The sequence below is a fragment of the Macrosteles quadrilineatus genome, unplaced genomic scaffold (assembly GCF_028750875.1).
Source record: "Macrosteles quadrilineatus isolate MER2022 unplaced genomic scaffold, UCM_ALF_1.0 Scaffold_9__3_contigs__length_116548681, whole genome shotgun sequence".
Taxonomy (NCBI): Eukaryota; Metazoa; Arthropoda; class Insecta; order Hemiptera; family Cicadellidae; genus Macrosteles; species Macrosteles quadrilineatus.
The window spans coordinates 102,678,614-102,750,702 of record NW_026542602.1 but is presented as its reverse complement, the minus strand read 5'-3'; the positions used below and the strand labels follow the sequence as shown (position 1 = coordinate 102,750,702).

Genomic DNA, 72,089 nt, shown 5'->3' with positions numbered 1-72,089 from the left:
TACTCGCATGTAATGGTATGCTTTTGAGTTAGAAGAAAAAAACAAATTCTAATGCATTTTTCATCCTTCATCACGCCAAAAAATCAAAACCCCCCTTTCGTTTACAGGTTCGTTTAAACTGGATGACTGGGAAACCCTCCTAGTTTCCTACCAAGACTTCCTTCCTGTGAGTGTATTCCTGATAGCCAGGATGCTCTGATGATCGCTCGTCACCTGAAGGTCTAGGTAGAGTGACCGTGAGTCCCGACCACAGAGGCTATATACGACACTACTCACTGCAGAGTGACATAGTACTGGTGATACTTCATACTACCACCTACCACTAAACCCTACCAACACTACCACACCATCACATCATGGCTTACTCAGCACTGGTGAGTAGCACATACATGTTATGCTTTGAATGTATTGACTGTTCAGTTTATGTCAAGTAATTGAACTTTGACAGTGCAATGTACTACTTCTAATCTAGATTGCTAAAATATGTCGTAAATTATTTAGTTCTTATAACTTGCTGTCTGAAAGTAACTAAGAACAAATTCGTCTTCTAATATTAATTAAATAGTTTATCTATTGGCATTGTACGTGTTATTATTTTTTAGCTAGTAAATGATACGTCTAGTAACACTTAAAAACATACAATTTTACTCTTATAGAGTTAACTCACAAGACGGTAAATATAAAAGATGGTAAGTGGATGGATCACCACTTACCAAATTTTAAACGTATTTACCATCTTGTGAGTAACCGTATTTAACAATATGTTATAAGTGTTATTAGACGTCTTTATTACTTTCCGCAAACTTATATTAGTTACTGCTGTGAACATTCATTAACCAAAACTACTACACATATCGTGCGACAGGTTTGTTTTATTCCATCGTAAAACTTTACTGTTAAATAAATGTTCCTTTGGCCTTTTTCTGAATCTACAATTTTTTATGACTTTCTTTATTTGCAAATGTTTTAAAGCAATAACCAACTGTCAAATGTTTTTGAAAAGGGAACTATTGCAAAACTTTATCGTGAGTAAAAGTGTTGGCAATCTTAAAAAAACAATTTAAAATAGGACGACACATGTATGTTGGTAATTTGTTAATTATATAGTGGGCTCTCGATGAAATGATACAGCTTGTACATAACAAGAATGTCGAATTAATAATAATCTATGATTATTACAATTTCAATTCTCCTGAACATTCTCTGTTGCCCATGAATCAAGCCTTTTAGGCTAAGTATAGTAATAAATACTTTTTAAATTTATATACGTTTTATAATATTATTACAGTATAAATTCGTCGCAAACTACCCCCAATTGGCAAACATGTTACTTTTCACAATTTCTAGAAAATATAAATTCTTGCAGATCGTTTATTTTTAAAGCAATATCATTTTTTTCAGTTAACGTCATAAGGCTGTATAGTGTATACTGCCATAATTATAACGAACAAAAAACGTGTTAGACCATAAGTGTGTATTTTATGAGAAGTAAGGATTACTAGTGTACCTGTTGCTCGAATTCGAGCAATTGCTAAGTATTACAGGCGTTATTTTAAAACTAATAACAGTCATAATTTATGATGAATTTAAAAGATTCGACTCAAAGATTATGGAAATACTCAAGATGTACATAACAGATCGATATAATCAAAATTTCTTGTTAATATCTTATCATTTTTCAAAAGCTGATCTTGTAAAAAACATTAATTCTATTTCTTCTCCTTGGTGGTGTTCTATGACTTTCCTATGTTTCCATAGTTTGCAAATCGGCTCTTTCAATGATTACTAAGAAATGCAGCACAGTGTTAATTCGGTTTTCTTTTTAGTATCCTGTATATCATATTATCCAGGCTCTCTCGATTTTTTCCATTGTAATATCTACGCCCTCCCAAATTCAAATAGTAAATATTTCATTTCAACCAAGTCAGTAGTAGCAAACTGTTAAATTAGCAAACGTATTGACTGTTTACAATTAACATATGTTCTTCTTCTCACTTTTAATTTCTGACAACAGCTGGAGTTTCATAATAATGTTTGTTTTTCCATGTTAATCTTATGGAGAAAAACGAAACTTTAAAGAGCCCCAGGGCCTTACTCTCTAATTATTTCCCTAAAAAGAAGGTTTCCTGCACAACTTCACGTTACGCTCTTTCCAATGACGCCAAAAGTATGTCAATCGGTTCAGTAGTTTCGTAGGAGTAATTGTCACAAAAAACTTGCTTGCGTATTAAATAAGTAATAGATGTTGACAAACTCTAGAGAGAATCTTTTATTGTGATATGAATTTATCTGTTTTGGAATACTGCTAATTCGGGAAATTTTCTATGTTGTACTGTCAACAGCTTTACTTCCAAGAAAAAATCCAAGAAGATATACTTGCTCAAAACTTGTAAAATGAGGGTTATCTTTTGGGGGATTGGGGATCACTAATATTTTTTTTAATTTACTTTGTTGCTTAAGGTAATTAAAGAGTTAGACTGTCAATTTAGAAGGTTGATCACGAGTAAAATCAAACTACTTCAAAGGGGTCGATCTAGACCTACGTTGGTAGCTGTCTTTTTACAATGCAACTGAATTACGATTCAAACAAAAGAAGTAAAGCCCATAGTTTTTTTTTATTCTTAAAATTCCTCTTATCCACACAAAAAAAAAATAGGCTAACCCCCAAAAACTTGTATTGATGAAATATGTAGGGCATGCATATTTAAAATTATGTAGGATCGTCTTCTGTTTGTTGGTGGTTTAAGTGCAGTTGAAGCATTTATTCTGCGATTCTGGACGAATTTTCGTGACATGTAAAGGCTTTTAAAATAATCCATTACAATACCTGTCTTATCAAAAGGTCATTCGAGTATAACGTGCAACTGACGAAAGTGAAGGATTGTTGAGTAAAAGCGTAGTGTAGTGTGTCGTAATGACGTAAGAGCCAAAAAAGGAAATTACCGTATCTTAAATTTAATCAACTAGGTGTTATTTATGGTCAAGTTAAGGTTATTAGTCTATTTAGTTACATTTTAACTTCCGTTATTTCTTTTTCAAGGAATGTATTTAAAATTCAGACATGAAACAACATTCAAACAGCTCGTACTTGAGCATAATTAAAAAAGATAAACTATCCGATGAGTCTTAATTTTAGTTCACCTTAATACAGTAACTGACTTTAAATAAAAGTACTGTAATAAAGAGAATAGGCCTATTCTAAAACTTGTTTGTAAAATTATATCAATAAAACAAAGCAGCTAGTTCGCATTGTTGTATATATTATTCGGCTAGCTATCCTTTGCAATTGCATATTAACTATTTAAAGTATTTATTCAAAACTTTCAAATCTTCATAAAGTGTTTATTTTCAAACAAGATCTTGTTTTAATTCAACCCAGATCATCAAGTTATGTTGAAACATTTCGGTGCAATTATAAAATAGAAGAAACAATTTTGCCTTCTTGTCTCATGAAAATATTATATTTCTATGTCATTTCCAGAGGTCTTAGCAATATACTACGTGATTTTGATATAAAACTGAATTTTTAGTTTACATATTTATAAAAAAAACGTTCTTCTCGTTCATATATTTACAGTTACTGATTACCCCTAATAGAAGATTGTCTTACTCTTTGGTCTTAGTCTGGTGTTACAGTTTATTTCATTATTTTATTAGTTTTTTCTTTCATTTATATGAGGCACGAATTCAAACAAAGCCATGTATGATGATAATTTTTTGCTAGACTATTGTGAAATGGCCTGTTTTTTTTACATGTTTATCACCTGCGAAAATTCATAATTGCATTGTTTACTACGGAAAAAGAATGTTTACTATGCGATAGTAATGTTTACTTTTATTGGATTTATTGACGTAAAAAAACAAAGATTTTGTATTTTTTTTTACTATTTTATTTCGCAACAACCAAAACTTTATAATCAATGTATTAACTTTAAATTGATAACCTAAACAATGCTATGAGTTTTGTACTGTTCCTAACTGTAATTATTAATATCCAATGTATTTTTTTACTAATAAAATATTATCTTTGTGGTGTAGCGAAAAGAAACGTTCAAAAATCGAGGGTAATTGGGTCTATACATATTCTGGACCATTTAAAGTACTCGATAAGTCACTTCAAATATTTAAAAAAAATGCAAATGTAATTACTTACTTTCTACTCTTGTTATGAAATATGATATTAAAATTTTACAGTTGGCATAAATGTAAAACCAAAATAATATTTTTTCACAATAAAATAGCTTGTGCTACAACGTTCCAGTATTTGTTCTGAACATTCTATTTTAGTTTAATTTTTTTTCACCCATACATTTTTTTCTTTAAAAAATTATTCAACAGTAGGTGTTGGCACAAATGGTTTACTGTAGATAAAAATTCACCTATTTTTTACGGAATAGATTTAATATAATTGACTAAATGGAGATATTATTATAAAACGAATTGTTTTGTCGAATCCATAATTCCCACCTAACTCACCCGTTTCGTGTTCCAGGTATACTTAAGCGTCTGTGTAGCAGTGGCTACAGCAGTCACCCCCTTCTTCGAGTCCCCCCACAACGAGAAGGCCGCCCCCTTCTACAAGGTCCCCGTGCAGAGGGACTTCTCATCCCCCTTCCCCGTATACACCGGAAAGTCTCAATCCTACAAGCAATCTTCATACAAGTCCGAGCCTTCGTTTTACAGCTCGGAGCCTTCTTACAAGCCGGAGCCAACTTTCTACAAGCCTCAGCCCTCTTTTTACAAACCAGAGCCCTCTTACTACAAGCCTCAACCTTCCTTTTACAAACCCGAGCAATCCTATTACAAGTCAGAGCCTTCTTACTATAAACCGGAGCCTTCCTACTACAAACCTGAGTCGTACAAGAGTGGATATGCCCAGGGCGCTACTTCCTACCAGACTGTAAGATTGGGCGGCGGAGACTACAAACCTCAATACAAACCTTACTACTAGTCTAGCTTCCCTTCTTATATTTATTCGGTTGTACAGTCATTATTTATTAAATCTCTGTTATTTATTACTGAAACTATCTCTTTCTTGTCCACCCTTATTTCTGTATGAAACCATAAATAGTTTTATTTTTAAACGAAAATAATTACAGTATTTGATTATAATATTGTTGGTAATATTTTGTTCAAGGTAAAGTTCAATGTCACTATTACCAAACATAATCGTACCTTTGACAAAAATCAATTAACTCTATGTCGTATTTGGTAGTGGTAAAGTGTTAAATATGCACAACTTTCGAAATATCAACAAAACTTCATTGTGAAAAAATATTTAAATTTTAGTAAATAATATCACACTACACAATAAAATATCGAACATGGTATAGTTGTATCGTTGTATGCAATTTCAACTAAATGTTTAACTTCATTCATGAAATACATGATTTGATGTTACTGTAATAAGCGACTGACAGATTTTTCAAATTTCAAAACCCATATAACTGTTCATTTTATTATTTATTTTCAATTACTTAAGTAGTTTTTGCAATAAATGGATTGAAAAATATATTTACAAAAATTAAACATAAAAATATAAAATATAAAATACCCCCGCCGCAGCAAACCTGCAGACTAAGCGAATTTCCATTTGACTGATTGGATTTACACTGAAATGTCTACTTAAAAATATAACATTTATTCCCTATTTAAATAGAATTAGTTTAACAAGTACTTAGGTTTGCTGCATCAGGGAGGGTAAAACTGTTCTTTTTTTGTAAAATGTTAATAGTTAGTAAGAAATAAAAATATTTTTCAAATTTGATCAAAATATGTTTATAAACAAGCAAACTACAACAGTTTACTTATTCTCCATAAGAATAACATTGGAATTTTAAATTTACAATTTTTTTGAATTTTCTCCGTAACCATTAGGCGCATAATAACGCTTCAATATACTAAATTATTTGTTTTTTTAAGCTCTACAAAATGGTTTGAAAAGAAATTGCTAAATTTTATGTTTTTTGGGTAAAAAATTAGAAAAACCTATTTTTACCCCATAAAACCCCCCGTAAACCCCCGTTCCCATGGTCCGATCATGCTGGATTGCGAACTCGTTCGAATAAACGTAGGTTTACACGTTTGTACCACATTTCATCTAAATCGGATCATTTTTGCTCGAGTTATCGTGCTAACGGACACACACACATATATATATATATATATATATATATATATATATATATATAAATATATAAATATATATATATATATATATATGAATTTGAACGGATGGTGTTTTTGGCCTCTAGGAACCTCAAAATGAAAAAAAAAATCGGTCCCGCGTCCAGGTCTTACCATGAGTACTACGGTAATAGCTTATTCCCTATATGGGAAATTCGCTAAAACTCATTAGTTCTCAGAGACAAGAACAAATAAGTGACCTGGTCATAGAGTGTACAGTTAAACCTCATCACAATCAAACTTTAAGTTGTTGTATGACCTTTGGGCGTTATATCATATTTTCAATTTGAGCATGATATTCTGTGTTTCGTTGAAGGAGTAACACCGTTACAGCATGCTTTGTCTATATAATTTAAACCTAAAAACCCTTGTCAATATCAATAAAACTGATAACAAGTAAAAAAACAACGTAGAAAACACAAATACAAAAAAATTAATGAATTTTGGAATGGTTAGACTTATTTTTTCCAGCCATAATTTTTGTTTAGTTAATTATTGGTTGTTTTTTAGTATGCTCACTACTTTGTTAGTTTATAGTTTTTGATTAGGTAGACAAATTGTTCTAAAAAAGCAAAGTTTTATCAACCAATTTATCGTACAACATACCGTATTTATGTATATTTCTCGGAAACCCCATTTTATTTTGTAGCTATGAGAAACTCACATCTTTTGTCCAACATTCACTTAACTTTAGAACTTTCACATTATAAATTTAAAATGCAAGACTAGTGACCTTATAACTTCAGACCACTGACCGTCCTTGGATGGAGATCCAATAAATAAGATCACTCTGGCCGTGAATCTGTGTGAGGATTGAATAATTCATAGTCGCGTGGGTAATCTTTGGTAATTGTCAGTTGAAAAAATATGTTATCAGTCTATCACAAACGGGGTATTGACAAGTGCTTCGGAGAAAGAACTGTGTGAGAGTATGGAGAGTACTTGACAACTGGGTAAAAAAAGTTGGGACATTCGTTATTTTTAAACGCAGATATGAACGTGGATATTTAACCACCATATCTAATACATTTGCAGTTTTAAGGACTTTAAAAATTAATTGTCATACTAAATTAAAACAGATGTTAGATGTATATTAAAACATGGAGCTACATAAGTCTTTTTCTTTCCGGGGGGAAAGAGATTCAGCTGGAGTCAACAACAATAGCCGTTAAGTTTTCTCGCATAGGCCCCACAGTGGGGCCTTGCTTCTGCTCATCATGCTAAAAAATACTCCTAATAAACCAGTTTTCAATCGCGTAACAATACATTTTTTTTTTATTATTTTGTCACCAGGTAAATTTCACTCCAAAAATACCCCACTATTATTAACATTCACACCAGTTTCAAATGCACGAAATTCAACGATTTCACTTTTTTTATTGGCGAGTAATACCTTGAATCTAAGTAACGGTAACATCTGGTAAAACAAATAAAACTGTTTACTAAGAAATATTAACAGCACAAAATGTACGAACTAGTTAAGAAAAATATAAAGCCTTGTATATTATTTAATTATGAATGATACACAGATATTTATTTATGGAAAATGTCTTGCTATAATACAAAGATAATAACATACTTTTATCTCTGAACATTTACAACACTATTCATAAAGCTGATCTGAGTTAGAAACTCTTAGGAACCATAAGCTAGCATTAATCAACAGATCATTAACCTATATCACAGAATTAATAATTGCAAAGCAAAATGGTAGTAGTTTTGGAATATAATTTACAGAGGCAAATGTTTACCTTGAATCTAAGTAACGGTAACATCTGTTAAAACAAATAAACCTGTTTACTAAGAAATATTAACAGCACTAAATTATGAGCTAGGTAAGAAAAATATAAAACCTTGTATATTATTTAATTATGAATGATGCACAGATATTTATTTATGGAAAATGTCTTGCCATAATACAAAAATAATAACATACTTTTATCTCTGAACATTTACAATACTATTCATAAAGCTGATCTGAGTTAGAAACTCTTAGGAACCATAAGCTAGCATTAATCAACAGATCATTAACCTATATCACAGAATTAATAATTGCAAAGCAAAATGGAAATAGTTTTATAATATAATTTACAATGGCAAATAATTTGTATTTTTTTTTTGCATTAAAATTACGGTGATTGCAAATCTAGTTCATCAAATTCATCATGCTGGCCGAGAAAGTCTACTTTAACCTTCGCTCAATGGTTAAACCTCGGTTTCACATAGTAGTTAAACGTGAGCTCCTATCGGAACTAGTAGGCCTATAGTTACTTTTGACCCTTGTTATGACACAATATATTATTATAGCAGTTTTATCTGTATACGGGTTTTTATAGATTGCGTGAGCAATGAATTTACTACTTGTAAAACTAATATCCTTTTATTTCTTTTTGACATGCTTTGATTGGTAAATTAACCAATCAAAGCATGTCAAAAAGAAATAAAAGAAATAGGCAAATTTATTAGGTAAATTAACCTAATAAAAAGTGTTTTGAATTCCTGCAATATAACCTAGATTGCATTTGAGATTTAAGTACTGTATACAATCTCATGTGTTTTAAGTAAAATTTGGTGCTGTAAAAATAACTACAACATACATAGTTATTTTATTTGCATATAGTTATTTGTTAAAGTTATTCGTTTTTACCTTCCTTTGTCAATTTCCTTACATATACTTTCCTAGGAAGCTTACAGATAAAATACATTTACGAATTTTATCGTTCGCATTAACATGATAACTATCGTAGTAAAACGTAATAAAATAAATACTTACTATGCAAATATTTTATTACTTTAATACTTCCTTCTGAAATGGCTAATCTTGGAAAGATATACAATTCTAATTGATGGAGGCGTATTTTTCTTTAACTATAACGGTAAAAATCACTTTTTGTGGTAAAATTAATATAATACGCGTAACCCCACAATCGCTGAAGTTTGCTAGAGTGTAAAATTTAATAGTTATTTGTGCAACTAGTGAGAAAAGTGAGCAATTGACTCACTCGAGAGAAATCCTTACTCACGAGCCGTAGGCGAGTGAGGAATGGTTTCTCGAGTGAGGCAATTGTACTTTGAACTCGAGTTGCACATTATACTTTTCCTACAGTTACCATAAAACAAATAAATTGGTGAAGAAACATAACCTATTTTTACACAGAAGTGAACTTTTAATTTAACATTTAATGTGAAGTGACAAATACAACAGTACAACAGCTGACCAGCTGATTTGTGAGCTTGATTGAGTGCTGCCAACGTATTTCGCGCGCATACGACGTTGCCTGCATGTTACGTGCTCACTATTTCGTGCCTTCACGTTGCAAATCTGGAGTGAGACAAAGTAATTAGTGTCTCACTGATGAGCGAATTGGCCACTTTGCTTTCTCAAATCAGTGAGAGAACATGTACATTGTTAGGTAACTGTAGGAAAAAATATTTCTAGCTTCCAGACAACTCATATTTTCCAACTCAAAAATATTTTGATTGTAACAATAAATGTATGGAAGCATACTTGTTAACATAATGATACAATGTAAGCATTTTAAACTAAGGAGAACGAGTGATATTACTCAATTGTTTTGACAAAACAATTTTACGTTATTGTTAAAAATATCGATCGAACAAAAATAATTCAAAAATCTAAACAATGGGAGCCTATTAATGTGTTTGTTAAGGTAAACATAATCATTAAAGTAGCCAACTAGTTATGGTTTATATTTCCAGAATCGATTACAACTAATGGCGCCGGCCTGGTATAATCTGCATACTATCTCGCGTATTCTGGAGACGTTCAAAGTTGTTATTAAACATTACTCAACATCAATCCAGCCTTGGGCCACTTCTCGCTTATGAAACGTCTTGTTTTCATCTCAAAGCTCGATTGTTTTTATTCATCATCAATCTTATATTTTTCAATGACTTTGCTCATAAAAATAGTTTTATTTAACGAATGGAATGTCTTGTACTGTTTAGTTTAGTTTTTAAGAGATTGCTATAGAGACAATTAACTGTGTTTTATCCGAAAACAGTGCGCCAAAAATAATGTAAGATGCTACAATGAAAAAATAGGTTAAGATTGTAATTCATTGACCATCAGCAAGCTTAGGGAACACAATTTTAGGGGGTTAAAAACATTTTCGGAAAATAAGATTCAAATTTTTGAATTTTCTATTCACATTTATCATGTAGAGAAGAATAGACTTATTTGTAATCACATATTGTTGCAGTTTAGATTGTCAACGCCTGTGACGACGAACGCAAGAAACGACAACATCTCTAGTATTGTTAATAACATCACAGCAGCTGTCTCCAACTGCAGCGGTGGACGATTTTTCTATACCGCAAACGAGTGGAAAACCATTTATAAAACTTTAAGCAAGTGTAAACGCAATGCACTTTATGTAATGCATATAGACATTTAACTAACTGGCCTAACTAGAGTCGATAGCAATACAAGTTAAGAGCCCTATTTCTCAAGTTGTTTTAAATAGTGTGTAAATACATTTTTTTTTTACTCACTACTGTACTTATTCATCAACAACTGTGGAATATGTGCATAATTCTCTCACCCATATTAAACCTGTTGATAAGCATCGTGCGAGTTATTAAATAATCTGTAAGTACAAAAATACGTCAAATGACACTTGTAATAATATATATATGCACTTATACTGTTTACTCACAAGACGGTAAAGACTAAAAAAACAGCTATACCCGTGCCTTGCAACGGGGTCAGTATGCGTTGGCATTAAAAATTGTCTCAGTTCTACTATTTAAATTAGAAACGAAAAAAATTATCCGTATTACTTAACTTGATAATAGTATGTTTTTGTAGACTGTGGACATTTATTTAGGCTAAATAGAAGACAAAATAAATTATAGATTTTAAGGTATAATCAAATAACATGTTTACTGGATTGTATTGTAAACGAAAAGCTATCACAATATTTCCAAACCACAATAGTTTAGTGTAATTTTCTAACATATTTTAGTTAAATTATAATCAGGCAAATGGAAATTCATATAATCTGCAGGTTTGCTGGGCAGAGGTTTTATACAGTTTTTTTTAGGTTGTTAACTGTTTACACAAAAATATATCTAAAAAATAATTCTCATAAAACTCAGGTTAAGAGCTTAAGAGCCTAGGTTGATACGGAAATGATTATATAATCTTTATTGTTTCCTAAATCGATGAATAATTTCTTTTCAAATGAATTATTCCCCGTAAAATATTAATACAGCATTTCACAAAAACAAGAACATACTCAGTAGATTATATACATAAACAAATGAAGTAATCAAAAGAATCCTTTACTAATGAAATTACATTTATCCTCGGAGCTGTAGTTTTATTGTTGCCCTATTTTTGCACTCTGTTCAGTAGTTTTTGAGTTTATCTCATACAAACACACACAGAGACAGACAGAAACCACCTCTACTTTATAATAATAGTCTAGCTAGATAGTAAGTGGTGATCGATTTCGATTGGACACTCCAATCATCATCAGACCCAATAGGTGGATGATTTGATTCGCCTTTTTGGGATTTAGATTGTCCAATCGAATAATTACATTTATATCAGAAACACATTTACATAATTTACAATTGAAGTACATTTACCGAAACTACTGATCACCATCCCCAGTTACAATTAAATTTTCCCTAGACTACTGATCACCATTATCAGTTACAAGTACATTTACGGAGACTACTGATCACCATCCCCAGTTAAAATTACATTTTCCCTTGACTAATGATTACCATTCCCAGTTACAAGTGCATTTACTGAGACTACTGATCACCATCTCCAGTTACAAGTATGTCTAGCCAGTACTTGATCACCATGCCCAGTTACAAGGATGTTTAGCCAGTACTTGGTCACCATGCCCAGTTACAAGCATGTCTAGCCAGTATTTGATCACCATCCCCCATTACAAGTATATCTAGCCAGTATTTGATCACTATCCCCAGGTCCAAGCATGTCTAGCCAGTACTTGATCACCATTCCCAGTTACAAGCATGTCTAGCCAGTACTTGATCACCATCCCCAGTTACAAGCATGTCTAGCCAGTACTTGATCACCATTCCCAGTTACAAGCATGTCTAGCCAGTACTTGATCACCATCCCCAGTTACAAGCATGTCTAGCCAGTACTTGATCACCATCCCCAGTTACAAGTATGTCTAGCCAGCACTCGATCACCATCCCCAGGTGTCTAGCCAGTAGCCACCAAGCAGTTGCCAAACTGAGCCTGAACCCCTCATTACTATCACGACCCACATTTGATGATCTCACTCTGCCCTAGGCCTTCTCTTGTATATAAACAGTTCCTGTAGCCAGGGGTGACACAGTGTTCTGCAAACCAACACGACAACATGAACTCTCTGGTGAGTTTACAGAAAATTGTTTTTATTTATTTTATTTCAATAATTAATTTTTGCCAAGGGCCCTCTTTGAGTTTTGAACATTTTTAGGAAAAAAGTTAAATTTAGAGTTCTCCGGTTTCTGCAATTTTCTTGATTATCATTCATTCAATTGGTCCTTCTAAATGTTACCACTTTTAGTCCTGAATGACAACCAACCCAAAGCTGTTAATTGACGATTCCTGTTTGCCTAGTGTACTTATTCTATAGTAAAGTGAATCATTTTACACTCCTGAGGTATTTTGTTCTCTTGACGTGGCTACACTAATGAAGATAGCATATAGGGCTTATAACTGATTCAAAATGTTGCTATTGATCAGATAAAAAATAACAGCTACCATAATTCACTTTTCAGTTGGGGTTAAAGTACAGTGGAACTATAAAACTAAAGATAATTATGATGTTTTTCATGCAAATTCTTTTTCCCTTTTTATGATTAACAAGATTGTAGAATGTATTTAAAATAAAGGAGATACTAACCGAACTACTAAATGTATTTCTTTGATATAGGGCATATAATTTGTTGTTCTGTCTTTGATATACTAAATCCACCACATTAATACTAGGTTTTGAGTGTTTGGTCTGGATGCCTATTGGATATAAACAATTTTTATGTTTTCCACCAAACCTTCTCGGGCTAAAGCCAAAATAACGTGTTTTTCTATCCTCCCACAAAAACAAATCTTTGGAAGAAGAAATTATTGTATGATACCAACATAAACTCATTCCATTATTAACTTTCTTTGTGGATTGAATGCAACCAGCACTTTTAGATATTTTAATTCTTTTATTTTGGAACTATAGCACATAGTACTCATAAAACATGTTTTGTAGGATAAAATAAAAGTTTTTTTTTTAAATAATAATAAAAAAAAAACATAGAACCAGTTATATAATTTCTAATTTTAAGGTGGTGACTGGATTTTATCCCCGGTGGTCTTCACTATTTGTCTACCACATATTTTTTGTAATTGTCTGGGGTCAGTTTAGATGTAAAACATACAGTTCACCTAAACATTAAAAGACACATTATTTTTAATTTCTAGAGTAAACAAGTCAAGAATAACTGTACAATACTATTAAGCATATTAATAAACCATTATGGCGTAAACAGTTAAAAATAATAAATTTAATGCACGAAACCGTTTAATCCTTAAGTGTCCATGTGCCTACACTAGTTAACCTTAATGCAAAGAAAAAGAGGTAAAGATTCCATCAGCGATAATAATTTGCAAGAATTCCCGTCGTTAGTGTCAATTAACAATTAAATCTAACGACAGATTGTCAACCTTGGTGTCAGACCAGTTCACATCTGGAGTCCCAAGTAAGGTGCTTTATGACATTTGTAAAAAGTAGCCTGGTAAATTAAGACAAAAGGTCAACATTTGTGGGAATGTGCTACAAATGACATTGATCTTAGGGCAAGGCAAAATAATTGTCTACACACAATTCAAAGCTGAGGTTGTATTATTTAGAAGTTTTCACATATATTTTGGGAAGTGGACTATTGTTATAAATGTAAAAGAGATAGATAAAAGCACGATGAATGTTTAGTTTTTTTTTTTTTTTTATTTAGTTCACTAAAGATTTCTTTACAACAATTAACTAAGTAGAATAATCTGTTTCGTAACTGTTTCATCTCTACTTGCAGTACTGCAGATTAACAAGTATATCCCACTATAAACTGTAGGTCCCTTAGTTGCCATTAGCTGTATGGGCTATTAATTAACAGCTATGTCTAAGGAATGTCGGCCTAAGTCACTAACAAGACTACAAGATCGCGCCACTCATCCTACACTCATCTTCATTCATACTTGGCTTAAAATACCTACTATGTATGATCGCAATTTCATTGAACAGTAACAGTAACAGTATTACTAAATGTAGCTCAAAGCCTAGAGTAATTAATTGTTGTTTAGTTAATGACAAGTGATTTTCACTGTAATTCTGGATCTTGATTTTTTCTATTCTCCATTGAAAAAACCAAGAGCGTTTTTTTTTATTTATGGCTGTTTTATTCACACTACTCAATTCAATACAACAAAGCTAAATACTATGGACATTTTTTAAGCTTACTAGCTTCTCTCTTCTCTTAGTGCTAGCCTTCCCAAAAGGGCACCGAAATAACATCTCTTTGAGCTCTATAATTAAAAATATAATTAAATTTCCATTATATGAAAGAAGTTGCAGCCAAGTAAGTACGAGCAGGTATATTACGAGTAGATGGTCCTATGTAACCAAAGTCGTGATGGTTAAATCTTCCTCCTGAATAAATATACTTTTAGCATCCCTTGGTTAAAACAGCTTTTGTGAACAACCGAATCAATATACATTAGTAAATAATTGCATCTCAATGTTAGATTGTTTTATAACTATATGACACTGGCACTCTTGTATTTGTATTGGTGAAGATTGGATACATTTTATATTAACCCTGTTTCTGACTAAGATCAGCTGTTCTTCTGAGGATGTATCTTTAACGAAAGTTAAACATTCAGGTCAGCTATACACTTTATGAAAAAAGTGTAATTTTTACGGGCAGATAGTATCATATTTCTTTTGCCGTGGATAAAATTTGTGAGGAAAAACGTTATTGTTAGCTATGAGCAAACAAACCAAATCAATCGGTTGGAAAATAGTGTAACAATAAGAAAGTGCATTTAATAATGCTATCCAATGTCACTAATCAAGTTTACTTTAATATAATATGTACATCTAAGGACCATTAATGGTCAAAGGTATATGATATGTATCTAGGGGGCCTTGAAGGTGCAAAAAGCCCAGTTATGGCAGTGAGTAGGCAATGTTCAGAGTGAAAGTTGTACCTCAAGAATGGAGAGGTTATTGACACCAGTCTCTACAGTAAATGTTAGTTTAATCTATAAACTCTGAAAATGAACAAATACAAAATATCCCCACCGCAGCAAAGCTGCAGACTAAGTGAATTTCCATTTGCCTGATTTGATTTTCAATTAAATCTGTTTCAATAACATTAGGTATAATGATTACCTAGGTTTGCTGCTACAGGGAGACTAATAAAGTGTGTTTTTTGAAGTCATTGTTCTTATGTGCTTAAGAAAACTATTTAGACTCTATCAAGTTAAATGTGTAAGTTTAGTTAAAACATATTATTTTTCCAATAGTAATTTTGGCCTAATTATTACAAACTACAGTTCCATTAACAGCTCATGTGTTTGAATTCCATCGTAATATTTATTACACACACTAGAATCACTAATAAAAGGTTGGTACATAAAGTTAAACAAGTTCGAATTTCTTCTCGAAGTTCGAGTTGGTGGTTTTCGAATTTATGGTTGGCTTTATTACATATTAGTTTCTACGTGTTAAGTTTTCAATATCCTACAAGTTAAGAGTCGAACTGTTAACGTTCATATAATTTCTTTAAAAAATCATGCTTCCTAAGCTGTGGTAGTTTCATATTTTATTACCTCATGAAAATTACAACCTCATTTTATAAGATTTTAACTTATTGAATAGTCCACTGTACACTATAATATATATAGTGATTTGTACACTAATTGAAATCGTATCTCTATTTCATTATTTCATTTTCAGATGAGAATAAGTTATCAATATTATTGCTCTGTCTATCTATACATATCTTGGGGATCAATTCAACATTTTGAAACTTCAGGGCTAGTGATTATATAATCAATTATTAAATTCTTGAAGAATATTTTAGTTAAAATTATAACTGCTCGAAGTCACCTAATCAAATGCATACATAGTATGTCCTTTATGAAATATGCAGGTTTGTGGACTGCACTCAGAATAGTAACTCCAAAATACAAGGAAATCAATCAAATAACTGAAGATAAAATAATTTCAAAAATAGAAAATTTAGATACGTTGAAGGTTATTAAACTACGTCAGTTCAATTAAGGCGGAGGTAAATAGTTAAATATTCTAAGTTTCACAAGCTAATCCAGATTGTTGATTGTACACATTTTCATTTCCCGCGATTCTCAGAAATATTTTCAATAAAGCTCGATTGTACTTTATTAAAGCACGTTGCTAACCTTCCAGAATAATTGTTTAACCCTTTTGTAAGACAATCCTTCCGTTAACTCTTGGTATTAATTCCCTTGGTTCTGTTTATAAATCAACTAAGTTGGAGGTGTATTTAAAAAGTGCAATAATTGAAATCAAGTTTGATTAAACTAATTTTGCAATCATACTTAACAAATTTAAAAGTTTTGTAATATATTTAATTTAATAACATTTTTGGAATATCTTTTACTTATTGTAACCAAAATTTTACTACGCTAAGCAGACTACACAAGAGTCTTAAGGTATTAAATATACTGTACATTATTTTTATTTATTAAGTGTCAAGCCTCAATCTCCTTAACCTTAAAATATGTTCGAGTAATTTTATTGGTGACTGTACATGTACCACATCATGATGTTAACACACATTTGTGAAAACTTTCACTAAATTAATTGTAAATGAAAAGTGCACAACAAACACAGTTTGTGTTAGAGGCATTAACAAGTTTGGCTACAATATATTTAGACCGCCGAAACACACCATCTATATATACATCTTCATAGCACGTGCAACAACACTGTGAAAATCTGCCTCCACCTGGACAACTAACGTGCGACCGGCGATAGACAACGTGATCATAGAAATAACTATGTAATACTAAACTAAATCGTGATATGGCCATTGTTTTAAAAAGTTAATGAAATGTAGCTACATTTGTTAGTATTCTGCTGTTTTTAAACGTTGTAATTTTGTGTTTAGTGTATGTTTGTGTATGTATGTGTTTAGTGTATGTAGCTACATTTGTTAGTATTCTGCTGTTTTTAAACGTTGTAATTTTGTGTTTAGTGTATGTTTTATGATTCGGAAACTGTTGGTAGTAATTATAAAGTGTTATGCACTAAGCCTCTGTATGTATAGTATGTACCATAAGAATAACTTAAACAACAATAAATGCTTATTTTATTGGTATAGCGTAAATTTTCAAGTAGATTGTTGTAAACATGAACCGGCATCATAGTTGTACCAATAACTTGTTCTGATATATACCTGAACCATGTAACATCTAACTCTAAAGTCCCGTTTACACTTTATTAATATGGACTCCACCCATAATATTTTTCTTTTTGGCTTTTCTTACCAAACAAATTTCAAATGATATTTAGCTGAAAGTTATTTCATAAATTCTTAATGCAAATGGTACATTATTAATTACGATTCCATAAAAGTAGGAAACATTGATGAAATACTTTGTTTGGTGATAACATTTATAACTATCAACTAAAATTAACTTTCAGTGGAATTCATCATTGTGGGACAAACTTAATCTATTTGTTTTTAAATTAATTTTTCAAACTGTTTTCAGGCCTTGATCTTCTCCGTGGTCGTGGTGGCAGTCTCCGCCCAGTACCACACTCCCGAGTACCACTCGGCTCCTGCACCATCCTATGGTCATGCCTCTGGTCACGCCCCTTCATACGATCACGGCTCTGGTCACGCTCCTTCTTACGGAAAGGGAGGTGAAGCTACCAGCTTCCAGAGCTTCCACCTTGAGGTCGGCCAACAGGAGTACAAACAGCCTTCCTACGAGAGCCAGAAGCCTTCCTACCATTCCGAGCCTTCTTACAAACCTTCTTACGAGAGCCACAAGCCTGCTTACCATTCCGAGCCTTCTTACAAACCTTCTTACGAGAGCCAGAAGCCTGCTTACCATTCCGAGCCTTCTTACAAACCTTCTTACGAGAGCCAGAAGCCTTCTTACCATTCCGAGCCTTCTTACAAACCATCCTACGAAAGCCACAAGCCCGCCTACCATTCTGAGCCTTCTTACCATCATGCTCCCGCTCCCGCCTACAAACCTTCCTACAGCAAGCCTGCTTACAAGCCTTCTTACTAAGACTTCGATACCTTTCATTGTTATTTATGTCATCGTTCATCGTTTGTAAATAAAATGTAAAGTAATTATTACATATGCGTTTTATTTACCATCCTGAAAAATAAACTTAAGTTGGAGTATGTATACTAGTGTTGAAAATAATCTTCGTTTACTAGTTAGGTACTAGAAAACTAATTTAGTTAATTTCATTACTGATGTGGTACTTCATTTAGATAAAGGTATACAGGATACAGTATTTAGCTAATTTAGACTTCAAAATAAGCAAAGACTTAGTAAATATAGACCATAGCTTGCAGTTCCGCAGATAGAGCGAAGTGGTGGTAGGAGGACACTCCGAAATAGATTAAGTAATAGCACAGTAATAGCTTGGTGACATGAGCGTATTTGCCCAAATAAGGATATTTTATGAGGCTTGGGGCTTGTGACACTATACTTCTACGGATAAATTCAATGTGAGAGGTGTGCGACAAGGCTATATTCTCGGACCGGTCTTTTTTCTATTTATTATTGAAAACCTACACTCCTGCACGAAATGCTCAAAAATATTATTATTGTAAGGCCTGCCTCTCTTCCCATACCAAGCTCTATTTCCTTACAATCTGGAACAAAAGTCTCATTGAAATAAAAAAAACACTAAAAACAATCAACTTGTAAATTATCATTAGGCTAGAATTCCGTTAAAATGGGTTTAAGTCTCCTTCTGGAATAAGTGTAAGTGTATTTTATAAAAGCTCGTCCCACTACGAGTATATTCTTTTAGGATTTGCCTGAGTTAGTTTCTGTGTTTATACAAAACACAACTCTAATAATCAAACAATGGAATTGTGCAACCTACAGACACACTGATAGTCCGAACGTGCTTCAAACTGATTAACATGGATTGATTTATCTCAATTTAGAATACGTGATTCCAATTTGAGGTATGAGGCAAAATTAAACTTAGTTAAAACACCAAAACATAGCTTTGAGAACAAACTTTTGTGATAATTCCCCCCTTATCAACTATGCAAACAACTTTAAAATGTCAACAGCAATAGCAAACACTCAACATTAACAAGTTCATGCTAGAAGAAGTTCAAACCGTTTGAAATTGCTAACAAAGCATGCCAATAACACAATTCCTCACCTATATACAACACGAGAAGCTGAGATTGAGAGTGACAGGAAACATTGACAACAAACTAACCATTGAACAATCTGCAATTCAAAAATTTAATGACAACATTTTACTTCTGTTGGATGCTTTAGTCCTAAGAAATCAACCTGAGGTGAAACTGCATTCCCAAATATCAGTAAACAATGGGTGACATTATGGTAGTGGCACTTTGTCAGAGGAGAGGTTTTCCAAAGTTCTGAACAATCAGTTGAATCATTACTAAATATAACATAATGTCCATATTTGTCCTCATTGATTCCAGCGAGAACATCCTCATTGATTGAGGAACAGCTTAAGAAACTTACCCAGCTCCCAATGTTTGGGAAACTACTAATACTGTCCCATTATATCATTACGTGCCCCCTATTTAAATTTTAATTTAGAATCTATAATTTTTATAACACGCATAATGTTAAAAACCCCCATCATTCGCCACTATTAAATGCAGAGCAATCTTGGTGGCTATCTTCAGAGCTAGTGATATTTAATATTATTTAATATTTTACAATGATAAATTAATGAGGTACTTTGGTATTATACCGACCACAACGATAAATCGACTTTCAAATATGATTTTAATTAGTTTAAATAACAAAATATTCCTTTAATAACCTAACCTAACCTAAACTAGCCTAACGTAAAACATAGTCCACCCTTAGGTTAATAGCCTATAAACTTTTCTTTAAATTAATAAAACATAATTTTCTACCATTAAACAATCTTAGTGTAATACTTATTACCTAGTTCTGTACTACGGAATATGCTGGAAATATAAAACAAACCTACCATTTTAACAAGCCACCGAAGGAAGTTTTTTACTTTCTCCCACTAATATTTAAACACAACTAACATTGCTAGAGATGTGTTAGCAAACAAAACATAGCCATCGATTAGAGCTGCAGCGGAAGGATACGAATTAGAAATAGACCAACTATTCGCAGCGCCGCACGCCTGTAAACGTGACACCACTAGCAGACCAGCGGTCGGGTTGCGTCGCAGCAGACAAGGCGTCGCTATAACACTTGTATTGTTAGAAGAGCTACTTCTAATGCATTGTTGCAAGTCTAGCTATATCTGGACGCGACTGCCAAATTTAGGCTATTGTTTGAACTGTCATTTGATGGTTTATGCAAGGCATCTGTTACGCGATGTTACCGATTCGTAGTATTGTTCTTAACTGTTACTGTTAGACACAGCTATTTTTACCGCTAAATTTTTTAAGTGTGAATGTAGAAAATTACGTACTTATAAGTTTAGTTAAGGAGCTGACATAGTCCACTTTTTATACTAGCTCAATTAGAGAGTGGGGGAGTTTTAAAGTATGCTAAATACATGTTTAGAGTTAGGTTACATTCTTCTATAACTAAGTATTTTAACATTATAATATGTTTAAAGTACAATAAACACTAGTCAGAAATAAACCTTTGTAAAATGTTCACGAGAAGTGTGGATTAGATCAAAATAAATGTATGAGCTTACGCTGGTTGTAAATGTACTTGTTTTTTTGTTAAATGTCCTATAAATAAACGAAAGTCTATTAATATTGTTGCAAACCAACATTTTAGCGAATTTCCCATATAGGGAATAAGCTATTACCGTAGTACTCACGGTAAGACCTGGACCCGGGACCGATTTTTTTTCGTTTTGAGGTCCCTAGAGGTCAAAAACACCATCCGTTCAAATTCATATATATATATATTTATATATATATATATGTGTGTCCGTTAGCGCGATAACTCGAGCAAAAATGATCCGATTTTGATGAAATTTGGTACAGTCGTGTAAACCTACGTTTATTCGAACGAGTTCGCGAACCAGCATGATCGGACCATGGGAACGGGGGTTTATGGGGGCTTTTATGGGGTAAAAATGGGTTTTTCCCATTTTTGACCCAAAAAACATAAAATTTTGCAATTTCTTTCGAAACTATTTTGTAGAGCTTAAAAAAAACAAATAATTTAGTATATTGAAGCGTTATAATGCGCCTAATGGTTACGGAGAAAATTCCAAAAAATTGTAAATTTAAAATTCCCATGTTATTCTTATGGAGAATAAGTAAACTGTTGTAGTTTGCTTGTTTAAAAACATATTTTGCCCAAATAAAATTTTTTTATTTCTTACTAACTATTAACATTTTACATAAAAAAACACTTTTACCCTCCCTGTTGCAGCAAACCTAAGTATGTTTTAAACTGATTCTATTTAAATAGGGAATAAATGTGATATTTTTAAGGAGACATTTTAGTGTAAATCCATTCAGGGAAATGGAAATTCGCTTAGTCTGCAGGTTTGCTGCGGCGGGGGTATTTTTATTAATCATACCACTCCTTGCGAGTCTAAAATTCACTATAATATACTTCACGGGTTCGTATTACAATTCTTTCATAAAATCCTGTATCCATTGCCTTGGGTGATTTGACATGGTTAGAGTTTAACATATCAAGGGATATTTGTTCATTATTCGCTTTTAAATTTAGGGTTTTCAATAATTAAATTCAATAATTGGCCCAGAAATTGTTCTTGTATTAGTAATACCTGTCTTCGTTCAAAGTGTTTACATCGTTTCGTGATTTTTTCCGAATGTTTCCCTCTGTAATCTAATAAATTCTAAAAGAGGACTGCAGGTCATTTTCATGTTAAAAAAATAATGACGAGAAAATTCCATTACAAATACACGTTCGATTATTAATTTTCTATTAGCATTTTTTAAAAGCTTAACTTGTTCATAATTATGATATTGTTTATAATTATGTATCATGTGTTTTCTCATACGTCTCAGTGTTCTGATACCACGCAGCTTGGTTGCTCGTGACAGCGCTCAACTACGAATAAGAGGTTTCCGGTTCGATCCTAGGAAAAAGATTGACATCCTTCGAAATTTAACTTGGGCTGTTATTTGACTAAGCTTCCAACCGATTCTCCTAACTACAGAATCAGACTGCATTCGTCAGAGATATCAAAATCCTCCCACAAAACGCACATATTGTTTTAGTACGACTTAGATACACCCAAGCTGAATTTCTTTTCAACATTTACCATGAATACCAAAGTAGGTTAAGGTAAGATGTGTAAATAGTCATTATTGCATATCCGTGTTTATTCAGTCAGCACAGTTCAGTAGGGGTGGTAGGGTGCGGGAGCCGGTGCGTGGTATACAGGGGCATGGTAGGGAGCCTTGGGGTACTCCTGGTGGGTGACTACGTGGTAGACGTTCTGGTAGGAGGTGGCAGGAGCGTGGTGAGCGTAGGGTGCGGGGGCTGGAACGTAGGGTGCGGGGGCCGGGGCGTAGTGTGCTGGGGCCGGGGCGTAGTGTACGGGGGCCGGGGCGTAGGCGGCGGCGGCAACAGCCAGGAGGGCAGCGAAGATGATCTGAAAAGAATTTGTGTGATAAAAACCAAAGTTCAAAACATTTGGCTTGAAAATACAATAAGTTGGATAATTTAGTTTATGGTTGTTTACTCGAGTGGGTGTGCGATCTTCGCCATTGAGATTATTTACGTTTTTTTTTTTTTTTCAAATTTTGCCCCATAATACCAGCTTATGCCGACCTTTTAAAACACGGAATGCTTAACTGATAATACAAAAAATGATTGAATCTATATCCAGAATCTATCTCGCTCATTATCGACCCCTAAGCACCCCCTAAGCTATCCTTTACAATGATAACAATTATAATAAATGAACAAAATGAACTGGAGTTTGTGATATTTCTGGTGTATGTTTAATATAGTTTTTCTACAAATATTACTTGAGATCTTCCTTATGGTTTTCTTTTTAAATTAAATTTAATTAACTATTCTTACTTTATGAAATAATTTATGGCGCCAGGAATAGTTTTATTTTTGATCCGACAACGTAGTCAAATCAAACTTAATCCAGATATTAGACATATCGTAGACTAAGAAAAGGAAAACAGACAAAAATATTATTCCTAGGATAAACTCGTTATAGACGCGAAGATCAGACAGCAAGCTGTTTTTTTTTTTATTATTGATTAACAATAGCTATCATCGATGGCATCAGATATAGTTTTCCTAAAACGGGAGGTAAGGTAATTGTGTAATGCACAATAAGATATGGTGGATGGGCCTGGTCCTTGAGTCCAAGCCTTCCCATCTAGGTAATTCTTAAACTATTGTATTTGAAAGAGCACTTACGTTGTATTGTAATGAAACTGTAAGTATACGTAAGTTTCTGAATTATAAAAACTAGTAATATCCACTACAGCTTACTAATAAGGGTTAGCTCTGAACGTTAATCGGACCCTAAAATCAATTGCACTAAATGTTTTTAAAACAAACTATCTCATAATCTAAATTACTTAGTTAAATAGTTAAGAAAGTTAAACGCATTTCATACCGATTCGAGAAAGGAAAGCAGAATAGCATTACCTATTACAGGCTCCACCTTTTACCTTTCAATCAGCAACTATGGCTAAAATCAAACTTGAAGGTGATATAACAGAATCTACTCACGGAGGAGATAATAGCATAAATACTAAGATGATCGTGAGAAGAATCAGCTGATTGGTTTTGAGTTACAGCTGACACTGTTCGCAGGACAGACAAGTCTTTATACGGAGAATACACGTTCTACATCCAAACGCTGCGAGATCTATCCTGGTCGTAGTTCTTTGTCCTGGCCTAGATATTCCCAGTTATGAAATACAACTAACACTGACTCAAGTTCTCCTATAACATTTCTCTTGCTACGACGTGAAACAAAGTACAGTGTTCTATTGAGATTGATGTTAAACTTGTACTATAACTGTTTCTTTCTTTTCAATTTAATTCTAACTACATTAAAATAAATTATAGTGTCCCTTTTGATTTAAAAATGCTAATGGTTTTTAAAATATTAAATTTACATCGAAGACAATATATGAGGTACCGATACTCATAAAATAGAGTTTTGACGTACATTAATTTGCATAACAAAAATTTCTTTCCAAACAAGATTGAGCTCCTTCTATTAATGTATAACAAAACTCACAAATCAAATTATTCTGTCAATATCAAAGAATTTTTTGGTAAAAACTTTTTAAACGCAATATAAATAACATTACAACACTACTGTGCATGCTTCTAGAACGTAGTTGATAGATAGATGTTAAGATGTATAACGCATATGTCAACAAAGTCCAATGGATCGCCACTAGTTACTTAGTTGACCATTGTAGTTAGCTGTTGACAGTTAAACCATCGAGTTGACATACTGTTGTAGTTTGTAGTTAGACCTCCTGATGGCTAAAGTAAACTTGTGTTTTGGCGAGCAAGAGGTAGTTCGTAGTTACCTACTTTGACTTTGTTTGTATTTCTCAACACTAATATACAGTAGGATTTACCCTATATTTGCTGTTTTATTGTTGATGAGGGTAAGAGCAATGATGTAAGTAATATTTTGTTAAATCGTCGTATGGTCCAGTTCAGTGAGGGTTTAGTACGTCCATAGTACGTCCATTCGTCAGTCACACACACGTTCAATCTATTATTACTTATTTAATACGCAAGCAGGTTTTTTGTGACAATTACTCCTCCGAAACTACTGAACCGATTGACATGTTTTTGGTGTTATTGGAAAGAACGTAACGTGAAGTTGTGCAGGAAACTGTCTTTTTATGAAAATAATTAGAGAGTGAGACCCTGGGGCCCTTTAAAGTTTCATATTTCTCCATAAGATTAAGATGGGAAACTAAAAATTGTTATGAAACTCCAGCTGTTAACAGAAATTAAAAGTGAGAAGAAGAACATATGTTAATTGTAAACAGTCAATTAGTTTGCTACAGACATTTATTGACTTGGTTGAAATGAAATATTTACTATTTGAATTTGGGTTGGCGTAAATATTACAACGGAAAAAAGCGAGAGAGCCTAGATAAAATGATATAATCTGTTATGTACATCTTGAGTATTTACATAATCTTTGAGTCGAATCTTTTTAAGACATCAGAAATTATGACTGTTATTCGTTTTAAAATAACACCTGTAATACTTAGCAATTGCTCAAATTCGAGCAACAGGGACACTAGTAGTATTTGAATGTCATGAAAATTTTTGGCAGTGTCTACTCAACACAGAATATGTTCCCTTAGCAAAACCCAACAAGAGTGGTATCGCTGATCACCTCCACAATGAAGGAGATTGCCGGGTTCAATCCTATAAACAGATATAAACCGTAATTGAAAAGTATATCCAGAAGTTATTGAATTAAGTTTTGACTATTGAACCTAAAAACTAAACTCTCTGTCAGTTACAAAAAAATACAATAATCAATTTTTTTCGTTATATATTCCAGCAAGGACTTTATTATCAGTTATTATCAGTTTCTTTAACACTTTCAGTTTCAAAACATTGATTTGTAAAAATAATCGGAAAAAGTCCTGCCAAATAAACCGGTGATATAGTTGATTAAGTATCGTTTTTAATAAATCTCTTTACGATGGTCTGTGTTCAAGTAATTCCGAAAACCCGTATATATGATTCAAGTCAATTCTGTCGAACACACATTCTAGACTGAAGGGCAACCGAGTACGTCGCACAGCTGATTCCAATAATGAATGCACTGATCTCTGTATCTCCCAGCGAGACCTTTCAACCTGAAGGTCAAGGAATGGAACGGACTTCGACCTCACATTCACTGATCTATTGTCATCTGGTCAAAGCCACTTACTTGTATATTCACTACAAAAAGCGTGACTGTTCTATTTTGATCATCATTAAAAAAACACACGAACGCATTAGTTTTAAAACATGTTTTAAAATCCACACTTTTTATTTAAAAAAATTATCGCTTGATATTTTTTATTTTTGCTAATTATTGACTTTTAAGATTATGGTTGCTAGGTGACGATAAACATGCAGATACTGCAATGACGACTGATTGAAAGCTATTCAATATAAATTTATTATTATCACGTGTGCACTTATACCGATGAATACTAAATATACTAAATGAACTGACAGCTCATTCACAGGGGCATTGGTTCTCATCTCCAGTCCGGCCGTTCATCAATTTACTTTCCGTCTAACATCCTAGTGACCTCAATTAGTGTTTTGCATCGACAACCGAAAGTGAGAATCCTTTTTCAGGCCGATACCGAATGGAGACCACGTTTAAAGTTCGAGAGATACCACAGTACTCTTAACTTCACATGGTTGTTGCTAGGTTACGATATTAATTATCATAAATGAAGCTACCATTTAATCTATAATTGAAACCTTGTGATATATTATTTAGCTAAGTAAAATAAAATAAACGAACTAATAAACTATTTTACAATACAAATTGAAAGTTGCTTCACCGCATAATGCTTCATGTATAACGGAAATGTTGTGCCGAGGATCTAGCGGGCATAGAGTGTATATAATACCGTTCATCAAATGTGTATATAATACAGCTAAAAATATTCCTAAATGGTGATTAGTATATTTAGAACAAGAGGATTTAAATTAAGTTTTGCAGGCCAGTCTTGTGTAAATATTGTTCCGATTTCGAGACATAGTTGAACCAAAAAAGGTCGAGCATTTGCATAAGGTATTACCATATTAGAATAGATTATTTTCAATACAACTTTGGAATTGCATTGCGTAATTTTCTGAGAGATGAAATTCTGTATCTGTTAACCATAACTAACAGTTAACCATAAATAACAGTAGTACATTCGGTATTGTATTATGAGATAATGGTTGCTGGGCAGCGAAACAATACAGATCAAACCAACTCACATGGTGATACTGTAAATGTTATTTTACTCGTATCATGTACGTTGAAGGTACTACAAATCTGATAAACCCCTTGAATATGGGTATCCTTTTAAACGTTTGTTTATTAAATAAATGTTGAGCTGATAGAGTAACAGAAGTAGTATTTTTAGCCCATGAACGGAAATAGTGATCGACTTGTTTGCGAACCTGTAAGTTACATACTGTTCAAAAACGTGTGTATGGAACATATCATTGAAGGCAACCCAGACACTCTTTACCTACACTTTTTGTTGTACCTAAATTAGTATAACGTTTGCATGGAATAATTTTCAAAACTCCTAACTTTTAGTTATAAAACCTACAAAAACAAGCTCAATCTTCCCGCTTATTTTTCTCCCTCACTCCTTACACCTGGGTACTCACCAGCTTGCACATGTTGAGGTGTTGAAGTTCCAGAGGTCCTGTGTTGTATCCTGTGTCCCCAGTGGCTTATATCTGGAGAGATGGCGGTCAAGGAACAACCTGTAAATTCCCTTCTCGTGACTGTCCACTCACCGTCACCCTGCCGAGCCCTACTGAATAGGTGAGGCCAGGGCTCTAATGGCCAGAAACTAGTGGAGCATTGTTAACGCAGTTTTGAGCGTTTTTCTTCGTTTTTAAATTGATTTACGATTGAACATATTGATAAAACGTTCGCCATCTTGGTTTTAACATTGGCTTTAAACACCACAGTAGACATCCCATCTGGCACCCTCCAGTAGACATAGTTAAACGAGCCATTGAGTGATATAGCCAACAGTAAAAATAATTAATTTTTCTCCTTCGTTTTTGGTATGTGACAAAAAATATGCAACAAAATGCAATGTTATAAGGCTGAGAAAGCGAATTCTTCCCCAACATTAATTATGAGAACTCGCAATGGACTTTCTATGCGGCACTTTTATAAGGCTCCTGCACTGTCTTTCTGGTACCTCCATCTCTAATATGCCTCACGTATATGGTTTACTTATTAGATAAATTACTGTGAGCTTATTATACAAATCAAATCATTTATTGCCGTGAGAAACATACAAGATATAAGTAAAAGAATCGAGCCTTGAGAGTTCATATTAAATACATAGATGTCCCGGTGATGGAGCTTAGTGAGTTTCTTGATCTGCCCTGGCGTCGAGGAGGACATATCTGGACCTCATGTTTTATTGGCTCTTCTTAATGGCTAACTGGTTGTTTAGCGTCTATAAAATGGCCTATTGGCAGTTCTAGGGATATCCTGGTGGATTTTTCAGTTGCAAGTAGCACTCAAGATCTCAAGAGCTGTTTGAGTAACTTCTCCTCCACAACATGTTCGCTACCATATTGTCGTCCCTCATTTTCTGAGATGTGGGAATGACGTTTCACCTCAGGTTGGTTTCTTCGGTTGAAAAAAAAAAACAATTCCATCTACCCAAAAAATCTTGCCACTAAGATTTTTTATTTTGTATGGTTATTTTATTTATCAATGATTCCTGCCACCTGTCACTAAAATTTTCAGCTTGTTTTCACGTTTTGATATTGGATAATGACTTATAATATTGTCATTCTTGGATTTTATTTATGACTACATGAGGTGCCTTTTAGATTGATCCTGTTTATTGTTTGTGTTATTTAAGTATCACATTGTTAGACATTCTTGAAAATATTGGCTTATTTGAACCCTGTTGTGTATTTCTTATTTTACCTTGTAATTAGCTGAATTCACACGATGTCAATTTTACTGGGTCGATTTTAATTATAACATTGACTAACGCTTTAGCATAGGGATAGATATCTATATCTAGTACGCGTACTATAGTCTTCAGTACGTAGAGTGTATTTGTGTAAAGTTTCACGTAAATAAGTCTAGTAATTTAGTGTGATGGCTTGACCGGCACCTTATTTGTATCATAGTGAAAACATTTGGGATAAAGGCAAACTTTAAGACGAGGTCTGGACCACATGAATGCTTCTTAAGTTAATATACTACTAAATTTCTAATGTTCTTTTTTAAGTTCCTAAATCGTATTAAACAATAAAAGTTTCGATCCATTAAAAAATAATATAAGGAATTTGTTGTCCTAGGACGTTAGTAGACACGAGCCCGGAATTGTTTTTCACATTACTTCAGGGATTGCGGCATTATCACTTAGATAAAATCCATTGGTGATTTGGCAAGATTTGAACCCAGGACCCCTGGAACCGGACTCCCGCGCTATAATTACTAGACCAGCTCGCTCCCCCAATTATATTAGGAATACAACTAATAAATTAGTCAATTAAAATGAGTGTTAAATATGAGTGTGTGAAATAGCCATCCACTTTACAATTTATTAATAATATCAGGAATACAACTAATAATTTTTTTAAGTGTTTGGCCCTCTCACAAACTTATATTTAATGCTTTGAATTACGTTCCAAAGTCTTTGAGAACTAAGGTGAGCATTAACTTTCATATTTTTAACTATTTAAGTTTTATCATCAAACTATAAAATTTAATAACTATCTCTAACTTTTATTTAACTGCCAAGAACCAAACATTTCTATAGTATTGTTATGTTTATGTTATATAACATCTAATTACACCTACTCAACCAACTACCTCACTAATTGCCGATCAAATGCACTATCTAAATACATCGAAGGTATCTATAAACAGGCAGGTGAAGGACGAGGAATCTCCATACAAACTGCATGTATTGTTTGGAAAGGCTTCACCAAGGTGGACCTTCTACGTGGCAACTCAGTGTTCAACTGTCAATGTTATTTGATTTTCCACATTTTGTCTGATCGACCTTTTTCCATTTCTTTCCAATTACACATTATTTGTTAGTATTTGTCAGTTAATTCCTGAACTTGTGTATTATATAGTTTAACTAGCTGCTGTAACTGTACCTGCAACGGGGAGAGGAGGCAAGAGAAAATGTGTATTTTTCTTTAAATATGTCCAATAAAATAGCTGCACATTTTCCAGTGGGTTTAGAAACAAATATGGTCTGTAGATTATCTGTAAAATTTGTTATAATTACATTTGTTGTTTGTATTATACAGTTTGTTATGTTACAGAATAGGTAGATAGTTAAAATGTTTCTTTTGTAAAATCGCCTACTAATTTTTCTTAGTGCTCAGGAAGAAAGAAAACAAGATGAATTCCTCAATATTTAAAATAATATTAGGGCTCTATTCCCCTAGTTCACAGGTTTGAGGATATAAATTAAACAACATTCATACTTCCCACAACATTATTGGAGTATTAAAATCATGTTTAATCTGATAATTACTGCTTTTGCCACAAAGGAATAAACTCAACATTCAGACTTCATTTTAGAATTTGATGTAAAATCATTACTAATGTAATGATTATAATACAGTATTTATAAAGTAACCATAACTTAAACGTTCGAAGTCAAACAGCCACTTTAAATATACAAAATAAACATGCCCTCCTATAAAATAAACTATTTTACATTTTGCCCTAACAAGAATGTTAAATATCAAGTAGTGCATATAAATGCAACCTCATTCAAAACCCAGTGTGGAATTTATTTTGCATTTGCTTTGCTTACGTTGCAGCAAGGAGATACTAAACTAGATTGTAGAACAAAGAAGAGTTCAAATGATGCAACTGCGATCTCCGATCACATATCTACTCCAGATCTCTTGCGTAACTTGCACTGGAAGATATCTCGACCAACTCACACGCAAACGATGTCGACGATATGTAGTTCTCATTGCTGTGTTTTGTCGGATGTAACAGTATCCGATCAACAATTAATTATCATACTTAATTATAGCAGGGTGTCTCAATACATTGGTGTTTGACGGTTGTATGAGAAATAGACACTGTCTTAATTAAGTGCGGTTATTTGGTAGGTCATGCAATGAAACATTTTAAATATTGACAACATTGCATAAATCATTATATGTAAAATTACTACGTCTAAATCAATGTTAATAAGGATTGTTGACATTTTTGAGTGGTCATTATTAATTAATTTCAATTTTGATTGTGCCACTAAAGAATATTATAACACCTCAGTCTGGTAGCGTATGGTTTTTATTACTGTTTATAATTTCCTAGCACGCTAGGGTCTATCCCGGAACAGTTTTACTCAATACTTCAGGCTAACCTTGCGGGTCGCAGCATTATCAAAGCTTAAAATCATTGGTGATTGTTAGGATGTGAACCTAGGACCTCGGGACCTAAATCCCCGCATTCTAACTCTAGTCCAGCTCGCTTCTCTAAAGAAATAAAACCAACATTATATTGACAACAAAATATGTGAGCACTTGACAAAAGTACAGTTCATTATTTACATGATTTTCGAAAACCTATTTCATCGTAACATAAAAGCACCAACCTTACTCTACACCAACAAAAAATTCACAATATTCAATTTTATAAATAAAAAATCGCAATCATACGATAATTTCATATACACATATCCTAAGTGCTTTTTCTTGTTGCTCCATCTGTTCATATAAATATTCTGGGTAGCAAAATGGTTATAGACTTCACCTTCAAATCTGGAGGTCACTTGTTCGATTCCAAGAAAAATCTATCATGGACTTAATTTTATCAACGATATATTTATGTTTGGTTTGCATTTAGTAAATACTAGTTCTTCAACAGGACATTGATGTCCAACATCAAAGTCAAAGTACATATAATTGGTCAAAAGGCCCTTAAGCAGTTCTATTTGCGTTACGTACAACGCCTTGACTTGTTATCAACAGTTATTTGAACGATTATTAAAATAGAAATTTGAGTAAGTTCTCACAAAGTTGAGTAAGCATAGCAAACGAACTTCAACCAGGACGTGATTGAGCGATGCGAACGAGCTCATCTTGAAAGTGGACGATAATTTGACATAAAACCACATTAGGACAGGACGACGTCTGTCGGGCCAGCTAGTACACAATAATTCAACTAAGATAGTAAATAAATAAATTTAAATTATTCATTTTAAAATCTATATAAACTAAAAGGAACACTTATTTTAAATTGTTTGGTTTTCTAATTTGCAGAAAACACTAATTACACATTGGTTATACAATAAATAGTATATCATACCAATTCAAAACCGACTTTATTTAGTTTTGTTTCAAATCTGACAAATCTGGCATGTAGGTTTGTTGCAGTTTTGCAGCGTGGTAATTTCGCTTGTTTACAACTGTTTTGTGATGATTGTTGTGACTGGTAATGTCATTAGTATATTTACCCTAGCTATGACGTAGCCAGGGTCTGATTGCCCACGGTTGGTTAGTCAAGCAGATCCGTCTCAAGGTAGGACCTCAGTCTACCAAGATCATTGAGGATTAATTTATTAAACGGCCATTTGTCAGAAACACTTCCCATTTGGACAAACTTAGTAATAACCTCATTCCAGAATATTTACAAATTTAACTTTGGCAACTACTTTAACTTTGCACATTTGAGTTTTTTTAATTACTTAATTTTAAGCTAATGAAACATTTGAGAGTATTTCATGAAAATGTGTTAATACACTAATTCAATAAAGAAAGTAAGAAGAGGAGGTAACTAACTGTGCTTCTCATTTATCTGAAAATATTAATGAAAGATGGAAAATACTAAGTTTTTTTAATAAAGCTTCTATGGTTTTGATTATGTTTTTAGGAAGTAGGCCTATTTATTTCATGTGGAAATATTTAAAAGTATATTTTGGAAGGAATGGATTTTCTCATTGAATTATATCAAAAAGGGTTTTTATTTGCTTATTTATCATTGTTTACTCTTTGGGGCCAGCAACGACGTTTAATATCACTGTTGTCCCTTGAAGAAACAGGTAAATCAAGCTGCTTCTTCTCGTTAATCATTGATAATCAATCAATTACCGGACAATATACGTGGGAACGGCAGTGAGATCGTGTCTGGACACTACATTGTAGACACGGTAGACAGTGTAGACAGTGCGGTGGTCAGAGAAGTGAAGGCATGATATATGAGGAGCAAGTAGAGCGAGGCTGCAGCCAAGTGACTCTAATAGTCTCACTGTCAGAGCTCTCTACAAACACTGACACTATACAGTTAACAGTGAGCATATCCTAATCAACATAACGTACCCCAATAGTCCATGACCTTTCTGATTCCATCTTTATCCTAAACTCTAATACAAGCTATGTCTGTTTGTCTGTCTGTCTGTATTTAATATACATTTCTAAATCCATAGTGGAAGGATTTTGACTAAATTTTGGCATTGGGGATTTATAGCCCTTAAAACGTTATAGGGAACAGTCACTACCCCAGGACAATTCGCATTTAGTTACTTGAAAATAAAAAAAAATAACATTGGCCGTACGGGTTGCCAAATAACCATGTTGATTGAACAAAATCACAAGGAAGAAGTATACAAAAGACTTGTAACATGTGTTTATAACAAGCCACCCACAGTATACTAATAAATTACAATATACAGTACAACGAGAAAAAACATCAGTTGTTACTATTTAGCAAGGATTACTCGATATAGAAAAAATATTTGCGATCAAGTACTGATTATTTTACTTGACACTCTCCTATCAAAACCTAATCCCCGAAGTAATGGTCGGTAATTGATAGCAAACTATGGTTCAACAGTGAAATAAATATAATATATAATATTATACTGAATATATATTTTATGTACATTTAACATCTAAACAAAAATCTGAAATCAGGTTTTCAATTTGAACAAACTGTCAAAATAATGTTTATGCAAGTATAGGCTATTAAAACTGTTATAAACGAGTGATTTTTATTATAGAATGTAGAATAAATTAATGTGTTGTGGATTGTTAGGTTTAAATTTCCATCATAATAAATATAAATTCCACTGAAAATTAAATATGAAAAGCCCAAAATGAGATGTAAATTAAATGTGGGTTTCATTAATATTGCTTTTACAATCGAAATAAACTATACCGAGCCATGGCTTGGTCCCTCGGTACTTATTAATTGAACTGTAACTAGTCCCTAAATAGTGTGCCGTAAATTAATGCACAATTATTTGAAACTAGAATATTTTAAATTTATTTTCATGATTCATTGTTTAAGTATGTAAAGCTGTTCCTAAAAAATATGTAACAGGTTTGAGGACGAGAGCTTATAACTTAATTACATACAAATTGTACATATCTCAATTACATTACTTTTAGGTTGGATTTTGAGGTGGTATGGTGGTAAAGCGATGGAGCTTCTATCCTTGAGGCTATGAGTTCAAATCCCAAAAATCACCAATAGCTATAATAATACTGCCACCCACTCTAGGCCTAGCCTAGAGTAAGATGGAATATTCTTCCATATTACTGTATATATTACTTACTCCATATATATCTCTTTATCGGACCAAGCCTAGCACCTTAGAATTTAATGGTGGGACATAAAAATGGTGTTCAAACTAAAACCATAGATTAAATGAGTAGACACTCTTCGACTTCTATTTAATCTCTTTAATATTTAGTCTCTTTGCTAAAAACATAACAGAAAACATTATTTATCGGCTATATTGTGATATTAAGAAAGTACTGTAATTGTTATTTAATATTTAATGACTAATAATACTGACACAGTTAGTTACTGGGCTGGAATAGTAAGTGAAATATCAACTGCAACGATTGAACAAGCACTTACTATTTATAACAAAATGTTGCTAAACCATTGTTGTATTTACGATAAACGACGGTTTCTCTGTCGTAAAGTTGTTTAGGCATGAGCCTCAAAGCTTTGTACATCAAAGTTGTTGACGTCTAATATAAATTCTGTCGGTGACCTAGACCTGACAAACCGTCTTTGAACTCTTGACTTTATTGCGTTGTTATTGTGCAATTAAACAGCTGAGTTATTGTTGGACAACAAATACTTTGTCTGTCGGCTAAAAAAGCACCACAGTTAAGGGATGCGTTTTTGATCAAAAAATGCAAAGCATAATTTTAAATATACTAGAAAAGCTACAACATACACTAACAGGTTCTCTGTGACGTTAATATTCTCTTTTCAGTCTGCTTTATCCAAAAGTCAAGGTTATAGTCTGTGCATGTATGATAGACATCATCTGTGAGTAGATTTTTGCTATTATTAATATTGTATTCACTTACATGCGAATTATTCGTAATTTCAAAAACCCCTTGAGTACAATTGAAGAACAGATAGTCTAATCTTTCAGTTTTATTAAAACCAACCACCCTTTCAAAGATCACTGCTTAACATAATTAACAACTACAAAAAACAAATGATTACCTGATAATGTAATCGAGTACCTAGTACTCAAAAACTTCAATATTAAGCTGCATTCTATTAGAACAATTTTGAACGTAGACATTTTAAACTTTTGTGGTCAAAAAGATTACTAAACTAAACTATACGTTAATTTGACTTGCTAATTCACAAACAAATCAAGAGTATAAAGGAATCCGTCTGCAATCACTACCTCAAGAAACGGTTGATCTAACACTAACCAATATAGTTTCTAGACTAAAATATTTGTATGCCTCTAGTGTAATGGTTTAATAACATTATTGTTAGTAGGAAGGACCATGATACATTCCCTAGAGGGTCGTTCTTTGACAAATGGGAGAGATTCGCATGTAAAGCTTTCCTTTTCACTTTGCGTAATTTTATTCTGTGGTTTCCGGGTATTAAAACATGCCCACTAAATAAAGTCCCAATTTAGTTCCAGTTTTAAAGATAAAGAGAAAATGTTAATGTACATAATCCTAATATTGTTGATTTTATTTTATTATAACTTCAATTTTATAGAACACAATTCAAATTAAATGTATATAATGATTTGCAGGTCAATGATCAATTATTCAACACGTTTGTTTAAACATTTAAAAGAGTTAATATACGTCTATATTTATCCATAAAAACAATAGCACATGTAAAGGATTTATTATTTTCTAGTTTGAAACACGTTTAATATTGTAATTATTGCAGTGAAAAGACAACCATTTAATTTTAACGCTGAAACTAAATTGTACTGTACAGGTTGATTACTAAAGTGGCTACGTAAAGCACAACTTTCTAAAAAAACTACTTGTTAAAATGGCATCATAGTCACCAAAGTTATATAGTAGTTAGGCTAATGTCGTTGAAAATAATATTATTAACTTGCTTTCAACCTTAAAAAATCATGGATTTTAATCATTATTGTAAAATACTATATCAAATTCAATATCTACTAAGTTTTATAACGAACATCAATAGTAAAACTCATAAAACCGAAATGTAAAGCCCATGATGAATATCTCTAAAGATGGACAAAATATCATGATTATTTTATCATACTAGTAATACAAAATAGTATGACAACAAATTAAAACAAATTTGTTCACAATCAACTAAACACATTGGATAGGTGCTCTAATTATACAATTTAGGATTACTTTTATTACAAAATTTCTGTTCAATTTATTCTTAGGTAAAATAATAATTCATTACTAATTAATTTATAAATGTATGTGTGAATTGCATTTTCTGCATAGACTTCCTCTACATGCACCCTGCTTAGATGAACCATTGCTGCAATCGGAGGCTAGACTTACAGCAAAAACTGTGACCTCAATAACATAAGCTCACGACCAGTAGGTTCGGATAACATGGATGCAGAAATTATATATTGAAGCTCAGATACAAAGACTGAGTACAGCTTCTTATGTTTAGTTGTATAATGGTTCAAAATTAATTATATTGCAACATTTTGTATAAATATATATTAAAATTTGAAATATTTGTAATAAGTAAATAACAAGTAAATAATTTTACAGTGAACATCACCGCCACAACAAATAAAAAATATAAAAATATGAACTGAAAACAAGATTTCGTTTTAAAGTTATTTTAATACAAAAATATACTTCATCATTTAAAAGATATTCAAAATTAAATATTTCAAAGGATTCATTAAGAATATTTATGACGGTAAAAATTAGAACCCTATAAAGGACATTAATTAGAATATACTAACTAGTGCCTCACATTACAGTTGTCAAGTCATGTTGTAGTTTTAGTTTTTTTTATTATCATTAGTTATGAACTAGTATGAATAAATTGTAATTTTTAAATTAAATTATTATAGATTAGTATTAATTTCAATTGATTTTTTATTTAAATTTATTGCAATTAGAATATATTTTGGAACAAACCCAATTAAGAACCAGCATTTTTATACAGTAAACAGTATATTTTGCCTATTTGAACAAAAAATGTATGTAAGTGAATGTTAAAATTAGTTCTAGAATACTATTGTAATATATTTTGTGTTTAAATAAATTTCAGCTAAATCTATTTTATTTTAGAATGAAAAAAAAACGGAATTAGCTATTTTACACAGTACACTTTATGCTTTTTCTGTTATAAGGAAAGTGTATGGTAATGAATCGTTAGAAACCATAACTGGTATATTTTAAAAACAATTTACATTCAACAACAAAATATGTTTTGCACAACTAAATATCTGCATTTTCCAGTAGTCGGAAGAGCACTGCTAGTGACAGTTATACGAGTGTCAGATACATTATATGAGCAATATCTCTAGTAATATCAGGTAAATGCGCGTTCAATACTTGTAATGTAAATGATATACATTTGCAAATCGTAGTTACCTATTTGACCTTGTACTTTGAAGGTTGCTAGGGATGGCCTTTACACTCCAATGAAGATAGTTTCTCTTCTTATATTGTGTTAAAATCCGACAGAAATTCCACTACATACAAAACCGGTACAAAAGTAGCTTTACTAATTGTACTCGTAGTTAACTTGTATTAATTACCTATGTAATATAATCTTTACATGACTGAATATGTAAACAAAATGGGTTTTCATTGCTATCAGCTTTATAATAAAACTACATAGTCTATCTATATTTTTTACATTGTAATAAGTTTATATGATTTAAAAAGCAAAACATTTTGTCAAAACATTCATCACAGTATTTCCCAACTCCTTTAACAAAGTCTGTAGTTGACTCGTTCACTTTTAAAATGGTAAATACAAATAGATTGATTGTAAAACCAAGGAAATTTGTTTTAGTACCTACTAATTATTTCTATTTTTTGTAATTATTTATATTGTTATGAGCCTGGGATTGTTGTTCTCGAAACGGATTGTTTCAGAGGGTAAGAAATCCCAGCTGCTTATTTTGTCTAAGTATTTAGCCTAACTCTCGCACTATATTGTCTAAAAGCACGAGACATGGGTTCCATAAGGGAACGTACGAATAGTTATTTAAAAGTGTGCTTATAAATCCTTACTAAAATAAGGGTGACTGTGCTTTCGAACAAACTTGATTTTTTTCGGGTATGGAAAGTTCAATAACCTTTGGTTTTCGAGACAAGTAATCTGACTTCACGTATCATAGAAAGTAAAAAAAACTTTGTAGCATATAAAATAAGTATTTTTCAGTTTTTAAGGTATAATAATCTACTTTTATTAACGCCTGAACTTTATTAACAAAATCATAACTAAGTGTTTCACCTATGTAAGTTTTTGGTTGCCATTTTAAAAGTAACCTGTCGTATGACGTGAACCGAAGGTGTAAAAGGAGTGGATTTAGGGTTAGACTGTTTTTATTATGAATCAAAACTATAGCTATACACTCGTATTTTAATTCAAATCCAAATAATCGACGTTCAGAATATATTTGTATAATTTCCCATTAATAAAAGTAGTCACTGCCCCAAAGTAACACAATCATCTTGATCAAATATAACGTTAATATCCGTGGGAATACGTACTAAAAATACTATATCATTTTCCCCCTACGTTCATATTATTATTGATTGCTAATTCTGTTGTACGCAACGGCAAGCAAACCAATGAATAATCAAACAGATTTAGGCTCAAAACCTCAGTTATTTTGTCAATCAGGGCCATACATGCATAAATAACAACCGACCAATAACTAGTTGTTCCCGTTCTAATAATAGATGAGATAACAAATTATTATCCGTTCCAATATTATTGCCTCTTTATATCCAGGGTAATAATATTTTGACATTTAATTTATTTACTATTTAAAACTCGTCATGATGTCATAGGACCTAAAAAAATTCTTAATCTTTTATTCTAATGGCTCTTAATTCCAAACATTAAGACATTTGGTTCATACAACATGTAAACCTTCGTTAATTTGATCAAATAAATATTAATTGGTACTACATAGTTTTAAACATCGATTTAGAGTTAATATCCACGTAAAAAAATATCTTCGTTTTCAAATACAAATAAAAATTGTGTGCTAAGCCATTCTAGTCCAGCTTCGCTAGTCCACCAGTAAGAGCTACAAAAGTGCAATCTTTTACTATGTACAATACCATTAACTATACAGTATATACTGGAAAAAGTAAAACCATGTTGACTGGAACTTATAAGCGGTTTTAGAAAGATTTTAAGGCGAGAGAGCACTAACATATCAAACACCTTCCACACTGATGAAAGGATGGTAATACGTAGGTCGATAGTTCTCGACTTTCAAAGGATCGCCTCCTACAAATCATGGGTAGTAATGTAAGGTATTTTCTCTCTATAATACTTTTTAATATACCCACCAGCGAATCATAAGTGTTAAATGGTTTTCCTTTATAAATTGCCCTGTATTACCATTGTATTACCATTATAATTATTAGAATTATTATCATTACTGTACATTATTACCTTTGTCATTGTATTACCTTGCACCCTATCCATTTATTTTATTATGTAGTTTTATTAACATCACGAATCAATTGATTTTTTGATTAAAATAGTCTAATATCTACGATACTATGTATATAATACTAAGTATTGTACCACAGTAAAAAGTATATCAGAAGTATTGCCATCATTTACGTTAAGTATATTGACATTTCCGAATACAGTCAGTGTATCGTAAATCATGATAATATTAACTCGTCGTAGTTCGGTAAAACAATACTGAACATTATACTGCCTTGATGTAAATGTACTGATTTATGAAACGAAAGGGTAGAGGTCATTCCTACAAAGTTGACCAGTGATAAATTAATTAGGTTTTGACCAGACAACAATGTTGTTGATTATTATTGTTGTAATAAATCCAAAGTAGTTTATATCTAATATCTACCAGGTAACGCCGTGCTCAACAGAGAGAAAGAGAGATATACTACAAAGCTAAAAGGTCAATAAATCCTTCTACTCTACAGGTTTTTTGTTTTAAATTGGCATTTTGATTGGCCAAGTAAGTTTTACATTTATAACTATAGTTCTTCACTTGCAAATGTGCTAAGCTTTTTCCAATAAATTCATCAACGATCCCGTAAAGATTTATTTCATCTCATATTATAAAAAAAATTAAAAATTGCAAATTAAATTCATTATTTTACATGATTTTCTTACAGTAAGTCAAGCCGATGTTATAAAAACAAAATATAAATTTGCTATTCTGATAGAACTACACTTTTCTTTCCTGTATTTAAAATCTCCATTTTACCAGTCATTGTCAATCTTAGTGCCAGTGCATTACTCAACACACCTAGTTGGCTATTGGACGCCAACCTCTACTATAATTATCGCCTTTACTATCTAGCTGCTTATCCGATATATGTGGAGGACTTGTGATATTTCTCAGCGCGAGGTTTACCATTATGTGCTAATATTATGAATTCATTGTAATTCTCCACAGTGAAAGTTTGGCACTGGATCAAACTGTACGTTAATAACTCGCCATCTCTGGCAGAAAATCTTGTTTCACACACTTAAACATTCGTTCTACTTGTTTCTTCAGTATCAAAGAGGTAATCCATACTTTTTCGTGGATTCAATATGAAACATCAACTAGACATGTGTTTCTCGCGTTAAACACGTCAGAAAAACTACAATACATCATCCACAACACGAGGAGACTTTGGATAAAATAGCTTTATGGGCACAGCAAAGTTAACTAATCAAAGTATGTAACTATATCACATAAATGGTGCACTCTAAATCATTTAAAATTTAATTGCTACCAAGTACTGGGAAAAATAAATGGGTTCGTAAGAGGACGAAATAAAAGTTACAAATGCTTTTCAGTTGTCTTTTAATAACTAATTATCTACGTCTTGTATATACATTTTTCTGTTTGGTAACCAAGATTTAGTTCTCGTACGAGTTGCCACTTCTGTAACCGTTGGAAGGACTGGAGTATTCGCCAGTTGGGTAGTTGTTGGAGGGTCTGGAATATCCACTGGGGCTGTTGGTAGGGCCGGAATATCCAGTAGAACTAGTGGAAGGGCTGGAATTTCCAGTAGAACTAGTGGAAGAGCTGGAATATCCACTTTGACCGTTGGATGGGCTGGAATAACCATTAGGGCTGTTGGAAGGGCCAGAATATCCGCTAGGTCCGTTGGATGGGCTGGAATATCCGCTAGGCCCGTTGGATGGGCTAGAATATCCGCTAGGGCCGTTAGAAGGACTGGGATATTGATTTACATGGTAGTTGTTGGAAGGGTTAGAATATCCACTAGGGGCATTTGATGAGCTGGAATATCCAACCGTAGGATAGTTGTTGGATGGACTGGAGTATCCTACTGTAGGCTGGTTGTTGGAAGGGCTTGAATAACCACTAGCGACGTAGTTGTTGTTAACAGAAGGTCTTGAATATCCTGAAGCTCTGTAGCTGTTGGAAGGAGTAAGATATCCACTTACACCGTTGTAGCTACCAAAGTAGTTTGGAGAGAAGTTGTTGGTCGAGTCGTAGTTACTAGAAGCACTTGAATAGCTGGACGAAGTAGTGGAGGAAGGAGTCACGTAGGTAGTCTGAGGGGCGTAGTTTCCACGGGAAGCGTAGTTGGCGTTGCTAGGGTTGTACCCTGAGTATCCATAGTTGACAGCCGGAGCGAAAACTGGAGCATGAACCACGGGGACGTAGGGAGCAGGTACTATGGCACGAGCTGTGTTGGCTACGCGGTAGGTGTTAGCGTAGGAAGTGCTCAAAGGAGCGTGAGCGTAGGTGACTCTAGGTTGAGGGTATACAGTAGGCTGAGCGTAAGTGACGGGCGAAGCGTAGCTGTATGTGGGGGCAGCGTAGGCTACGGGGTGTGGGGCGTAGACAGGAGCGTAGCCGGCCGAACCAGCGGCAACGATGAACGAGAGAACTATCTGTAGAAAGAGAAATATATTTTAAAAATATGTTTAGACATAAGGAGTTAAAATAAGCTACATAAAGAGTGATAACTGCAGGAATGACCAGTGTGTGTTGATTACTGTGTTTGGAAGGGATTCCTAAATTAAGAGAAATATGAATTAAATCGTACATTTATAAGAACTGTTTGAACAAATATAAAACTATTTTTTTACTTGTGGTTGTTGTATTGACAGTTTTTTTTTTGTTTTTTTTTTGTAATTTAAGCTAGATTTTACTTTTAGAGGAAAGCCTGCCATAGACTCCTCTAAATAAAGCATAAATAAGTCATTGTAGTATATCAAGTTAACCGCAAAACTAAAAATTATTAGATACTTATTAAATTATCAGATACTTATGGGAAACTTAAAATCATTTCATTGTAATTTTGTTTTATTATTAAAATTATGACACATATTGACTACGTTTTGGTGTATCGTGCCCACTTTAGAGATTAGTAGTGTCTTGGCATATCTATTTGGAATTTAATTTAGTTTCCAATGGGTCCACTCCTAGTTGAAATCTATTTGTTATTGTTGTGTTTACATTTTTTGTTTTGTTATTTAATTATTACAATTTTGCTTCCATCAAACATATGTTTTACTTTTAGCGAATTTCCCTATAGGGAAGTAGCTATTACCGTAGGTCTCATGGTAAGACTTAGGCCCGGGACCGATTTACTTTTTCATTTTAATGTCCCCAGAGGCCAAAAACACCATTCGTTCAAATTTTTATATATGTATATATATATATATAGATATATATATATATATATATATATAGATTTATATATATATATATGTGTCCGTGAACACGATAACTTGAGTAATTTTTATCCGATTTTGATGAAATTTGGTTTGAAGGTGTAAGGCGGGATAAACTTGAATGAGTTCGCGATCCAGCATGATCGGACCATGGGAACAGGGTTTTATGGGGGGTTTTATGGGGTAAAAATTGGTTTTTCTCACTTTTTACCCTCAAAACACAAAATTTCCCAATATTTCTCTAAACCTTCTTAAAGAGCTTAAAAAAACAAACAATTAAGTATATCAAAGTGTTTTTTTACGGTTATTGGTTACGGAGAAAACTAAAAAAATGGTAAATTTAAAATTCCCATGTTATTCTTATGGAGAATATTGTAAAATGTTGTAGTTTGCTTGTTTATGGATATATTTTGATCAAACTTGGCAAATTTATTTATTTTATAGTAAGCTATCAATATTTTACTAAAAACACACTACTTTATTAGTTTCCTTGTAGCAGCAAACCTAGGTACTCGTTAAACCTAATGTTATTTAAATAGATCAATTGAAAATCAATTCGGCCAAATGGAAATTCGCTTAGACGGCAGGTTTGCTGCGGCGGGGGTATTTTTCTAACATGAGGGGATTCCTCTTACAAAACTTTGAGTTGAAATACAACTAGATAGGACTAAATGTAGATTACATTATACAATTTAAATTTAGCATAATAAATTAGTGATACGTTTTTAGAATTTTTGTAACCAAACCAAATGAATTGGTGTTCTTACAATTATTGTTAAAATTCAAAGACATTCTTCCCGAAAATTGTTTTAACGTCAAATAAAATTTAAAATCTATGTGGCATAACTTTTATTCAAAAGTATTTCAATTTATTTTAGATTCTCAATGATATTTTATATTCTTAGCTGTGGTGGAGTGGTACAGGAACATGCACTTAAGAGCACTTTGTTTATATAAGTGATAACTACCCTTACTTAAAATACATTTTACAAGCTATCAATAGAACTTTAATCGTTCCTGGATACCATATTTAAAGTGAATTTATTTTCTTTCCTATATAGTTAATTCTCAACTACTGTATAGAAAAGTGCTTAACTGAAGATACTTACCAGAGCTCGCATTGTGAGAGAGTGTCTAACGGTACACGGGGTAAGTGTATATATATCCTGGGCTCAGTCAGAGTCAAGTTACAAGTTATAAGATATAGTATCGTCACCCTCGGCCTGCTTGCCTATACCATGACAACTTCCCTTGGGTTAGGTCATACCTGCATACACCTAGTCTAGACCGCTTTAGATACCCTCACAATCTAGGGAACTAGATGGGTCGTTATTTTTGTAAGATTTGCGCAAATAAAGGTCCCCACAAGACAGTCTGCAGGTACTGTGACCTTTTATTGATTATTAAATAAAGGTGTGTTGAGATTAGGTTAGTTCTTGGTCAAATTAGCATCCCAACCCAGTTATTGTTTCTAAGTATATACTCCTTTTGTAAATGTTTAATAAAACTAGTGTAAAGTAAAGGCATCCCCCATTGACCAAACTTAACCATAGATTTGTTTCTGATCTACATTTCAAAAACTACTATAGACTAGTGTAAGTTTATGTGGTGGTATTCCTCCTAAAGGTGCGATTGACTTTACATATTCTATCAAAAATGGCCTAATCAACGCCTGATTACTATTTTGCGACTGGTTAGGGTTCCATTACTTAGTTATCGTAACCAATCACGAAATTACTTTTTATTAGCATCTTCGATATGCATATTTTTGGTTAGTTTTAATAAACGGAAACTACCTCTAGGTTTTACAGTTATATGTGGATGCTCCTTTTACTACCGTACGTGTATAGTCTAGTCAAGATATGAAAAAACACCCCTTAACCTTAAAAAAATTGCTCTAAAAGGTTTTTTGATGGTTTTCATTTCCAAAAAGTATGTTAAATTACATACTAAAAGTCTAATAAAATCGGAGTCTCGGAAATTGGATTTTTCCAATATGGCGTCCAAAAATTTGAAAACATAATAAACCTTACTATTTTCCCTGTAAATTTTCTTCTGAACCTCCAATTTAGACCGAATTTGGTACAAACCTTTGAAACTGTATTATCTATAAACTATTCATGATTTAAGATAAATAATATACAGTAAACGTGTTGTATGAGGTTGAAAATAGGTAAAAATCTGTCTCAAGTTGTTAGTAGTAAATAACTTATTTCAATATTGGTCACTATAGGGAACAAAACATTTTATCTCTAGTCTGTGCTATACCCATGTTGTAAATCCTAAAAAATATATGCAATTTAGCATTTTAATCATTAAATTATTTTACGTGGTGGTGGGATAGTTATAAAAAAACTATGTAATTCTTATGGAAATTCTGAAAATTACCATATCTTGATTGTTAATTCGTACGCTTGGATAATAATTCATCGTGGCCTGTATCGTCTCCACAGCACAGATACAAACACACACATATTTGTCATAAGCGAATTCTGTGTTGGGTCAAGTAATAGAATTTGTTTCAGTACTTATTTTTACGCTCATTCAATTCTTTTATTTTGTAATAGTTCACAAGTAGTTTATAAAAAAAAATTATATGTATCATGTGTACAGGTTTATTTTGGCAATCCTGCTGTTAATCAGATGTTTTTTGACTTCATATGATTCCAATCGTATTGTTGTTCATGTTTACAGTTATTTAGATCAAATTTAGTCTAGTCAAGATATGAAATAAAACCCCTTAACCTTAAAAAAATTGATTTAAAAGATTTTTTGATGGTTTACATTTCCAATAAGTATGTGTAACAATGTACTAAAAGTCTAATAAAATCGGAGTATCGGAAATCGGGTTTTTCAATATGGCCAAAATTTCCAAATTTCACTAAAATATTTCCATAGACAAGCAAGTTTTAACACTTTATTTATTCTCCATAAGAATAACATGGTCATTTTAAATGTACACTTTTTTATTTTCTCCGTGACCGTTAGGCATACAACAACGCTTCTGAATACGAAATTATTTGTTTTTATGATCTCTTCAAAATGGTTTGGAAATGAATTGCAACTTTTTACAGTGAAAAATGGGAAAATCCCATTTTTACCCCGTAAAAAATAGATCTTAAGCATACTCAATTTTTGGGCTTAACCTAGACAAATCTTAAATATACACAAATCATAATACAACAACTTTCTTCAGGGTTATATGTTTTTAGGTCAGTGTCACTAATGTAACCTGGACATTCTAAAATAAAAATATTTTGTCTTATGGTCTGGCAATCTATGGAGGAACGCCCAAAAAATTTAGATTCAGTTCTGAAACTCTAAAAACGCTATAAGAATCATGCTATACTTACTTAGACAAACGATAACTGTAAAAAATCAATTTTCAAAACTACACATTTTGACTGTCTTATCAATAAATATGTACTATAACTAGTGGCCTGTAGGGGCCATAGCCCCTAATTTAGACTACAATAAAAACCATATATAAAAAGACAAATATTCGAAATATGTTTTTAAAATTATCAATTTTATGTTACTTAAAATTAACAGTGTTTCTTTTTTATATCTTGGTTTTCCTTCCGTTGGAGTCGTATATTAGTTGCTCCTGATGTGTCAATGAAATACAATTGTAAAATAAAGATTTAATCAATAACACAACATAACAAATGGAAACGTGCACACGGTTTGTCCATTCATATGAAACTAGAAATAAAATTTATATACATTTATCAATCTCAGCTTCTATGAAAAACTAAAAAAAGGAAACCTTCATGAGATCAAAATTTTTGAATCATTTTCCTACCAAATTAAAAAAGTAAAATAAACCAAAATGATTTCATAAATCTAGTGAATCAACTGCTAAAAAAAGAAAAGAACTATTATTCATTTAAAGAGTTTTTTCAATTAATGTAAAAAAACCATGTTGAGATGCTCTGCTGGAAAAAATAAACAATAAAAACGATTCGATGACCCAAAGTGCCGCACCAGAGATTCTTTTAAGATTTGTTCACTGCAACTACTCTACTAGCTGCAAGAATTCGCAATGCTCCTGCAACAAAGTATGGGTTACCTTGTACTACAGCTTGTGGACTTTACCAGCTTGGAGAACAATGTGACAGTTCGTAAAGTGATCAAAACAGTGAGTGTATAACATGATGAAAATTATGAATTATTATTTGTATGATGCTCTACTACTAACCACAAGAAAGTGTTACTATATTATACTCTTACTAATATTATAAATGTGACAGTTTGTTTGTTTGAAGTTCAATCACGCATTAACTACTGGTCCGATTGGGCTGAAATGTGGCTTTATGATAGCTCAGATTCCCTATTAATACAAGCCTATTCTTATCTCAAAAAATCCTTTCGGGCTAAAAATTTATAGATATTTATTTAAGTAAATAAAATATGTATGTTGAATTTTAGCAAGCTTGTGATCTTTATTTTAAGACCTATTATTGCATTTTTCAAGCAAAAAATAGTCATAAATTAAAATACCCCCGCCGCAGCAAACCTGCACCCTAAGCGAATTTCAATTTGCCTGATTGAATTTACACTAAAATATCACATTAAAAATATCATATTTATTCCCTATTTAAATATCACTACTTTAACTAGTACTTCGGTTTGCTGTGACAGGGAAGGGTAAAAAAGAGTTTTTAGTAAAATGTTAAATAGTTTAGTATAAAACAAATGCATTTTCCAAATTTGATAAAAATATATTCATATGCAGGCTAACTACAACAAGTTTTCTTATTCTCCGTAAAAATAACATAGGAATTTTAAATTTAAATTTTTTTTAAATTTTCTCCGTAACTAGGTATTAGGCCCATGACAACGCTTCATTGTACTAAATTGTTTTTTTTCTGAGCCCTAAAATGGTTTCAAAATAAATTGCTAAATTTTACGATTTTAGGGTCAAAAATGGGGAAAACCAATTTTTACCCCATAAAACCCCCCATAAACCCCTGTTCCCATGGTCCGATCATGCTGGTTCGCGAACTCGTTCAAATAAATGTATGTTTACATGTTTGTACCAAATTTAATCGAATTCGGATCATTTTTGCTTGAGTTATTGTGCTAACGGACACATTTAACCAAAATATTGGACGCCATCTTGAATTTTGGACTTCCGAGACTCCGATTTCATTAGACTTTTTTTCCTGGAAAATACACATAATTCTAAGTCAAAATAACCAATAAAACAATTTAAAGCAATTTTTTTAGGGTTCTCGTACGGATTGACTCGACTAGTAAGGCTATATTATTCTAACCTTTTTTGCTTGGAGCAACAGGCAGTACCTGGTTAAAATCTCCTTCAAACAATATTGTTTTCCGCCCATTGGAACTTGACATAGTACTTACTTAATGAACAAATACCTGAACGAACCTATTTCACCTTTCTTTATTCCCAGGTTGTTTTTTAAGAGTAGCCTTTGAGGTTATTCCATTTCATGCAAAATATTGACTAAACACTACAGTAAATCTCAAATACAAATGTTAGTAAATTTACAAACAAAAAAAATTTAAAATAAATCTTTAACATAATATGTTTTGAAATAAAAAGAAAGCAGATGTTCTCCATTTTATCTTGAATAGTTTTTAGTCAATGTGGTTATTTCATGTTAAACATTCCTTCAACACAACAATAACTTTCAAATTAGGAAAAAAACTGTATTATTCTTTAGCCATTCTAATTTAAATTCCTTTGATTTGAGCCATATCATATGATTCTACTACTTATCATACGCTTTACTTATTTACTTAAAAATACACAAGTTTACAAATTGAACAGTAAAACAATTGATTTCAACTTTATAAGACTTAACTAAATAGTCCTAATTATTTTTAGGTAACGTCATCCCTGATTTTATACAGTATACAGTTCATTGCAGAATTGACTGGCAAATGAGTAATCCAAATGTAATATTTCTTACAGGCTTAATGATAAATCAAGATCAGCTGTATTGAAGTCAACCAAAATCAGCAGTAAATGGCTTCTAATGCTATTCTTATGGAGAACATTTTACGTTATATCATTGACTATTGGATACTGAAGTTGTATTAATAGTCAAAGGTTATATCTAATTTTGTGTTAACATTTTGGTAATTTCACTATTTTTCCCGCCGTCGCGTGATCGAGACCTTAAAGGTCGATTCACACACATCAGTTACGTTACGTTGCAGTCCAGTCACTTCAGGCACGTCACAGTTAACAAAAATATTCTATAATGGATTTTCTATTGCGCTATCTACACTCATCCGTTGCAGTCCCGTCTGTCTCTCTGCCGGCATCCATCAGTCGATTTCAGATTTCTTTTCACCGATATTTTTTTTATTGTTCGGACGCCTGACGGAACTCTTTGAGGTTGGAAAATAATGTTATTGTTATTTAAATGGTTGTGTTTATATTTTGAGTGCTGTTTGTAACAATTAACAAGATGGACAATGATAATATGATAGAATATAGGCTTATAATTTAAAAATTTTGACTATAAATTACTGTAAATATTAGAGACGGAAGACTGACTGAAACCAACAGACGGGCAGTTGACTGAGGAATTGCGGATGCAACTGAGACTGAACTGTAACTGGACTGTAACGGAACTGTGACTGGACTGATATGTGTGAATCGACCATTAATTTGAGCCCTCTCCGTCGTTCTACGACTTCTCAGTCACCCACAATATTGACGCAAAGAATCGGCATACGTAATTAATATAGGCCTATAGATATTGTGAAAACATTAATAAACTCTAATTACACCAATCAAACACTTTTTAAAACTCTATTATACAACATTAGGATTTTTCGCATATGCTGATCAAATACATTGTTTTAAATCATGTTAAAATTTACTAAAAGATGAAAGGGGGCTTACAAAAATCTTATATTCCTTCAATTACTAACTTTCATGCATTTACAAAAACATAAACAGCCAAGTTGTAAGTGCATCAGTCCAGTCCAACTGGACGTTGGTTCATTGACCTATATAACCCGATACCACGGTGTTAGTTCCAGGAAGAGTGTACTGTAGTAGTGAGTGTGGTAGGAGGTATTGTAGTGGAGCTAGACAGTGTTAGTTGTTGTCAGGGCCTCGTTGAGGAGCCAAGGATCTGGAAGGATACGCTCACTGCACTGCCAGAGGTAATGCTCTTTACAGATGCAGGTTCAATTAGTGTAGTGATTGTTTTACATCATTTAATTTTTTTTATTTTAACCTATGTAGTTTAACTAATATATTTTTTATTAATTTAAAAATTTATCTTTAGTATGTTTTTTTTTTAACTAGGCCATGTGATTTGATTGTTTTTTTACTGATTTATGGAATTTCATTTATTATTCTCAAATTTATCTTTTATTAATTTTGTTTTTAGTTGACTAAGTTCTTCCTGGTAATTTATGCCCTGCGTTCTGTCCTTTAAGATCATATGCCTTTTGTCTAAAATACCGACAATGGAATAATGAGATTCATTTGAAAATGTATGCAATATTGGCTCCCAAAATATAATACATGATCCATTAGCTTCTTTCTACAATCAGTAAAATTATTTTCTACATCAATTGCTGTATACTTTGTTATAAGAACATAATTCAGATTTATTGTTTCTGAGGTTAAATCATAAATTGGATAGGTATAACGAACAATGTGACTGTTTTGATTGATGTTATAAAAATTGTATCGACTTTCCTTCGATGGATGGATTTGTCCTGTTCCATTTTTACCTAGACAAATTGATTCTGAGGCGTCATTCTATGAAGACCATTTTACACATATCAGCTGTGATAATAATTTTAAAGTCTGTGTTTTACAAAAAAAAGGAATCAAACACAATGGCAGTGGAGAGACATGTCAAGACTTTGACCTAACCCCAAGACCTAAGCCCTAAGGCAAGACATATTACCTATAATATTTTTTGAAAATCAGCTTCGCATGTTTACACGAAAGGTATTCTAATAGAAAAATTATTATTCAAACTTTGTCTTTCATTTTTGGTTAATATTTATATTACCTTTTTTCACATATATCACAAAATAATGCATTCAAAATAATGGAACACATTACGATTTTGAAATATAGTTTAAGTTAAAATGTATTAATTTTTCAATTTTTTAAATGTCATAAATAGAGCCGGGACGCTATAAGTATGAGTGAAGGAAGGGCGCAGAATGGTGTGAGATGATTTTTGTAGATTTGCTACTGACTAAAGGTACTACAACATTATTATATCATTAGTATGCCACATTACATTATTGGCCATTTCAGTAGCAAGGATCATTTATTAGAACCCCAATTATCAGAAACAGCTGGGTCCAGTTTCGAACCATTTAAAAGCTACTTACTTTTCTCAGGATCAAACTGACAACCTCTTTGATTGCTATGCAACCACTCAGCTACCTAGCCAGTCTTAAAAAAACTGTGTAACAAAGTTATACTTTTTGGTGGTCTTTCAGGTAACGTTTACAGGACTGATAAAAATATAGATTATGTCGATGGAGCTTAATATTCGAATATTCAAGTTGAACATATATTTAATGACAACAGTCAAATACAAGTTTAATTAATAACCTTAATCGGGAAAAATGTTGAAGAGTTTCAGTGTTCAGTGAGAAAGGCAAAACGAATACTAAATTATTGTTAAAATTGCTTATCTAAATATAACTAATTTATGACGCATTGCCAAATACAATACATGTGCACACTCATTTTCCTTGTTTATTGACTGTGGTGATGTGAAGTGTTTACAAACACTGGGTTCGTTGGCCATTTTCACGGACATAACAGTTTGAACCTGTTTAACCTTTTGTTGTGACCTACCATGAGTGTGTTGTTGTGACCTAAGTCTCAAATCTGAAGCTTCCATATCTCAGTGTAACGATAGCTATCGTGAACTACAAACAATTATGTTTGCTTATTAGCATGTTTTATAGCGCCTTTCTTTTATAGCGAGAAATGAGGTAGGATTTGTAAGGAAAACTTTACTATTTGTATGGAAAATAGTTAACTTTAGTTGGGTTGTACATATTTATTGATAGGCGATATTTATGCATGAGTCTATTTCAATTACTTTTGTCAACAACTCAAAAGATATGGAAGAAAACTGGGCGGTTAGAAAATATAGACATTGGTATAAACAGGTACAACATAATAAACCTCATTCAACAATGTTTTGTATTCAAATTAACTGCAATATTAAAACTCGTTTGTAAAATGTCTCCATTCCAAGTCTGAGAGTCTGCAGGGAAAGGCCACACCTTGGATTGCAACAAAGTCACGAAGTTTTGGAGATGAGGGCGATGGAACAAGAACCTTGAGTAGGGAACGTAACGGTTATACTTTTGTTTAGATAAGTCTTTGTTTATGTAAATAAATTATTTAATTTAACCTTATTCTAAGTGCTAAGACTTTCACTTAGCTGTTAACATAACCTATTTACAGTTTTTTTTTTTTTTTTTTTAGAAAATGTTGGTGTTTCGCCACTCATACACTACTGTAAAACACTTTACTGGCTGGAACCTATCCAGCAGATGTAATCCAGTTTTGTTGTAATTATCAAGCTCCGATCCTAAAAGAAAAACACCCAGTTGTTGTTAAACAGTTTAATATGCAAAATTAAATCAAAATTCAAATTAAATAGAGAAAGGATGTTTCATATTTTAGATTAATTAGGTTATCAGCTTCTTATTAAAACATTTTCGATTGTATGGAACAAAGCAAGGGATGAAAGTAAACAAGTTTACAAATAGAAGTTAATACTTTAATACTTTTTTATGAAATGGCGACCATACATAGTAGGTATTTTAAGCCAAGTATGAATGGAGATGAGTAGGATGAGTGGCGCGATCTTGTAGTCTTGTTAGTGACTAAGGTTAATCAGTAAACCGATGAAAATTTATTGGGGGCAAAGAGACTTGAACCCCAACATTTATTTATTTATTTATTTATTTACTACATGTCATTACATCATTTTTTGACAGGACATAAAGTCATATACAGGATATACTAAAACTAAGAAATAACAAAAATGTCTTACTAAATTGTTAATCTATTTAAATAACATTCTATAGAAAAAATTTTTTTTGTTTTTAACCAGGTCTTCAGGGTGGATCTGAACTGTGTTTTACTATCAATATTTTTTATGTGGAGTGGTAACTTATTGTAAACTTGTGGGCCTATATATTGGGGAGATAAATGAAATTTCTCTAATCTATGGGTTTCAGGCTTAATATAACTCTTAAATCTAGTGTGGTGGGAATGAATGGGTTGGTTCATGAATGAGGAGAGATTGTCTTTAACCCAATTTGAAATTTCTAAAATATAGTGATCATAAAATGTTAAAACCGAAAATGTTTGAAAAAGACTTTTACAAGGAGTTCTACGAGGAACTCGCCCAATAATTCTAATTGCTTTTTGTTGAAGTTTGAATATTTTGTTGGAGTGGCATGAGTTTCCCCAAACCAGAATACCATATGTCATTATTGAAGAAAAATAAGCATGATAAACTATAAGCTGAGTCTTCAAGTCAACAGCTTGTCTGATTGCACGAAGAGAGAAAATACAGCGGTTTAATCGTTTAATCAAATTAACAACTTGTGATTTCCAGTTAAGATTTTCATTGACAGTTATACCTAAAAAATTCACATTTTGCTGCAGTGGCATTTTAGACTTTGATGTTGTAATTTTACCTGTTTTATATTGATTATTATTAGAACTAAACTCTATAAGCTGAGTTTTATCATCATTCATAACCAACCCATTCACCTGGAACCAGTCTCTGAGCGCTTGCACCTCCCTGTCGAGTGTGTGTCGCAGGGATTCGATACTGGGTGCCGTACATAGCACCATTGTATCGTCTGCATACTGAAAGAGTTCCATATTGGAGACTTGAGGTAGGTCATTAACATAGATTATGAACATACTAGGGCCCAGTATCGACCCCTGAGGCACACCACATGGTACTTTCCCCCAAGTTGAATAAACAGTTTCATTATTTTTTGTTAATTTAGTTCTCTGAAACCAATTAGAAAGATAAGAAGAAAATAAATTAATTTCTTTGCCTTTAATACCAATTTTTTTTAAATTTACCAATGAGGATGTCGTGATCAACGCAATCGAACGCCCGGGACAGGTCACAGAGAACACCAGCTGCTCTCTGAGATCCATCCAGAGCCCGTGTGATGCAGTTAACCATTCTTGCCATTGATGTTTGACAACTGTGCCCTTTTCGGAAACCAAATTGAGTATTGTTTAAGATGTTGTTACTTTCTAAAAAAGATCTTAATTGAATATCAATAGCTTTTTCAAATATTTTGGAAAAACATGGAAGTAATGCATTGCGGTCATTATATCACATTTCGTCGTGCTGTAGACCGATCCACCGTTGACAACGTAGACAAGAAACAAGAACTTTAAATAAGATTCCTACTTACGGAATATCGTGTGTAAAGCTGGTCTTGAAACATCTACCCACAAACCAATGTTTTGGTTACGCCCTATATCTCCAGCGGTTTCTAATTCTTTATCTAAGCCCACGAACACCAAATTAGTGACACCATCAGCACAGCTTCATACAGTTGTCTCAGTTGTCACCAGTGTGGCAAATCTTAGACAGACCATTGCAGGTTTTCAATAGCGTGACAGATTCGTTGGCCAACTCACCAACACACTTTCCCAACTAACAGTGGCCAGATAGTGTCGTTTACACTGAAAGTGTTTTAAATCTGAGACAAAGCTCCATTCAATCGTTAAAAACATTCGTGACAAATCCTGAGTCAATTGTCAGCCTGATTGCTAATCTTGGACAATTGGGATAGATTTTTTATGTGGGGAAAGTTTCAGCATCGAAGTCAAAACCAACCGCTTCAATTATTTTAAACGCCCTAATCCGCGTCTGTAGAGTACATATTTTTCATTGATTTTTACAAAAATACGAGTAATTAGTTTATCCCTCAAATCATAATTTTCAAGTATCAATAAAAATCATTCTTAAAAATGCGTTTACCGTTTTTACCGTTAACTATAGTGCAATCAATTCTTATTTGGTTTCTCATAACATCAATTGAAAGACTTTTAATTGGGCTATGAATTAATGATGCTATCTAACAAAAAGGTTTACAAGGTCGACGTTAGGAAGTAACAAGACCAGTGTTTGGACCGTTCCCTTTCAAAACGTAAAACATTCCACTGGCGTGAAAACAAACAAAATACAAAAAATTAAATAAAAATATAAAACACGTAATAAAAAACATTTCAAACATTTTCATTATCAGTATATGGAAAAAGTTTGATTTTTTTATTTAATCAGCATTTTTATGCATAAGTAGTGGTGGGAAAATCTCCTAACATCCAGAACTAATTTGATACCTAATAGGTACAAACTAAATCCAAACAAATATTTAAAATTGATTGAAATATGGATTGTGTGATTATAGTTGACAAACAGAATTGAGAAAATTTTATGTTTGCTCGAATTCCGAAGTTAATAGTTAATTTCAAGTTATCAGACTCCACTGCGAGAGTATTGAACTCCAATTAATATCATGTCTACTGCAAAAAGTCAATCCTACTAAAAACAACGTACTTGTAAAGGCTCTAAATCTATTTCCATCGAAATTAGCATATGTATTCAGAATTTAGATGTTTAAACACTTCAATTTCCATTCACACGCTCACACTATAATAGCCATCAAAATTTTGCAAGCTCTTTCAACAAGATTGTATCGGTATTCAAAGGCTTGCAATTTCGAATATACCATAAGCATAAACCACATATTCACATTTAACTGACCTGTCTTGACCCGATTAAATAAACCACCAGTAACTAACAATTAAACGCGCATGCGTTGTACACTTCATAGCGCGGTGTAAACGTGACAATCACATTTCCTCCAATCAGAGGCGGGATCCACGGCGCGTGCGCAGTTTGCAGTTTGCGCAGTGTTTGATATACGTGAGACTCGCGCAGTCCCGCGTGGGAAGCCCTGGACTGATCCAAATGCCAAATCGTGGGGAACGTTTCGGCCCTTGAAGGGGAGAGGGTCTCCAGACCGGAAGCAAATAAAACATGTTCAAGGAACAATTGTTATTCAAGGTTTAGGCAGTAACCGGAGGATGAAGGGTATGGAAATCACAGCCGAGGAATTAAACGTTAATTGAATGCTAACAAGGTTTGCTGTGATCAGTGTGAGGTTGGTGTTTCCTTTAATTTTATGGGAAAACGGATATGTTAACAGTTACATTCTTTGTTTTCCCAAAAACTGAATAACCCATCTATAGTATTTGGAGTTACGAATATCGTTTGTACACTTAAACGTACAAAATGTCTATCTACATCACTAAACATTTATCAGAGTTTCTGTTATTGAATGAACGAAGTGAATTCTCATACATGACAAAATGCATCTCTTTGGGACGCAATAGCCTTAGAAATACTATGTATATCCAACTTGAAGTGTTGCACAAAGATTTTATAGCATAATATCTTGAGAATATCAGTTGTTGAAGAATATTTATTCTGTAATAATTATAAAATCTTAAAAAAACCATTTTAATTTTCCCCCACAAGAATAACATTAAGAGCTACCTTCTTCTTCTATTTTTTTGTTTACATTTTACAAGCAACAATTTTGTCGTATATTTGAGACACAGAGAACGACCAAAGTCTCTTGTTTCTTCTGTCCATGGAGTATACAGGTCTGCTTAAGAAATCTTTGAATCTTTCATTCTACGGTTTCTAAAAAAATAACAATTGGTCTACTAAAAGAAATGGGGAATTTAAAAGATATCCACATATGACATAAGTTTATTGAAATCGATGAAAATATATAGTTAATTTTTAGTTTTTAGTTAAGTTTTTACAAGTTGAAGTCGTTACAGTGTCGTGTCACGTGTCAGTCAGTGAGTCAGTCGACAGTCAGTGTCGTCAGTAGCCATGGTATGGTTGTTTTGTAGGTTATGTTATTGTTATTGTAAGACCAGTGACCACAGACGTTGGTAACTGAGTTGGAGCTATTCATTATGTTAATTTTCAATATTAAAATTACAGCTTAACTAGGTCTATTAGTAAGTTATTGCCTTTTCAAACATTTTTCTTTTTGTCGGATCTTGGTTGTCTGCTGTTATCCGGTAGGTAGGCCTAGGTAAGAGCTCTCTGAGTGATTGATGAAGGTTTAGGGGTTTGTTTTACTTTTAAGTCCATCTAGACCTACTCAGCCTCCCTAAGACTAATAAGCATGGTAAAATTCTCTTTGGGTAGGGTTTATTTCTTTAGTTAACTTACAGTTCCGCAGAGGACCTGCGAATGCAATTTATATCTTAATCGGTTGAAATGGATAAGTTAGTTTAAAACTCTCTTTAGGTACGGTAGGGTAAGTTAACTTAAGTTCCGCAAAGGACCTACGAATGCAATTTATATTTAATCGGTTGAAATGCATAAGTTAGTTTTAAGTTAAAACTCTCTTTGGGTAGGGTAAGTTAACTTTAAGTTCCGCAGAGGACCTGCGAATGCAATTTATATCGTAATCGGTTGAAATGGATAAGTTAGTTTAAAACTCTCTTTGGGTACGGTAGGGTAAGTTAACTTAAGTTCCGCAAAGGACCTACAAATGCAATTTATATTTAATCGGTTGAAATGCACTTATAACTTAGGCCTATCTTATTCGGTTGTAATATTGATAACTTTTGTAGCGATTATTATTTGGTTTAAAAACTTATATCGCTAAGTACCTACTAAAAATTGTTGCTGCACTTAAGTAAGTTAAAATATCTGTCCTACACTCATTCAAATGAATATATCAATTATTTCTTATGTAGGGCCTACCGGTACTTCATTTTATATATCAAGTTTGGTTAGCCTAACCTAATTAACCGAATAAAATAATCAATATACTTAGGCCTATTGATAATTTGCATTCGAATGAGTGTAGGACAGATGCTAAAGTGCAGCCAAAAATGTTCCCAATTTAAACATTGAATCGAGTTATAAACTGTATTGCTGTGTAAGTTTGTATTGCTGTTAAATTAATGTAAACATCTATCTGAGTTAAGTGAATTAGAGTTTTTATTGATGTTTTGTAAATGAAACTAGGCCTAACTTCACTAAGTAAGTAAAAAAACAAAATATATTTTATGAAAGTTAACTTAAAAATACAGAAACAATAACCAAAACTTATTGATATGATTAGTTATGAGACTAGACCTCATAAATCAACTTAGGGTTCCGAAATGTAGTAATTTCTTTCTTTTTTAGACATAAAAATTTACAAAAATGATCAAAAAGAAACAACTTTATTAGGCTATTTTAAGTTAAATGTTTTTGTTATCTTAAGCCTATTTTTGAAGCAAATTTCCCATTATACGGAATAAGCAAAATGCTGTAGTACTCATGGTAAGACCTGAGACATGCACCCGGACCGATTTGCTTTGTCATTCTGAGGTCCCTAGAGGCCAAAAACACCATTCGTTCGAATTAATTTTTATGTGTGTCCGTTAACACGATAACTCAAGGCAAAAATGATCCACTTTGATGAAATATGGTATGCATCTATTCGAACGAGTTCACGAACCAGCATGATCAAACTATGGGAACAGGGGTTATGGGGGTTTTATTGGGTGAAATTGGGGTTTTTCCTTTATTGACTCTGAAACATACAATTTTATTTACAAACAATTTAGTAGGCCTCTAAAGCGTTATTATGGGCATAAAGGTTACAGAGAAAATTTAAAAAACTAAATAAAAAATATTCATTAGGCCTACTCATGGAGAATAAACATACAAAAACACACTTTTTTAGTTTTACCGTACCCTCCCGATTGCAGCAAACCTAAGTAGACTCACTAAACCAATGTTATTTAAATAGGGAATAAGCCTACTGTAACATAATTGTGATATTTTAAGGAGCTATTTAAGAGTAAATCCAATCAGGCAAATGGAAATTCACTTAATCTGCAGGTTTTCTGCGGTGGGGGTTATTTAAATCATAGGCCTATGGGAAATAGTTATTTGGGAAATGTTTTGGCACTAGCTATAGGCGAGTATGGAAAGTATTTTGAGTGCATGAAAGGCAGTTTGCATACACATTACACATTATATATTTCCTACAGTAACTAGGCTATAAAGCATAAATGATTAGTCTTTCAATCATTGTGCCACACGTTTTTAGGTTCACAGAGGATACGCATCCGGTAACCGGACATAGATTAGGCGTCCGGCAGTGACGACACTGGGTTGTGGGGGCCCGGAACGCCATTTCCACAACGATACGATGTACTGCCATCGGTGTTCGTGGTGTAGTGGATAGAGTGCTCGGCTGATATGCAAGAGGTCCCTGGCTCGAATCCCATTGGTAACTTTAACTTTTTGTCAAAGATTTAGCTTAGAATGCAATTTTCTTCTTTTCTGTTCATCTTTAGTTAGAATTTTTGTCATTTATAATTGTATTTTATGAACAGAATTTTACCTTCATTAGATTTTTTCATTCTCAGCAAGTTTGGTTGGTTAGGTTATGTTATGACAGTAACTGCCGGATGCCTAATCCACGTCCGGTTACTGGACGCTTATCTTCTGCGTTTTATGTTATGTTAAATCAAATCCAAAAATTGAATGAAATGGGAAAAACATGCACGCTGCATTAGCTGATCGTAATCGCAATATTTTTAAGTGTTGCCCACTTATTTTCAAGCGTACACGCTGTTTTGTGTTGTTTGGTTGGAATAGGCTACTGGTGTGTGGCAACAAAAAAAGTGTGGCAAGTTAGATGTAGTAATCCTAAGCAGCTTTCTGTGCTATAATCAGAGCAAGGAAGGCAACTTTGTCAGGTGACTGTAGGAAAATTAAATTTGATGCAATATTAATATTGAACCGAATTATAACTTAATCGATTTAGGGTGTATTGATATTTAATCCAATGATAAGTATTGCAGATTCTCTGTGGAACTGTACCCTTCTCTTTGAATCCAATTTAATTTGGCTTTAGCATCGATAGTTGGAGCTTAATTTGGATTTAAACAATGCAGGCACTATCCTAACTGATTAAAAAGTTATAAGTTAAGTTGGGAAAATAGCATAGGTTAGGTATAGGGATCCCTTTATGGAACCTTACAGTAGGTGCAGGCTTTAAGCGTCCGTAATTCACCTAAGTTGATAAAAATTCATGTGACGAGAGTTACAAAAAAATTTACCACAGAATTCCACATTACCTATTTCTTGGTTTTAAACTGGCTTGTATCACCATGAATATATAGGCTACACAGCCTACATGTTTCATATTAAACTTGATCCTGATATTATTATACTGTAAGCTTACTGATGGATGGGGAAAAGAGAAAATGAGTCGTTTGCTGATTATTCCTGCTGGGTCTAAATAAGCGATTCTAAGTAGTACCTATTGTTAATTTTTAATAAGGGTTTGCATTGGATCAATGATGTACCTTTGCCGGATGAAGTTTAGCAAAAGAAATATCTGTTAATAGCCAATTGGTAAGATAACTTGCATAGGTCTAGGCTATTTTGTTTTTGTAGCCTAAATGGTAGGTCCTCGATAAGTTGTATGTAGCCTAATTGTGTTTCTTTAACATAATATGCCTTAGGCCTACTAAGCAACCATTTAATATATTCCATAATTAAATATGACCTTGCCCAGCCTGTGACAGGTCACACACTTCTAGGCATCAGTTTAGGTGAAAGAAATTCCCAACTTCTATTAGCAATTAAGGAATAACATAGATTGGCAATACCTGTACACAGCAATATCATAAGTAGTTGTGGTTGGCATAATTTTATGTAATGGGATAAATAATAGGCTACCATTATTGTAGTGGTGAACCTGTTAGGCCTAAGCCTACCATAGTGATAAAAAGATTAAACTTATTGATAGTAGCCTACCCTCATCTGAACCGTTTAGTCGAACAAATGAAACACCTGAACTTGTCGTCCAAGTTCTGGCGAACCCCAAACCCTGTGTGATCACTTTCCTAGCATTTTGCTTTAGCTTCACGCAAACGCTCGCTGGTAACTTTGAACATGGTTGATATTAGCAGCGGTTTTGCCAAACTCGCTTGCGAATCAGTGCTGTGTTTTGGGTGATCGCAGTTGCTGGCAATTCGTTATTGACAGTGAGAGTTAGCCAGGGGTGTCGTACAAAAAAAAACTTTGGGAGGGGGACACAATTTTAATTTTTCACATTAATTGTAATCACAGATTTCCCAACTATATTTCTCAGATTTCCCGACTGTAGGCCTATTACTCAGATTCCTCAAATAGCCCAATTAATATTAAGTTTTAACAGTACAGTAGACTCCCTCTTTTCCAGACACCTTTTAACCGGACTACACTCGACAGAAATGACATCTCTTTAACCGGACAATTTTTATCAGGACATTGGTTTAACCGGACTAGATCGGCAGGAAGTAGCCGGTACTGAAACGACTGTTCTCGTGGGAAAGATTTGAGAACAGTTATCACATGCTGAATACAATTTGCAAAATGCAATGCTCTCCTAAATTTAAGTTGAATATCACTGTAAACGGTCCGTTTTAATGAGTTTTTGGGGACGTCGGCTTAACCGGAAAACTCGTTATCCGGACTTGCCTCGGTCCCTAGGAGTTCGGATAAGAGGGAGTCTACTGTAAGGAGGATTTGTTACTACCGGTAACAGAAATGTTACTAATGAGAACTTTAACTAAAAGCTTTGAATTACTGTGTACTGTAGATATGTTACATACTGTAGTTATTAAATACGAAATTACCAACACTTTTTTACTTTAAGTTAATTATTAGTTAATTATTTACTTTACATAGGAGGGTAGATATCTGCTCAGTTGAAAATCTACCTTTTAGTCCACATTTTCAAACTCATAACTTCAAATACTCAAAATTCCAAACTTTTACACATTGAATAAGATTTACACTTTTATACAACTTTCAAAGATGATTTGGGCATAGTCAGTTGTGTGTTTTAAGTTATGTGAAAATGTCTGTAAAAGTTGAACTGATGTGGCCAACAGATATGGTAATTAAAAATCTAGGCCTAGAAGTTTTCAAAACATACGATTGTTAATGGGAAACGTGAAACGTCAAATGATAATTAACTTATTTTAAAAGAGAACTCAGACAACTTTAAACTATGAGTCGCCTAGGTTGCTAAATATCGGTGATATTCAGCGTAAATTTACAGGCTTTGCATGTTTCATAACCTTGTCTGATTTCTATATACGAGGCAGTATCAGTTGCAGTAGCTAAATTTTACTTTAGACATTTGCATGAACTTTAAATATTGGGCCTAATCAGGATCTTCTTTGCAATTTTTCTTAGTCCTATAGGTGTTTCCATTTCTTTCACAACACTCTCACACAACTCTTGAACACCCAACTGCAATATTAAACTCACATTACAACTTACTCCCTCTGGCAAAATGACACAAAATAAAATAGGAACAGGAAACATAGCCAACTCAATGGTAGACTAAAGCAAAAGCGCAATTTTCGTAGCTTTGTAGAAAAAGTTTGAGTACTTTCGTATTATACGGAGGCCACCCAAATACGGTGCGCTGCGGTGGTTATCTTAGGTTGGGTTATATCATAATTTTTTTACGACTAATCTGCCATCACTTAATTCATAACAAAACGTGAAAAGTCCTACAAAAAAAAAAAAAACAAATGTATGATAACCCAACCTAACCTAACCACCACAGTGCGCTGTAAAAATAGTGGCCTCTGTATAATACAAAATTACCTACCAAGCTATGAAATGTCACATCAATTGTAAAAATCAATAAAGTGGGACTGCTGGAAAAGGGATGTTACAGGTAAACCCATATTGTTCCCTGTAAGTTTATAGATTATTATAATTATTCCCTGTTATATTATTTATTATTAATATTATTATCATAATAATGATTATTAAGTTTTGGGGCCTATAAATTATTCAAAACAATTGTATGATTTTTTTTACGGAAAGTAAATAAAAGAATTGGGTCTGATTAGAAATCGGTCACCACTTACCATCTTTTTTGTATATTTACTGTCTTGTGAGTAACAGTATAAGCGTAGATATATGTTTTAAGTGTTATAAGACGTTTCTTTTATTTGCTTTCTGTAAATTTAATAACACGTACAATGCTGATCAAGAAGTTATGATTTTTTTGTTTGGTTCCTATGCTATTTGATAGGTGTGGCATTAGTGAATTTCCCATAGGCTATATAGGGAATTCCAATGCTGGTCACGCTGGGTACTTTAGAACAACATGTCGATGACAGCAGTTACGGCAATTGAGGTGGCGTTCCATTGCCGTAGGTTGTGATGGAGCGCGGCCTGGTGCTCTGCCAATCTAGCATTAGCTTCAGGCCAGTTTCTGGAATGCTGCGCTGCTCGTTGGAGTCAAATCCATATTCTCCTGAGTTACGTAATCTTAGTTGTCCAGCAGTAAACTGGGTTCGGCTGGCAGCAGGGGTAGAAATCATTAGCATCGAGTGGTCAAATGTTGAAGAAAGGGGGACGCATTGTCCAAGTGGCACAAAATTAGGGAATTCCAATGTGTCCCCAACAGTTTAATTTTTTATGTAACCCTGAAAAGTGGCCGGACAAATTCAGGACAGGTGCACTGAGGTGGCTTAGTGTGTTTCTGGAAGACGATAGACTGATGGTTGCTTGCAGAGTAGTCTTCAGAGACTCGCCAGTCCCCCATACGGTAGGCTAAGGCTTTCAATGCCAGAGAGATGTCAGGAACTGCCTCTCCATTCCCAGGGGGCAACAAACGGTGAAAACATCATCCGTGTTCCCACTCCACCTTGCAATGAAATTCTCGCAAACAGTGACGCCACCATCGATGTTCAGTATCTCATCCTCCAGAGTGTCAACCATCTGGCAGTACTCTGCAATGGGCTGGTTGGTTGTGAGGTTGCAGTGTAAAAAAATATACTTGATATTCAGAACCTACATATTCATGTATTGTCATCTAATGATAATGTAGAATATTAATCCAAAATATTTAAGTTTTATAAGTATCCCTCTCCTGTTAAACATTTTGTTTAGTCATTCACATAACAAAATTACCAGTAGGTTGCAGTATGATAATTATTTATAATTTTTGCGAATTTCCCCTATAGGGAATAAACTACTACCGTATGCCTCATGGTAAGACCTAGACCTGGGACCGATTTACTTTTTCGTTCTGAGGTCCCCAGAGGCTAACAACACCTGTTCAAATGCATATATATATATATATATGTGTCACTTAGTGCAATAACTCAAGCAAAAATGATCCAATTTTAAGAAAATTTTGTACAAACTCTAAACCTATGTTTATTTGAACGAGTTTGTGACCTAGCATGATCAGACTATGGGAATGGGGGTTTATATGGTAAGGTGTTTTATGGGGTAAAAGTTGGGTTTTCCCATTTTTGACCCTGAAACACAAAATTTCACAATTTCTTACCAGATCATTTTGTACAGCTTACAAGAGAAAATAAATTGAAGCGTTATTTTATGCCTAACGGTTTAACTTACGGAGATATTGTTCAAAGGTTTACAGAGATATTGGTTTTGTGTTACAGAGATAATAAAAAAAATTAAATTTAAAATTTCCATGTTATTCTTACGAAGAATAAATAAAGTGTTGTTTACTTGTTTATTGATATATTTTAATCAGATTTAGCAATTTTGTTTATTTCATACTAAGCTATGAACATTTCAATACAAAAACAAATGTGGTTTCATTTTCTGTATCAGCAAACCTAATTACTCATTAAAATAAAGTGATTTAAATCCTATACTCTAATATGAGCAATGTTTGCTTGTATGTATGTATGAAATTGAAAGTCACATTTTTTTTTACAATAGTCTTATGGGTTGCTAAGTAACCATGTTAGTTGAATTAAATAACAAGAAAAAATTAAACAAAAGTCTTGTAAGTTGTAGCATGTGTTTATAAAGGCATCTACCTACAGTATACTAAAAATTACGAAATACAGTACAAAAGGAAAAACATCACTTGTTACTATTGAGCAAAGATTATACTGAAGATTACTCGATACATTGTAGTAAAGGCTAGCAGTGCGGAGTGTGGGATCTGATATGACAATTAGATTAAGGTATCTGCAATCCTAAAATGCTATGGGAAAGGAGGGGAACAGGTCTATGAGATAGGAAGTGGTGAAGGAAGTAGTAAGGGCGAGCAGTCCGGAGTGTGGGAACTGTTTATGACGATTAGATTGTGGTATCTGCAATCCTAAAAAGCTATGGGAAGGGAGTAAAACAGGTCCGCTACGTAGAAAGTAGAAAAGGCGAGCAGTACGGAATGTGGGATCTGTTTATTATGATTAGATTAAGGTATCTGAAATCCTAAAATTATATGGTAAGGGAGAAAAACAGGTCCGCGATGTAGGAAGTGGTGAAGGAAGTAGTCAAGGCGAGCTATCCGGAGTGTGGGAACTGTTTATGACGAATAGATAAAAGTATCTGCAGTCTTAAAATGCTATAGAAAAGGAAGGAAACAGGTCCGCTACGTAGGAAGTGGTGATGGAAGTAGAAAAGGCAAGCAGTGTAGGAACTGGAAACCGTTTGTAACAGTTAGATTTATGTATCTGCAATACTGAAATCCTATGAGAAGGGATGGAAACATGTCCACAACCACAGAAAACGTACTACTATAACCCAGAATGCCAACCGCATGGTAAAAAGCATTAAGCGGTTTGAGAGAGCTTTGCCTGTCAATCCGTAGGCAGCGCCACCAGCGTTGCTATGCTATTGCATGGCAACGCTGGTGGCGCTGCCTACGGATTGACAGGCAAAGCTCTCTCAAACCGCTTAATGCTTTTTACCATGCGGTTGGCATTCTGGGTTATAGTAGTACGTTTTCTGTGCCACAACATAAGAAATGGTGAAAGAAGTAGTAAATGCTAGCAGTGCGGAGTGTGGGAAATGTTTATTACCATTAGATTAAGGTATTTGCAATCCTAAAATACTATGGTAAGGGAGTAAAACAGGTCCGCGACGTAGGAAGTGGTGAAGGAAGTAGTAAAGGCGAGCAGTCTGGAGTGTGGGAACTGTTTATGACAATTAGGTTAAGGTATCTACAATCCTAAAATACTATGGTAAGGGAGTAAAACAGGTCCGCTACATAGGAAGTAGTAAAGGTGAGCAGTCCGGAGTGTGGGAACTATTTATGACGATTAGAATAAGTATCTGCAATCTTAAAATGCTATGGGATGGGAGGAAAAAAGGTCCGCGACGTAGGAAGTGCTGAAGGAAGTAGTAATGGCGAGCAGTGTGGGAACTGGAAACCGTCTGTAACAGTTAGATTTATGTATCTGCAATACATAAATCCACTATGAGAATGGTACTCATATCCATCGGCTATGAGAATGGATGGAAACATGTCCATGACATAGGAAATGGCGAAAGAAGTAGTAAATACTAGCAGTGCGGAGTGTGGGAAATGTTTGTGGCTATTAGATTAATGTATTTAAAATACTAAAATGCTATGGAATAATATGAAAACAGGTCCACGAAGTAGGAAGTGGTGTAGAAAGTAGTAAAGTTTAGCATCGCTGAGTGTGGGAACCATTGTGTTAGTTAGATTAATGTATCATTCTGTAATACATAAATGCTATGAGAAGGGAAGGAAACAGGCCCATGACGTAGGAAATGGTAAAGGAAGTAGTAAGGCTAGCAGTGCAGAGTGTGGGAACTATGTGGCATTTGCAATAATGTATCTGAAATCCTAAAATGCTATGGGAAAGAAGTAGTAAGAGCGAGCATTGTGGAGTTTGAGATGGATTAATGTATCTGCAATACTAAGACTGCTTTCAGAGTAAACTAATGATTTTCCCCGAGCAAAGCTCGGTCCCCAGGTACTATGAAATAAATCTTACAATTGTAAGGGAATATTTTAGTAAAAATCCAGCTAGGTAAATGGAAATTCGCTTAGTTTGCAGGTTTGCTACAGCATTGGTATTTGAAAATGGTACAGCTCCTGGTGATAGATTGTGAAACCTATATTACTATTACTCAGCATATTAGAACAATTGCTGTTTTTGTAACACATTGAAATATTCTTTGATTATACATTGCAGAAACTGGGAATATTTACCTGTTCCCTTTGTGGATTTGATCAATATCAAACCTGCCTTATGACCTTGGACCAAGGTTGGCTTTGTCATAAACCATCCTGCTTAATCAGCTGATAATAATATGGTTATTGTTGGCAAATTGTTTGTATGTATGATATGGTCTTCGTTCATTCTCATACGTGACTTCGGAGCGTACTCCTAGTTTATAAATAGTTACATGAATGCCCATTCGTATCTATGATCTGCTGAGTGCATTCCTTGTTTAAGTAGCTATCCAACACTCGTTACGTGGTCTAGTCAAGGTTAAACAAAAACGAATGGGAAAGCAATAATTTATTCATGGTTTTCTATTGGTTTATCACCCCATCAATACTCTACGTACAAAACTTAAAGTTTCCTTGAAAATTGTTTAACAAGTGCCTATGAAATTGTTTAGTTTCATAAAAATGTATTTTATCTCTAGACAATAATATTATACATGTACGCTCGTATATCTATCGTACGTAAGCTTGAAAGTCCACACAGTTGTTTAGGATGAATTAATTATATTACACTTTCCTATTAAAAATTATTCAGTGATGGTGGAAACTAAATTATTATTATATCCATGTTTGCCTCCTGGATTGAATAATAATAATAATAATAGGTTAAATACCTTGTATACGTCCTCAATCCAAGTCGTCTTTTAAAATGACTATAGTTTCATAAACCGTTTCATAATGACTATAGTCAGTGTACCGGTCCGCACAATGATGTACAGTAATCACTTTTGTTTAGGCCGGCCAAAAAGTATAATTTTTCAATGTTACGTGTAAATATAAATGTTTCGTGTGTCAGTGTATGTGTACATGTGTACTTCAACTTTGACCAATGCTATAAACAGTAATTAACAAGACAGAAAATTTGACAATGGGGCTGTTGGCCCCGAAACTATAGTCATTTTAAAAGACGACTTGGATTGAGGACGTATACAAGGTATTTAACCTATTATTATTAAATTATTATTAATTCGAATCAGGTTTTGTAATCAACTTTGTCCCACTATAGTTCTAATGCGAACGCTTAAGCTACTTAACATTATGAACTCGATTTTCACACTCTTCTACACTATGGGACGAATGGAAGATGGTAATATATTTAGCTCAAATGAAATTATAAATAAGAAATAATTGTCAGCAACCTTTTGGTCATCAGGCTTTTTCTTTTGCTGAGATGCTGAGCCCACTGGTGTTGGCACAAGCGTTGCTGGTAGTCTGCTGCGTCTTCATCAATAATGGGAAAAAGGAGTTAAGGGACATTGTTTTCGGGTGGAGCCTTAAATAGACAGAAATCATCTGAAGGCCGTCATAGACCCCATCAGGAAGAGAGTATTTGGGATGTAGGGGAGGTCTGCTGATGGGGAGGGAGTGGTAATGTGCGGTAATGTGCGGCCAGGTGTCTTGGCGCCCTAAGACCGCTAGGATTGTTGAAACGGATACGAATCAGACAGTCACTCGGTAAAGTTTTGAAAAGGTGATCTGGACGGATGTGTAGCGTGATTTTCCTGAAAATTGTGAGCCAATTTTCCCATGGGTTTGGTTTTACCAGCTGTACATGCTGGCGCAGTGTTGCAAGATGTACCCTCTCTCATACCTTTTCTTATTGTTTTCTGCAGATGCTGAAGCCGCTGGTGCTGGTAGGAGCGACGCTGACGGTCTGCTGCGCCATCATCGTCCACGACCCTCCGGAGCAGCTCTACGACTGGTACTACGCTGGTCCCGAGTTCGGGTTCATCCCCGTAGCTAGGGTACGCCCTGTGTACTCCGTCGCAAGAGCCATCCTCCCTGGCAGAGAGCACGAACCTGACACATATGACCTACACGGCCTCTACCATCCATGACGATAACCTTGTATTGTAATTTATTTCTTATCTATTTTGATTTATGTTTTATGAAGTCTTTGAACAATCCTATAGCCATATTACCAGAGTAAGAAGATGAAAAATATTATATTTGATTTTCACTAATGTTGTAAATTGTGACGTTTTATATTTTGTGAGTTTAGAACCTATTTTCGTATTTTTTGTCCCTCTAAATTAACTGGAATTAATGTTTAATACGTCTTTATATTGACTGAAGTTTCTATTCTCGTCAGATGGCAGGCTATATCAAAACTGTATTACTGATGTTGAATACCAGACAAATTGGGATGGAAGTATTTCACTTTTAAATCAGATATCCCACACAGATCACACATAATATATTTAATTTAGTGTTAAAATATTTATCTAACTTTATAGCCTTGTATAAGTGATTTTGCAAAGGAGATCATTAAATTCCTTTGAATTTCTGATCCCATCACATAGCTATTAATTAAGTACTAACTATTTGTTTACATGCAAATAATTTATTGTGGTACTGTATCATAAGGCTTTTTACTGCATTTGTACCATCACGTTGTGAACAGTATAAATATATTGCTGGCTTCTTAAACACTGAAAACAAAAGTGAAATTTGACTCCATTACTTTAAGATATAATTAATTAATATAATGTAAAAATGTATTATTTGTAAATATACTTTTTATTTATAATGGATGTTATTATTCCCCTTCCTTATCGCTTTTTAAATCAGATGCAATGTTTTATAGCGTATCAAACTTAATTCAAATCTACTCCTATATTAATAACGTTTAAGGATTAAAATCTTAAGTCTTTACATTTTAAATATTATAGTATAGCCAAAAATGCTCATAATTAGAAATCAAGGCCCAAATTTGTTAACGAATACTACTCATTTACCAACATGCTAACAGCTGTTCTAGTTTCATAACCTCAGATACAAAACAATAGTCAAAACTGCTTGTGAAGGTTATCAACGACATTAACCTTCTGATAATGATCGATTACTGATAAAATCTGAACGTAACTTGGTTAGTTATTCTCTTTATGGATGTTTACACAACAAACCAGGTGATAGCATCACTCACGCCTGGCCTTGGAGTAGAGCATGTGCAGAAAACTACATGTAACTTGCGCAGAGAGCCACAATTGACATGCGCGGTAACGATCAGCTGAATTAGTGAATTGCCTAGTAAACAATCAGCTGGTCATTGTTATTTATTGACTAGTAATCAGAAATGTAACAAACACTTCTCGATGTTAGATGCGCAATGATTCTTCTGTAGTACAGTACTTTAGATAAATCAGCCTGTACAACCTGTCTTTATGTGGTTTAAACTGCGAGAACTTGGCTTGTGATCAAATATATAAATGTGCAACTCTTGATGGAATAGATGTTTACATAATGTAATACAAGTAGGCCAGTTGATCCATGGATCGAATACATTAAGTGGGACACGACAAAAGCTGTTTTTATAAAAAAAAACAGTATTTTAATTTTTTTGTTTGAAATTTTCGAACGTAGCTTATTTGTTACCTTTATGTAAATGGTTGATTTTCATACATAAATAAATCAAATATTTTGTATGGTAAATGGCAATAAAATACTATATAACCATAAAAAATCCTACGTCCTTGAAAACTGAAAATATACATATTTATTATATGATTTCAAAGAAAATTTAAGTGAGAGAATCAAAGACTATTTCCTATTTTCATATAATTGCCAACATTAATTGCTTCAGTTGATTACAGAAATAGGCCCTTAAAAATATACATAAATAGTAAATTATAATGTAAAGTGTTAATTTTAGAGTTTAATGTTGTTTTGGCATTTATTTTTTGAGGATTTTAGGGATTTTATATCTTCTTACTCCAACACTCTATTTCCTAGTATTGATAACCTAAAATGAGTAAACAATGACCATCTCTGTGGTATTGTCTCGTTATACTCTGCTGTATGTTAACAGTGTACACAAGTCAGGAAAAAGAGATAAATGTACTGATGTGCTTTATTCATTAGGCAGAGCTTAGTTAAATGAATAATTCCATTGATTACTGTAATTGTTTATAGTTCAAAAAATTAACAACACGATTAACGATAATTCTTTTGTATTATCCCTATCCGATACCAAAGTTGGACCATGTGCATTAGAGTTTTAGTGGTTATGAGTGTGTTTATGTTTTTTGGCCTACATAATCATTGCAAAGTCATAACCACTTATTTCTACTCTGCGATAAATGATTATTGTTGACTTGTGACTAAATTTTGGTGGAATTCCTAAAAAAAAAGAATATGAACTTTCGTTAAAACGACATTTTATATATTTCATTGCAGTATTAAATTGCATGTGTTATTATTGCAATGGAACAGTAGACTCTTAAGTTCATTCTTTGCTAAATGTGCACAGACTAGGAAGTAAGACAGTTCATATTGTCACTACAGTTCATATTGTCAGGTGGCAAAACGTTCTTGTAAAACGGTAAAATGATTGTTTGCCTATCTCACGCCCAGACACACTCATACTTTCAAACAAACAAACGACAACATCCCAATACGGTACACATATAGTGTGTAAATTAAGTCTTGTTAACTCCGCTAATAGGGTAGGGGGTAGCGGGTGACATTTTTTAAATAGCAACCCCTATTGAGTGACCCCCATTTTGAAGGGTTTGTCAAAAGAGAAACAATGACACAAATTCGATGTGAATATCTCACCCCTAGCCAAAATGGCGAGTAATCCAAAATGGGTGCTTTTTCAAATAAATCAAATTTTGGAACACCTACCATTTAGGATAGGAGTGAAATATCAACCTCGGGTTTGCGTCATTGTTTTTCTTCATAAAACATAAGTAACCCCCTACCCCCTACCCT

The 72,089-nt window shown here is 33.3% G+C and overlaps 5 protein-coding genes across 5 annotated transcripts; 3 read left to right on the top strand and 2 right to left on the bottom strand.

The window, feature by feature from the left end:
• The first annotated feature begins 288 nt into the window (after positions 1-288).
• Positions 289-4,983, top strand: LOC129002172 (adhesive plaque matrix protein-like). The gene is made up of 2 exons (XM_054429782.1): positions 289-374; positions 4,493-4,983. Exons 1-2 carry the CDS (start codon positions 357-359, stop codon positions 4,949-4,951), a joined length of 477 nt encoding a protein of 158 aa, XP_054285757.1. The 5' UTR covers positions 289-356; the 3' UTR covers positions 4,952-4,983.
• Positions 4,984-12,544: 7,561 nt separating this feature from the next.
• On the top strand, positions 12,545-18,582 carry LOC129002171 (adhesive plaque matrix protein-like). Its single transcript, XM_054429781.1, has 2 exons — positions 12,545-12,569; positions 17,981-18,582. Exons 1-2 carry the CDS (start codon positions 12,558-12,560, stop codon positions 18,509-18,511), a joined length of 543 nt encoding a protein of 180 aa, XP_054285756.1. The 5' UTR covers positions 12,545-12,557; the 3' UTR covers positions 18,512-18,582.
• Positions 18,583-22,746: 4,164 nt separating this feature from the next.
• LOC129002175 (uncharacterized) lies at positions 22,747-27,910 on the bottom strand. Its single transcript, XM_054429786.1, has 2 exons — positions 27,794-27,910; positions 22,747-23,036 (listed from the first exon to the last, which is right to left on the bottom strand). Exons 1-2 carry the CDS (start codon positions 27,803-27,805, stop codon positions 22,782-22,784), a joined length of 267 nt encoding a protein of 88 aa, XP_054285761.1. The 5' UTR covers positions 27,806-27,910; the 3' UTR covers positions 22,747-22,781.
• A 13,488-nt stretch (positions 27,911-41,398) lies between these two features.
• LOC129002166 (uncharacterized protein DDB_G0271670-like) lies at positions 41,399-44,388 on the bottom strand. The gene is made up of 2 exons (XM_054429773.1): positions 44,372-44,388; positions 41,399-42,476 (listed from the first exon to the last, which is right to left on the bottom strand). Exons 1-2 carry the CDS (start codon positions 44,381-44,383, stop codon positions 41,472-41,474), a joined length of 1,017 nt encoding a protein of 338 aa, XP_054285748.1. The 5' UTR covers positions 44,384-44,388; the 3' UTR covers positions 41,399-41,471.
• A 2,919-nt stretch (positions 44,389-47,307) lies between these two features.
• On the top strand, positions 47,308-69,349 carry LOC129003690 (uncharacterized). The gene is made up of 3 exons (XM_054431988.1): positions 47,308-47,403; positions 50,283-50,414; positions 68,990-69,349. The coding sequence occupies exons 1-3, from the start codon at positions 47,308-47,310 to the stop codon at positions 69,212-69,214; spliced, it is 453 nt and encodes a 150-aa protein (XP_054287963.1). The 3' UTR covers positions 69,215-69,349.
• Positions 69,350-72,089: the final 2,740 nt, after the last annotated feature.

Excerpts from the sequence above, each read along its gene's own strand:
- LOC129003690 (XM_054431988.1), top strand. The coding sequence starts at position 47,308 with ATGCTCCTGCAACAAAGTATGGGTTACCTTGTACTACAGCTTGTGGAC. Across the intron at positions 47,404-50,282 it reads TTCGTAAAGTGATCAAAACA|TTCCAGGAAGAGTGTACTGT; the intron begins GTGAGTGTATAA and ends CCACGGTGTTAG. Across the intron at positions 50,415-68,989 it reads CGCTCACTGCACTGCCAGAG|ATGCTGAAGCCGCTGGTGCT; the intron begins GTAATGCTCTTT and ends TGTTTTCTGCAG.